Source organism: Cariama cristata, unplaced genomic scaffold, assembly GCF_000690535.1.
Source record: "Cariama cristata isolate BGI_N322 unplaced genomic scaffold, ASM69053v1 scaffold18768, whole genome shotgun sequence".
NCBI classification, from domain to species: Eukaryota; Metazoa; Chordata; class Aves; order Cariamiformes; family Cariamidae; genus Cariama; species Cariama cristata.
Window position 1 is genome coordinate 5,048 of NW_009633103.1, and position 64,107 is coordinate 69,154.

The 64,107-nt window shown below is 37.2% G+C and overlaps 1 protein-coding gene across 3 annotated transcripts; it reads left to right on the forward strand.

The window, feature by feature from the left end:
* The first annotated feature begins 20,993 nt into the window (after positions 1-20,993).
* PICALM (phosphatidylinositol binding clathrin assembly protein) lies at positions 20,994-60,659 on the forward strand. Of its 3 annotated transcripts, XM_009706630.1 has the most exons (21): positions 20,994-21,131; positions 23,306-23,381; positions 24,636-24,738; positions 26,925-27,018; positions 27,526-27,637; positions 28,959-29,065; positions 30,277-30,318; positions 31,023-31,108; positions 32,339-32,462; positions 32,814-32,950; positions 35,315-35,415; positions 40,030-40,179; positions 44,800-44,907; positions 45,836-45,967; positions 46,056-46,086; positions 46,905-47,004; positions 48,805-48,828; positions 50,860-50,919; positions 53,129-53,233; positions 58,579-58,681; positions 59,663-60,659. In XM_009706630.1, the coding sequence occupies exons 1-20, from the start codon at positions 21,012-21,014 to the stop codon at positions 58,669-58,671; spliced, it is 1,905 nt and encodes a 634-aa protein (XP_009704932.1). In that variant the 5' UTR covers positions 20,994-21,011; the 3' UTR covers positions 58,672-58,681; positions 59,663-60,659. The 3 variants fall into 3 exon arrangements, with proteins under 3 accessions (XP_009704932.1, XP_009704933.1, XP_009704934.1); XM_009706631.1 differs by lacking the exons at positions 48,805-48,828; positions 58,579-58,681; XM_009706632.1 differs by lacking the exons at positions 40,030-40,179; positions 48,805-48,828; positions 58,579-58,681.
* Positions 60,660-64,107: the final 3,448 nt, after the last annotated feature.

Consider the following 64,107-nt stretch of genomic DNA (forward strand, 5'->3'; position numbering starts at 1 on the left):
CAATAATCTCAAGTATATGTTCTTACTTCTGAGTATCTTAGCAAACTGGTGCTGCAGCAATGAAAACTTTGCTTTGTGATAAAGAACTTTTTTTTGTCTATCAGTATGTGAGTTTAACCATTTAGATTTTCTGCTGGTTGAAGTCTTAATGCTAGAAGTAGTTATAATTTGGAACTGATCGTTATCTTGCAAAGGCTTAGGTAGGAGAGGGATTTTATTACTGATTATATCTGCACTGGATTAGAAGTAAGCAAGAAATAACTGACCAAAAAAACTGCAACCAAGTGGAAAGGAAAGAAGCTGATGTTGATATAAAATTGTTGGGTTTGATATTTTTATTGCTCTTCTAGCAGTTTTCTCCATTGTGAAATGTGATCATGAGCAGGTAGAGTATGAATTTTTATTAACTATGTGTCATTCTAAACTCAAAGGAAGGGGAAATATGGTTGTACTTTGTATTTCACTCCTAGCTTTACATCAGAGCTTTATCAATTAGTGGGTAGTTTCTAAACCTCAAAATAATGTTAGTAAATTCAATGCTAACTTGTGCTACTCCCAAGCTTGCTAATGGCAAATCCAAGTTATGAGTAATATGTGACAAATCGGGTATTGAGATTTGAGAAATTAGGGAACTAAGCTGTATTTAACTGTGTGAAAATAACTTAATGAAGTTAAGCATTTCATAAAGACTTAAATATGCTGGATTTTCTAGTTGTGACTAAACATCTCCTGTGCTATTTTACTAAAGGAGCTTTATTAAAGTAATGCTTATCTGGATCATTTGTGATATTAAACATGAGTAAATTAGGCTTTTATAAGTTTTACCTCAAAACGGAGGGTGTAACATAACAAGATCTACACCAAAATTTAACTTGGGTGTGTCAATTCCTAGCACAAAGCATAAGAAAATGCTTCTGGAGTGGACCGTGGTGGCATAAAGGGAAATCCTGTGGGTATTTTTAAATTCATGTGATGACATATACAAGGTCTATAAAATAAAAAATAGAAAAGGTGATTTTTTTTATACTCATTCTGAGCTCTCCTATGTAATTTCGTTCATACCTATGTTAATTTACTGAGGAAGAGCTCTCCACATCAACTCCTCCTTTTTCCCTTTCTCCTGAAAAGACACTTTAGAAATCTTCACTTAATGTTCTGTATTGCTTCCTCCCAAGCAAGGAGTCCTTCAGTCACAACATCCGTATGCTCTAGCAGCAGAGCCATTCTAGCAGCAGTCATTCTTTTGGTTATGTAGGAAGTGATAAGTTTGCACGGGTTGAAACTGCTCTGGTATTTCACATATTTACTCTAAATATGGTACTTGCAGTAGCATGTAGCTCAGCTATTCCGGTTGCCAACTGTGTACTATGACATCAACAACGTATCTCTATTGTATGTAACCTTTTTCGATTTTTAATAGTTAATTTAATACAATTTAAAGCACAAATTCTGAATCCTTAATAACCCTGTCTCCTAGTCAAATGTTTAGTGTATAAAAAAAGTTTTTCCTTGTTAATAGCTTGTAAAAACTGATTTTTTTTTTATCCTGTTGAAAAAGGTGATAATGAAATTCATATGATTCCTCAATTAGTTTTGTCAAAAAAAAAAACAAAAACCAAAACCCAAAATCCAACAAAACCAACCCACCAGTATTCAGCTGTGTGGCATAAATTTCTAAAGTTACAATAGTAGACTGGATTTCAAGGCCCAGAATACATAGCATATGAAGTTTTAAACTAAACTCAGATTACAAACAGAAGTAAGCATGTTTCAAATATTTATTTTTAATTTTTTTTTTTTTTTAGATTTTTCTATGCCTTTAGTCTAACAGTAAATCCACTCAGAGCAGCTCTGTGGCTTGTTCCTCCATCTACCAAATCAGAAGGTTGAGTGACTTGGCTAGCAAAAGGTAGAAGTAGGTGTCTCCATGTTCTTTGGTGTTCTTACGGGCTGTTTGTAACTTGCTTTGCTGTTGGCAATGTTTGGATTCTTCTGGGGTGGCTAATGAGCTGTAACATGATATGGCAAGGTTTCTGTACCTGTCTTACTTTTTGAGATGTGTGCTTTTTGTTTTGGATTTAGTTTTGTTATGTAGTGTTGTGTCCCTCCTTTTCCCCCTCTTCTCCCCATATATTCAGAAATCACATCAGCATTTTGCCTACATTTGTTTGCAGTTGCACTTGGTTTATTTGGCTGATATCTCTGCTCTTGCTGACAAATGGGTCGATATTTAATTGGAAATAGGGTCACACTTGGAATTTGATTTATCCCCTTCCCCTCCCTGCCCTCCCCAGCATTGCCATCATAGTTGCAGCCGTCATTGCAACCTATTGCAAACTTTACTAATTTTTCTGTTCTGCAACTCTCTGTATTCCTGACCTGACCTCATTTTTGATGTGAAATGTTAAAGTTGTTAAAACTATTGTGATGGTTAGGCTGCCATACTGAGAATCGTGGTGTAATTTGATTGGATTTAATTGTCTGTCCTAGTTATATTTGCCAGAAACCATTGGTGTTCATATTTCACCAAATACACTGTTATGAAGAGGTTAAAAATAACTTTCATTTAAAAATCTGTTATGAATGTTTACTTCATTACGTATAGCAGCTACATACAACTGTAGTTCACAAAGCAATTCTTCATTTCTGTATTGATGTAAAGCTAGCTTCATGGAGTCTTACTTACTTGTGAAATGCCTTCATACTTTTCTTCTGTCTTACAAGGGGTACTTAAGTTTAATATTTACATAAGCGATTATGTCAGTTTAAGTTTTAGGGCTAAAATTCAGGTGTTTTAGTTGCTATTACTTTTTATTCATCATGAGCTACAACTAGGACTGTTCAAATCATAGTTGCAGATAAGCAGGAAAAAAATGCATTTCTGAACAATATCCTAGTGTTCTTTTTTCCTCTTGACAAACCAAGTTTGTTTACTGTTTAGAAATATACTGTAATCATTAGGTAGATTTTAATTTTGAATTAATTCTCAGGGTGGCAGTCCATGTCACTTTGCTTTCATTGATATAGACATGCTCTAATTAGCTGGTTTTTATTCAAATTACTGAATTTGGATTTATTATCCTTTTAATAATTTTTTCTATAATATATTAATAGCCTGTGTTAAATTCAGTAAGAGTCATTTCTCCATGAAGTGCTTGCATTTCAGTCACAAGTGTCACAGTACAGCATTGCAGAATAAAACTTAAGAGTATCAAAAATATATGTGAAGTGGATTTTAATCATAGGAGTGCAAGAAAAGTCAATGGAAACCAAGCATGAACACTTTAGCATTCCTGGGCTGTAGTTATTTATAATAAGGATATGAAGTACGTAGTAAGTTGCTGCATTTGATTAGCTGTCAAATAGAAAAGCTCAAGATGCACAACTCCTAGCTGTAAACTGAAATACAGGGACTAGCACAGTCTGTTGGGCTTTAGGGGAAAATGATGATCTGGATACAGACTCTTATTTTTAAGTTCTTCGTAATTAATAGGGAGCTAGCTCAAGCTTTCTTCCAGTTGGAATGCATTGCCACAACAGTAGCATCATTAAGCCTATCAAATGTAATTAAAGCTAAAATGTAACTTAAGCATAAATTTCCTAGCAGATTACTTTGCATTAAAAATATGAAATATGAGAAGTTTGTTTCAGTGCTGCATTTGGTGTGTAAGTGGATGGAAATCCAGTGAAGCTTTTGTGTTAGTTCTCAAATACGAGGGAACAGCACAGTTGGTTCAACCTCTGGTGTTTGGAATTGCATTGTTATGAATTTGAAGCTGTTACACTTCCAGGGGCTGATTTTCTGTTTTTTTTTTTTGTTTTGTTTTGTTTTTTTTTTCATTTTTCTATTTCTTTTTTTATTTTGAGGAGACTTTCTTCAGATTTAATTGTCTGTAAGTAAAGTACAGTGCATTGGAGGAGGTACTTTTGTCCTTATTTTAAACTACTAATGAGACGCCTTTGTAGACAGGAATGTGATCAGCCTCTTGGTATGTGGTAGGACTGACAGAAGATGTTATAACACCTAGTTTTACTGTAACTCCATATTCTTTTTAGCTCTCTGAGGTCTTAACTAGTGAACAAATCTTACTTTGAAGCAAATTAAGTAACTATATTTTGCATTGTTAGAGCTTTTCTTTATGAAACAATTTCATTTTAAAGATAGAATCTGGCTGAAGTCATCTTTCCTTTTCCCGAAGACCAAAAGGCAGATGTTATTTACTTCTGCTCTTGGCTTCAGTTTATCTTAGAGGCTGTTTGTGATAGGGACATGTCTTGATGCATGGTAAACAGAGAAATTCCCATCTGAAAGCTGTGGGATACGAAGGAGTTCTTTCTGTGTACAGCTTCCCTTACCGGTCCAGCTTCAAACCCTTAAGTTTGAAGCTCCATGTTTGCTCTGTAACTTTCTGAAACTTGATAACCGCATGGTCACTGATAAAGTGCTTGGGAATGATCTCTAAAAGTGGGGGATGAGGAGGCTTTATGAAACTCGGACACAACAGCATTGTTGTAAGGGGGTGGGTTCCCCTTTGTAAGGTCCTTTGCTTTATCTACTGAAAATCAGTAAAGCTTAATGTATGGTGTTGGAAAAAATACAACTTCCTTTTCACTCTTCGTGTTCAGTGAAGACCATTCGTGCTCCACCCTAACCTGTGTCACAGTATATAAAACAACTTCTCTGAGCAGCTTTGACATGGGCTGTAAAGGATGGTTTGGATGCTTTAGCTGTTGTGCCCTTGTAAAAGGGTGCTACTCAAATACACATTGAAGCTGTAGTTGGGATGAGCCAGGATGAGTTTTGTTTGCTCAGAGAGCTCCAAATATCTCATGGGAGATGTTAGTCTAAATTGAAGAAGGAAGTAAAAGCTAAATTAGGCAGGCATTTCCAACATTTCTATTAATAGCATGGAGGATTTTAGCTGTTCCTTTACTTGACTGCCTCCCTTCAAGGGAGGGCTGCACACTGACAGTGTATGAGTGTCAATTGAAACAATTTTTTGAAGATACGTGTGTTTCGATGGGGGAGAGAAATGATTTTTTATTTTTTTTTAACTTCCTTTGAGCTCCTGTGCTCTGTTTTATCCAGTTAGCTAGCAGTTCATGTCAAAATCTGATCCTGTATTGGCCAAAAAAAAGGTATGAAGTTAGCATGGAAGGAGAAGCTTCATGTTTTTTGTTATACTTCTTTTTCCTGTTCCTGCTGGGAAGAATGAAGATTAGTCCCATTTAGGAGTAGATAGAAGTCATATAGAGATGACTGGTATGTAGATGGCCTTTCACATAAAGAAATCACTTGTGAGATTTAGGGGAAAGAGCAAGGAACAGAAGGAAAGCAACACAATTTCATGTCTAGAATTCGTTTCAGACTTTATACTACCATCTTGGTCCCCATGCTTTGTTACAGAGCCAACTATTTTTCTTTCGGTTTTTCAGCATAAGGAAAGATAAATCTCAGATATGTTCTGCAAAACTGTATTCAAACTGCTTTGTATAACATCAGGGAGTACAAAATTTGGCCTGTTTGAGATACTAGCCCAAGTACTCGTGCTGTCTTGTGTGATTTTCTGCCAGTCACTTTGTAGGAGAAGGCTGGTGTTTGATTTTCGTTGCATGATAAATATTTGAAGTTTGAAGATTTGCTGCTTTGCACATTCAGATAATTTGTCAGGTGTTTTTTTTTTTATTTAAGAAAATGCATTGTACGATATAATAGGCAAATAACTTAAATTGCTTTCCGCCTTGGTCTATTGACTGAGATTTGTTAAGGAAAGCTTTGCAGCAAGCTTTGGGCAAGTGTTTTTATTGCTCCTGCGTTGTCAGTGGAGAGATAACTCTTATGGTAAAATCTTGAGGGTTACTAATTTGGGGTTGACCATCTTCTTTTGTACAAACTACAGAGAAAAAAGTATTCCTTAGCAAAACTCCCTCATGAAATCTTGTGTTTTGTTTTGTTGCTTATTAGCAGTGCAGTTTTCCTGGTTTTTGCCCTATTTTCCCCCCTTTTCCTCTTTTTCCACATTTGTTGGGCTACTTATTATGTCATGGGTTATAAGCTCTTGAATCAGAGCTACAGTTTTCATTAAGACCTGTTAAGCTCTGTTTAGTCAGCTAAAACAGTAAGCCATCATCTGAGAGGGCACTGCTATAGATATTTCCTGAGAGATCAACAGAAAAGTAAGATACACAGATTTTCCACACAAAATAGGAAATATTGCATAGCTGGATTGTAGCATGATGTGCGTAAAGTTTATTGATAATAAGAATCTGGGCTGAAGCCTACTATCTGAGAAGTTTTGTTCCGACAGGTGAGCACTGTGCTATTTATAAGGGAAAGAATATAGCATGGTCTTGTAAGAAATAATACTAATTAAAAAAAAAAATCATTTAGACTTCCTTCTTCTGTTTCTTATGTGCCAGAAAATGGAGCGCTTGCAGTAAGTTTATGTACTAAGCTTTTGATACTTCCTATATTAAAATGAACTGAAATTACTTAAAGTCATTTTTGCATCTTTATGATGTTGGAAGAGCCTTATTTAATAATCATACCATTTTAGGATATGGCTTAAACTCTCTGGTGTTAGTGGCAAAAGCTTCTCAGATTTTTCCTATTAACAGGTTAAACTCCCAATTTTGGTACTCTGTGTAAGTATATGAAAAACAGCAAATGTGGAGTGCTGGTTTTTAACCAATATACTGCAGAGGCAAAAGGACCTATAATGCTGTTGCACTGTTAGAATCTCTTGACAGTGCAGCTTATTTTGTACAACAAAGTAGCATGAACTCTTGAGAAAAGAAGGCATATTTCCACAAAATTATATGTCAGAGATTTTTTCCCCTCCAGTAATGAACTAGACAGCCCTTTACTGTAGGTGAAGCTGTAGAGGATGGTATCTGCCATGAAATATGTCGTACCATGCAGTTAAATATTTTTACAATTACATTGAATTTATTGTCCTATATAATTTCTGGTTTGCTGAGGACACCCGTACACTTAGTGTGCTGCAGGTGTTACGCAGTCTGGGAGGCTGCATAGCAGAAGATGTGTTTTGGCATGAGTGCTTTCCAGAAACTGGGAAACCTTTGATGTAGAGAAGGCCATAGCCTGACCAGAAAACTTTGCTGTATGGAGGTGGATATACACATCTTCATCTGCAGTTTCAGCACTGATGGAGGTAGGGAAATACAGAGGCATAACTCTTCTAACTCAAATACCTGTTTCCTGACAGCTCCCAAAGGCATTCAGGAGAAATGTGCTACTCTTGCTCTGAATTAGGTTCTATTTAGAAGGAAATCTAATTTCCAAAGTCTTATTTTAAAATGGGAGAGAATAACAGATATTTCAAACAACTTTGCTTGAGTGAGGAAGACTTTTGAGCCAGTGAAATGAGACAAGTGTTGAAGTAGGAAAACCTCAGATCAGGTGGCTTTGGTTATTTCTTATATTTGGTTTTGTCTATTAAACTGTCTAATTTAAAGATGCAGCGCTGCCGTTCGAAGGGCAAAAATGTGAATTACATGTGTGATTAGTTCTAAAATAACAAAGATCAGGAGAATTTTTTGGCTTGAAAATCTGTTCAGCGAGATGTGATGGCAGGAGGTCAGACTGGTGGTCGTGGTTTCAGTTTCACTACACTGTAGAGTGATGGTACACCACTACTACAAAATTACTTTCTGATGCATCTTTTGGAATAAAGTGATATGGAAGTTAAACATCTAAGAAACACCAAAATTACTCTTGTGTGAATACTTTGTATGTTTAGAAGATACATATATTTGTATTTAGATACATATATTTGTATTTAGATTTAAACACCTCGTGCTAGAGGTGTTTACTGACAAAATGTGCTGTGCATGAAGTCAGGCGTGTTTTCTCTGTTTTTCTGTAATACAGTATTAAGGAAGTCTCAGATGTTGGAAGGCAACACAGGTGTTTTGGCTGCCTTTGGGTATTTTTAACAGGTTTGATCTGGATCCCATATGGACAAGGTGAACTCTGGGACTGGAAGCTTTGAAGACAGACCATTTAGCTTTATCACAAATGGTAGCATCAACAGCTATGGGACTTAGAACCACAGGTTGAGATCAGGAGTTCTTCACAGGATTGAGATGGGTTAGATACTGAAGTGAACCCTAGTTACGGTAAAGACCCTTCTTGAAAAACATAAGTCATCTTGCTGCAAAACAACTGTAGAGTTCATAGAGTCATCGAATCATAGAATGATTTGGTTGGAAGGGACCCTAAAGACCGTCTAGTTCCAACCCCCCTGCCATGGGCAGGGACACCTTCCACCAGACCAGGTTGCCCAAAGCCCCGTCCAGCCTGACCTTGAACACCGCCAGGGATGGGGCATCCACAGCTTCTCTGGGCAACCTCTGCCACTGCCTCACCACCCTCATGGTGAAGAATGAGTTGTACTTGTTGAGGATTTTTTTGTTCTGCAGTGTCTGCTATTGACAGAATGGTTTCTCTGTTCCAGTAGGCTGGGCTACAATAATGTTACTGTACCACTGCTAGCAAGCTGCCAGGTAAGGGCATCTGTTAGTACTCTGCGTGAGTCTAGGAGATATTCCAGAGCAATCTGCAAGGATTGGTTGTATACTCTTGGCTGTACAACAGTGGCTTGTACATGTGTTTCACAAGTCTTGTTTTAATACTCGTCGTTAGCACAACCTCTTTTTATTGTATGGAAGTGTAATAGCTATGGAGTATTTACAGACTAAGTTCCTTTGGAGCAGAAGGAAAAGGCTATAAGTGCATACTATAACCAAAAATGTACAGTATGCGAAGGCAGATGGCTTGGGCACTATTCTTGTCAGAGAGAAAGATAAGAGAACAGCTTGATAACATATTGAATGTGTATGTGGTGATGAAGAGACCTGAGGGTTAATATCTTTGGCATCACATACTAATCTCTCGGCTATCTGTAAACCATGTTATGTGCCTTCTCTGTGTGCCTTAAGGTAAAATCATAGGTTAAACTCGCTTGTATGGAGACTGTTTACTTGAAATAGCTTCATGTTTGCAGTAGGAGATAAAAGTAGTGTTAAAGCTATACAATTTTCGAAGTAATAAGTCTTCACCAAAATAGAAATGTTCTACCTAATGCAATTCATTGCACTTCCATCCAGCCACTGTGTATAACTATTCACACTCTAAATATTATATTGGATACTTCAATATTTATTATATTTAATATAGTAATTTAATATTGTACTTGAATATATTCAAATTTAAATATTTATTTCAATATTGAATCAGATGACTGTCATTCAAAATCAAAGCCTGACTGGCCAGCTATCCTAATGTATGAGTAGCGCTGTTAGAGAATACAGAATGCTTAAGGTGTGTACCTGCTTTCTAGCTTGTCAGAACCTAAAGAAGTGGATACATCCTCAAGTGTTTGCAGTTATATGCTCTGAAAGTACTGACTTAATGTTGAACAAATAGCTATTCATAATTTTATTCATGAATGCATTTAAACTAGCATATGATCAATGAAAAAGAATATTTGTTTCTCCCTGGTTTAAATAGGCCAATGGATTAAATACTCAGATTGAATGTACTGCTTATGCAAGAATTGTCATGTTAATCGGCCGATACAGACATTTTTCATCTTGTAATCAAGAATCCCTTTTAGAATATGATTCGTAGTGTAAATAAAAGATAGGATCAAGGAGCTTGATAGCCTTTTCCTTAGATAAAAAGAGAGGGGAATAGTCATAAAACTGAACAGAACTAGTTGTCACTGATACTGGTTTCACAATTGGGTGTCTTTGAGAACTTGTTCCTCAGAGGGATCCAGGCTTCTGCAACCTATAAGTTTAGCAAAGACTGCAGTAGCTGAGTGGAGCTTAGCAAACCTAGTTGGTGTAAATGGACCCATTTCAGATGTGGTGTTAGAGTAGATGACCTCCAGAGTTTCTGCCCAACATGAACTATTTTGTAACTTGGTGATCCTAAGTAAGTATAACTTGTTTTATTTATTCTGCTGTGATGATCTGGCAATTCAGGTTATTTTCTTAAATTGAGCTTAACAGAATACCAGCAACTTCTCTTGTTTGAAAGTGTAATGTGATGATGCTTGCAGGAGGAACAAAACAGCTTAAAATTGTCATTTTTTTCCAAGGAGAAATGTATCTAATTAGATAAGCAGATTAGAGGAAAGATTGTGGTGTTGGTGTATTCAGTTTCTAAACTGCTTTGACTTGTTTATGTGCCATCATGGTACACTTGTGCTTGTGTAAATGTGCCTGTAACTGTTTCTGGATTAATGAGACAAATGTACTTGAAATTGGAGTATTGTATTTACAATATGTGACTGGAGTTGTTGAGACTAAATTTAGCAGTATTTTAATGTTAGCCTTTAAAGCGTGATGGGGTACTTGGCAAGTTTAAAGGTAAGAAATTATTTGGGAAGCGATGTTCTGCTATGTCTTGAGAAATTGATTGTGTAAAGGTAGCTTAGCCAGACTTGTCACTTCCGCAGTATTTGTAACTGTGGAGAAGTTTGAATAATCATTATGGATGTTGGATCAAAATGGTAATTTGGCACCTACTGGTATGTGGGAGCTAAAATGAAAAATTAAAAAAAAAAAAATCTTGTTTGTCAGTGTGACCCACCTGTTGATTTGAGTTGTGCTTCCCTTATTTTTAACTTCTTTTGTTGTTTCATTTGTTGACGCTTTGTTTGCTGATGAGTTTTGGTAGACGCTCCTAATGTTACTCGGAGAAGACTTCATTGAAGCAGTTGTCCAGCTGAACCCGTTTTTACTCTGTTTTTCACAGAAAGTATCTTAATCAGTTTTTACAGTTCTCAAACATACGAAGTAAAGGTTAGTCAAAGTGTTGCCGTAGGAGTAAATCTGGACAGAGATACCTGAGGCAGTAATGCTGAGTTCACAGGCTTACTGGTAGAGATTTAAAGTAGTTTCTAAGAATCGCAATTAGAAATTACAGTTTTAAATAGGAGAGAGAACATGATAGTCTTATTTGAATTGGAAGAAAAAGACAAGATGCAACTTGATGAAATGAAAATATAAATTGTTGGCTGTAGAACAAGTTATTCAACATTATATTAAACCTGTCTTCTGCATTTTTTTATCCTGCTTATCTAATATAAATAAGATTAAATTGCATTTCTTTTTAAACATGGAAAGCCCTGAACAGAGTGGGTCTTCTCAGATTTCTTTAACTCTTCCATAAATTGTTTCCTGAGTCAGTGCATCTAGCTCTTAAGATAACATTATATGCAGAGGAAGAATTGTCATCTGGAATTTTTGCTGTTATTTATGAGAAATATGTAGTCCAGATTTCCTTGTCCACCCTCTTGAGGGGACTTGGGTGAAGCCACTGGGAAGTTTGCTGTAGAAAACTTCTAGTAAAGTAGTTTGGTACAAATAGGTTTATTCAGAAGAGAAACAAAACTAAATTTAGAGCAAGAACTGTTCGTGGCATATTTTGTTTTATACTGCAAATTTCAGTATCTTTGAGCAGTTGTGAAAACATTTAAGTATTCACTCAGTTTTCAAATGCATGTTGGTTGTATAATATTCTTCTGAAAAATTAAATCTCACTTAGTGGCTCAGACTGAAATTTAACATCATTCTTTTTCTAGCTTGATTACTTAAGTATGCCATTTGGGGTTTCTTTGTTTTAGCACAGACTTCATTTGCAATTACCAAATGTATCTCTTTGAGGAAGAAATCAATTTACTGTTGTCAATTTTACCTGCTTGAATTTATGTTCAAAACTACTTTGAGTATTGTTTTTAGACAGATGGTTTGGTTCTCTAATGAAATTTACTTATTTATATCCAGAAACTTTCTAATCCTATTTCCCGTGTTTAAATAAGGACATCACCTATGGAAGAGGTGCAAAATTATCTAGAAAATTACCATCTGCTTGCATTAAGTTATCTGGTTTTAAAATGTCAGTTGGAATGTGTAGAATCAGATTTGAATGTGTCAGGATTCATAGCTATTAGAACAGTTAATCTGTAGAAGTAGATTTTAATAATAGATTTTGTAGACAACCTCTGTATTTTGTTCTTATTTTAGTATTTCTGATTTCTTGCACTTTTTAAAGTGTCCAAAATCTTTCATGGCACAGTTAAATCCTCTAGTGTTTTAAGAACAGTGTATATTAAATGTTATATAAATGTTGTCAAGCGGTTCTACTAGAGTTCATTCATTTTTCAAATAAAACTGATATTTATTTGTGAAGTCATTTCAGGTTTTGATTTGGCTTTTTTTTTTAATTTTTGTGACTGGATAAAATTAGAATAAACTCTTCATAATCAGCTTGTAAAGGTAAGTGGAAAAAATAAGCTCTGTAATCCAAAATAATTGTAATCATCAGCCAGTTGAAAAACTCTTCTCCTTGATACTTGTATCGGACATTTGAAAACAAAGGGCTATCTTGAGTTGCCGTCTGTTCAAGGAAGGAAGATGATCTGTTATAGGAAATTGAAGAAAACAATACAACTAGAAAAAAATACCTAATATACAGAGGTTAGGTAATTCTAATGTTTTATGTTACATTTTACACAAACCACTTGGGTTAAAAAGAAACTTTTAGTACAGTAAGTGACAAAATAAAAACTGACCACAGAAAACTTTGCTGCTGCTGCAATGTGTTTCTAAATTAAGTTTCTACTTCGTTTGGGATTTGCTGACAGATGTTACATTAATGTAACTGGAGTGTCTGTTTGGTTTTTCCTCAATAACACCTATTTTTTTCCCTATTGCATAACATTTTCCATGCCCTACTGGAAAGGAAAGATGTGGCAGGCATGTGTGCCTTGCTAGAACCTATGACAGTACTATTTAAAATCAACATGGGCATACAGATCTTTAGCTGTTTGGGGGTGGACAGGGGAACTGTTAATCCTAAACCCATAAAATTTGTTTAGAAATAGTAAAAGTAAATTAAACTTTACACCACCACTAGTGTTTGCTGTAACTGTATTCCTAACACAAAATCAAAGGCAGGCATTTTTTGTCTAGTGGCAGACTTCCTGATGGCATAAAACCCATCATTTCAGTTTATTAATCAATTTGGTGCAAACTTGCTGACTTCTGATATTTGAATTTTTTCATCAAATTCTTAAAGAAAGTTGACAGTGTTAACTGCTGCTACACTGTGTGTCATTATGTGGGAAATAGTCTCGTCTCTGCTCACGTTCTCATCTACCCCTTGGTAATGCCTTACCTGTGGAACTGCGTAACAGATGTTTATATTCGGCATTTACATTTCAGTTAAGATTGCTGACCAAATGAGGGAGCACTTCACATTTGTTGCTCTGTTCCAGTGATCAAATATTTGTGTAGAGCAAGAAGTATTAACATGAGAAAATGAGACCTTAACATAGCGGAAAGTGGTATAAATTGGAAGTTACGATGTGAATTGAAATCTAAACAGCTAGAGAAGGGAATTGAATTTGAGTCTTATCAGAGCAGACACCTATATCTTTTGGTTTTAATTATTATTTTTTGTTTCAGCTATGAGGTTAAGTGGAGACACCGAAATTTTCCCCACTGTACACTCAAAAGTATAATAAAATGAAAGTGTTTCAGCTTTGAATGTTATGTCTTGTGGAGAAACTGCTCCCCCAGAGGGAAAAAATAATTCTGTATCAATAGCTTTTTAAATCTTTCACTCAAGCACTTTACTAAAACTGTTTTGTATGGCCTTAGGTGAAAGGGGAATTGTTTATAAGCAAATGCACACTCTTGAGTAGAATTATCTTGAGTATAGACACTGTCCCATATTTCCACCATTAGTGATCAGCCAGAAGTGTTCCCTCGTGTAAGTGGAATGTCTGTCACTAGCATGTTATCTCTTCAGTTTGAAAGCTAATTCATATGCTGAATGGATTGTGTTCTATTGAACTCCTCTATGTGGACGTAATTTCGTAAGAATAATAATTCATTCAAGAAATGTTTTATATTTCCTTTTATGTTTAAAAAAGAAATGGCTTTCCTATGTGTTTTGGCTTCAGTTACAAATTTACCAATTAGGTAAATTTGATGCATACTTGGCTTGTACTTTGAATCCGCCGATATATATTTAAATTCTAATAATAGTTTTTGGCTTTCATGCTGTTCAGAAAAGATAAAGTATTAAGGCAAATGAGAGCTGCCTGACAACTTCATAGAGTTTGAGTAACTTCACTTCTCCTGGCATACTAAACTTCTGGTAGTTTGTGTTTTAAAGTATTTAGATTCTGACTATTCTGGAAGAGTAGAATATGAAGGATTTTTTATGAAAGTTTTAATTTGTGTGTGATTATATATGTATCCCTTTTATTATAGTATTTTCCTTGTCTGGGCGTTGAGTTTATCTGAAATAAAGCAGCATGCTATCTGAAAAGTGTGTAGTCTATTTGGAATGACCGTGAAGCTTTGACAATACTTTGTGGTAGGGCAGAGATATGTAACATGCACATCTGCCCAAAGGTAATGATACAAAGAAATTAGTTATTTGCTTAATTTAATAGGGTGGTGCTTTAATAATATTAAAAAAAACCAAAGAACTATTCATATATAGCACATGTGATTTGGCATAGCTGTGTAAATGTGTGTTTGTGGAAGATCACAGAATAAATTGGAGACTTCTGTTGGACCTAGAGCTAAGTGTGTGCATATTCTGAATATATAAACTCAGACTGTTAGCGTGTGGTTTACTTTATTAATACGTATAAAGGCAAATTTTTGCCCCTTTTGTTGTTCGGATGGCCATTTCCATATTGAATCTTGCACTAAGTTGCAATGCTGCATTTGTGACACCAATTTTTGTGACCGTGGGTGAATGTCAAACGCAGGCTTGACTCCTCTAATAAGCTATTTTGAGGGAGACTGAGTTTTTATAACAGTAGTACCTCTAGCAGGGATCAAAAGAAAACATACCATTCAAGCAGAGCTGCTCACATGTTAGGTAGCTGCAGTGTGAAAAATGGATCCTTTAAACAGGAACGGTAGTAAACTGATCTGCTTGTCTTGTGGAGCTCTTCTTTTTGAGCTCTGTTTTTTAATACCTTTTTAAAATACATAAATTGGGCTAATTCTTACAATGCAAACTTGAGTTTCTGGCGGGACCTATGACTTATTTTATTTTCTAGATGTAGTTAGTCTGAATACTGTATATGAGCTGCTTCCCAGCATTGCACTACTTGTTCCCTAGTTATTTTCCAGTCAGCTTCTTAAAACTGCAATATCCACATATGTGTGTGAATGAAGAGCAAAGTGCTCTTATTATGAAGATTTTTTTGGTCCCGTTTTAGACCAAATTTAGCCAATCTGGAAGAACTATATATTGCTGTATTTTAGCTTAATTTTTTACATCAACGCTAGGGTAATGAGCTCCTTCATTGCAACGGTTACTTGGAGATACTGTTCCATAGATCATTTACTCTGCTGTAGCTTCCCTACTTATGAAGGCATTATGTAATCTAGAGTAATTTCCATTCCCGAGTAATTTCCGCGTAAGCATTTAAAAAAACTTATTTTGCCGCAGTTTGTCCTGGGCAAGCTCAACTGCTGAATCTTGAACAGGAATAGTCTTGTGTTTTTAGTCATTTTAGCAAGCATGAATTCAGATTCAATGAGATGTAGAAAATGGGCAGGTGACTACTGGACAAAACAGTTCAGCATTTTCAAGCTTTTTGGTGTTTGGCCAAAACTTATTATATGAGGGGCTGAAAGAATTTCATATGTATCTGAGGGAATATATATAAAAAAGAATTAGCTAAGTGGGATGTCATTTACCTTACTCTTCCTTTATGTTTTTTTCTTTTTTTTCTATTTCTTTTTTTACTGAAGAACATAATGTGTTTAACTCCTGGCACTGTCTGTGCCTGCTAATGTTGGATAATCAATATTTCAGTTACCTGCTTACTGAATGGATACTCTCTCTTGCCTTATAAAAAACAAAACAGAAAACAACTGTCAGCATGTTGGAGAATGAAACCAATTATGTGCTCACTTTACATAGCATCCTTGGTATAATAGATAACAAAAGCAATAGTTACCAAGATGGGAATCTGTCACAGTCGCTTGACCTATTTTGGAGTAATTAGTGGTGTGGGGCACACTTTCTGGCCTGGAAGATCTGCTGCTTCTAAATATTTCCAGATTGATGCTTACGAATAGAAACATTGTTCAAAGTGAGAAGTACAGGTGAACCATTGGAAATAATCAGATACTGTATGTGCATGATGTATGTAATTCTGGCTTATGTTCAGTCTACTTGTCAAGTTACTGCAAAGCATACAGTCTAAGTTAGTGAAGGCTATTTTCAAGCCAAATTTTTATAATCTTATTGTGAATTAATATGGGTAAGATTCGGGGGGGGGGGGGGGGGTATAAAGGGGGGCGGGGGGGGGGGGGGGGGGGATTATAAAAACTTGTTCAAGTTACCCAATGCTTCTCTTTGTGGGGAGGTAAAACCAGTTTTTCATAGCTTTGTATTTGGATGCTGCTTAGGGCAGAATGAGGTTGTGCACAGGGAGTTAGGTCACAAGCACATGTTGAAAGCACACGCGTGTTCCCTAGGATAATTTGTGGCAGTTGCCTTCGATATGTTATTATCTAGCCTGACTGCCTCGTATTTGCCATGAGTTGAGACTCGTATGATCACTTACCATGGGTTGGCTAATCCACATCTACGTGCTTAGTGTGGAGTAGATGCTGTGCTTCAAACCAACATCATAGCCTCGTAGTAGGTGCTTTGTGTAGATGATCGCTGCTTGTTTCTTGGGTATGAATCTTCAGTCTTGCTGTACTTCTGCTGTACTTTTCACCTTTAGACTTCTCTCGCCTAATAACTATCAATTGTGTAAAGCGATGAATCATTTGGTTCTTGCTTGTTGTGAAGGTGGAACAGTTGTAAAGACTGTAGATATCTTAGTTGGGTGTGTAAATATATTCTTTTTCTTACCCAGAGTATTATACAGTATTTTACTGCATGTTTTGTGCTAGTTAACTTCAACAGGGTTAGGCAATACAATTGCTTTGGTACAGCTGCAGTTGCAAATCTTCAGTGTTACTGAAATGTCTGTAGACCAGACTTTTGTTATGATTCCTTGCAAAATCTTTGCTTTGTTGGAAAAAAGCTGTAAACCTAAACAGAACTGAATTATGTGAAAGTCATTTAGTGGTAAAAATTTTAACTATTAAAACAAAAATAGAAGAAACTAAACCATATTTAAAACCAAACTAGAACGGTTTTCTAGGAAAACCTAGTTTTGTCATCTCTGCTGAAATTTGGTGTATGATTTAGTGTAGGTAGAGAAATGGAGTTCTTCAAAATGTAAGTCTTATCAATCACTTAGAGGTCTAAAGTTTTGAAATCTTTAGAAATATACTCCTGTTGGACTACTCTTTTGGACTTCAGCTTACTTTGTAAGTCACTTCTCTGTTTTTGCCTGTATCCATTTTCTCATTTGCTTTCCATAGACTGGAAATTGTAGATTACTTTAGGTTGGAAGGGACCTGAGACCTCAGAAGGGCTTCTAATCACCCCCCTGCTTCAACCATCTCAAACTTTAAAAGATCTGGTTGCTTACGGGCTCCAGTGCCTGACCGCTTTCATTGTGAAGATTTTTGATTTCTTCATCTGATAAGAATTTCCCTTGTTGCAGCATGACTGCTGCTTCTTATCCTTTTGCTGTGAACCTCCAAGAAACACATAATTGTGAAGGTAGCATTTATATTCCTCTTCCCTGCCTTTAGCCTTCTGTTCTGCAGATGGAATAAACCCACCTCCTTCAGCCACTTCTTGTGCATTGTATGCTCGAAGCCCCGACCGTCCTGATGGCCTTTCTCTGGGCTGTCTCCGGCTACATCTGTGGCTGTGGCTGTGCAGTCATTGCTGCCTAAGCTTCCCTCATACAGCTCTGCCAGTCAGCTGCAAGCTTAACTTAAAATTGTTGTTGCTAACTGCTACTTTTCTTGAAATGATGATCAACATTTATTATTTAATATCTGTAGGCTGTAGAAGTTTTAGCAGCTTTTGGGTGGTTTGTACTTCCCAGGAGAGTTTCTTTTTTCAGCTGTGAGGTGTTGTGGGCATTAATGCAGAAGGTCAATAGAGTGAGTTTCCTTTCTGTAGTATTGATGGGGGTAAGTATTCAGTCTGTTGTTGTCCTCTCTCTGACAAGACCATCAAAGATGAAACAGTCATCACACTTTGACCAAGGGTTATCTTTTTTTGTTTCCTTGACTTTTTTGTTTGTTTATTTTCATTTTTGTTCTTTTCTAAGGCTAAAGCTATTCCTTTTAGTGCTGTGCCCTTTGGTCATACACCTGCCTGTGGTATTGCTCATACCATACCCGGTAACTAGCAGTCTTGAGATATGTTGCTTTGGGCACTTAGATTTCAAAACACATAGCTAGTATTTTCATAGGTGGGTGTGAGATGAGTTGTGTAAAGTGTAGGATGTGAAAATAATTATATATTTGTTCCTCTGCCTTAATGAAGGGTGTCTGTGGGGATAGGATAAATAAGGAAGAATACTTCCTGAACAGGCAGTGCAGCAGTGTGGGATGCAGGGTACTGTCTTCTCTTCTGCTGTGTCTGTACTATGCTGCTTATGCTATGGTTAGCACAAAAATTGCTGATCTAATTTGGGTTTAACTGTGCAAATATTACTTTACCTAATTAGCATTGCTCAAAGAAGCTTTTAGATAGATATAACTTTTCTAAAATGTATATGATGTAGGCACTTTGGGGTATCGGCACATACCAGATTATTAAGCCTCTGTGTTGTTCAGCCTGTGTTTTGTAGAGGAAGAAACTTCATGTTTTGCTAAACTTAGTTTGTAGTAACTGTGGTATTGCAGTGACTCTCTTTCTCTTGTTTGCATTTGCAAATTTACTTGCTTCCAATCAAGGCTGGACTTGCCTGTGTACTTCTGTTCTGGCCTATGTTCTCTCCCGGTTAGCTACTAGTTCTCCGTCCTAATGTGCCTGCCCTCTCTCCCCCTGCCCCCCAAGTTCATTCATATGCTTTTCACATAAGCACTCGTTAATTCTGTGAGGGATGATTTTCTGCTGGGTTACAGAGCCTGTTTTCACTTACATGCTGCAATAGATATCAAAACATGAATTGAAAGTCCAGTGGCATTTCAGAAAACACTTAATCCGGCATAAAATTTCATCTAGAATGGATATTATTTTTTCTAGTAATTTTAGATAGTGGATTTTCAAGTGCCACCCTTTTCTTTGTTACTGTTGACTGGTTGGCAAATGTTGCATTTAAGAATAGAAGTTCTCACTTTCTAATATGCACTTGCACCTCTCATGCCAAAATATGACTTGACATCCTGTGATGCATATACCTTTGTATTTAATGTGCATTCCTACCAGATAGCCTTGCACAAAACTGTTTTGTGTTATTACTTAGGTAGGAAGACTTGAAGATCAAGAAGCTGCAGGGCTTGGTTTTAATAATCCAGTTCAGAGCACGTCTCTTGCTGAGTAATATCCTAGCATTGTCTTAACAGCCTCAAATCATCATCCAATAATAGATAACCATGACTTAAAAATTAGGTCATGAATGCCTGTAGTCATCAGAGTTTTACTTGTAGATAAAGGAATGGCTAATCTCTCCATCTCATTACATTTTGAATGTGGAAATCATTTCCTGCTTGCTTCCTTTAATACTTAAACTTGTAAACAGCAGTTTTTTCAGTTCTGACCATACTAGTTCTGAGTTTGTGGTACCCATGCTTACCTGCTTCTCTGGCTGAAGGAGGGTCCTGTCTTTCAGGAGTTCCTTTGTGATGAATGATTGTTCATAGCAAGATGTAAAATCGTCTTCAAAGGTTAAACATTTGCCTTCAGATTAACCAGCTGTTTCCAATTAGTCTTAGTAGCCTGTAGATAGGCAGGCATAGGGCTTGCTCAAGTCTTGATCCTTATTGAGCTATGGCCTTTGGCAGTGCTGTCTGAGTGGAAATTAGTTTTATTTCCGGGGCGATAATAGTAGTAAAATGTCATCAGTACTATGTTGCACTAAGCTTCGTATGATATAACACAGCTTGCTAGCATTTAATGTTTTGATGTTAATATAGATGCTCCTATTGTATTTGTCACTGTAGTATCATGATCTTAAGTCATCGCTTCCTTCACTGGTGTTTGGAAATAAGTTACTGGATTATTATGTATTATTATATTGGTTGTATTGTGAGTATGGTTCCTTGTGGTTATACAGTTGTGACAGTAGTAAATCTCGAAGAGAAAGATAGAGTAGCTTTTTTAACAACTATTTGAAGAGTCACTAGATCTTGTCTACTGGAAGTCAGGTTGAACAAAAATTGGATAGGTTTATTTTAGCTAGCCAACCGGTTTTGCTGTGCTTCTAACCATCTTTTCAGTTAACAACCCACTTTGTTTTAACTAAATTCATGTCAGCTGCTGGCATTGTAGCTAGAGGCTCTTTTCACTTAATATTTCCTCTGCCCTTCTGAAGATGTTGGTTGCATTGTCTCAAGACTAAGCAGTATTTGAATCTTTTATTACTCACGTTGAACCAATGTCTTGAAGGATTTACTGATCCATTAAGAGGCCAGAAATCTGAGGTTACAGTTAATTCTAGTCATAATCTTCCAGTAAAACTTGATTAAATGGTAGCATGTAAGAATTATTTTGCTATTTAGTGCTTTAGATGTTTGAAAGCTGGGATTTGTTAGTCAGAGATAGTGTAAGTCACTATGGAACTTTTATTCCAGGACCTTCTAAGGCAACTGCAGAAGCAACTGAGGACCTGGAATCTTGGCAGTGAGCAGAGTGGGGTTTGTATCACAAGGTTCTGGTAGACCAGTGCCATGACGCTTTTCAAGAAATTATTTGTTTTACTGGAAAGCCACTCACTTTTCATAGAAAATATTACTATATAAAATGCATGTACTGATACTTTTTTTGTATGTTATCATTCTTCCTTCACAGAACCCATTGTAATAACAACAAAAATTTCTATATTGCAGATTTAATCCAGTGCACAAATGAGATGAATGTGAACATCCCACAACTGGCAGACAGTTTGTTTGAAAGAACTACCAACAGTAGCTGGGTAGTGGTCTTCAAATCTCTCATCACAACCCATCATCTAATGGTGTATGGAAATGAGGTAATACAAAAAATGCTATGTCTGAGAACAGTTACAGCACTTCATTCCTATAAATATCAGCTAAATGCTTCCACTAATTATGTTTCTAAGAAAATCTTTATTTTTACCTTGCTGTGTCTAACTCTGAACGCAAGTCTCATTATATGCTTGTCTACTTAATTTGTTTCTACTTTGAAGTTTGCAATTCTAGAATGAAAAGTAAGTGTCGTCAATGCTGGAGGTACCTTATTTTCTGTGGTGTTACTCTAATAATCAATCAAACAAACCCAACAGAAATTAACTTGAACGGGATTCTGAAAGCTGAAAATGGAAGCATTTTTAGGTTCATGCTCTAGCTAATCCAGATGGTCATTTCTCTGAGAACTTGATTCTGAACCGATTTCCACCATCACCCCCTGACATTTTGCAGTGAAGACAAATGTGTGGCTGTGAGCTGTCTTTGAGTGTGAACATCTGAATAACACCAAATACTGTAGAACAATTAAACAAAACCCCAGTTCACACTGAAAGGACTAAGCCTATTTTCTTGAATTCCTATGGGGCCTTATTTTTCGAAATACCAAGCCAAACATAGCAGCAGTGTGAATTTTCTGCATTTAAAAAACCAAAACTATACTTTTTAAGGCTTTCTTAGAAAGCGTTTGTAAACATTCTTTTTTACTGCAGTCAGTGTAAAGTAAGCTATATGAATTTGGGCATTAAGAGAGATAGCTTTAGAAAATTAGAAGTAGGATTTTGTGGAGAGAGCCAAAACTTTTCACTTCAGGTTGCATTGAGAGTTCTTGTAGGTCATGTAACTACTTCCTCTGGCTGAGTGGCTGGGTTGTGGAGGGTTTTAAGTTTCTCTTGCAGGATAGCTGCAGAGTATTTCTGATCTTGGTGAAAATCTATTCTTTGAAGCTAAGTAAGCCACAAGAGGGCAAACTTCTCATGTTGACTTTGAGCATTCTCACTGGGATAACTGACACTTTCTAAAACAGTCTATACGCTTTTGCTGTGCTTGCACTTTGACTCATGTACGTTATAAATGGATGCCTTTAATTACTATGGAGTGTATTGGTATTTCATAGGACCACTGTCTGAAATACTTTCCATCTTAAGAATAAAACTACCAAACAAATTTTGTTTGCTAAATGTGTTACAGAAGTGATGAGGGTAAGATTGCTGCTCAAAATGAAACTCTTCACAGCTAGAAATAGTACTTGAACAATGAACATGGAAATTGAGTGCTTGTGAAAATGTCTAGAAGTTTATAGAGATCTGTAAATACCTTTGTAAAAAAAAAATGGAAAGCATTTGATCCTCCAGCTTTTGCTTAATTCATTTATAGCTAAGTGCTGAGTGTCTTTACTCTTCTCCAGTCTTTTTTCTACATAGCCTATGTATTTGTGCTAATGAAAATAGTTCAGTAGTACACGTTATACTAGTCAGAACTATTTTTTCCTCTGTCAAAATGTTATTGCAAGTGAATGATTGGTTTATTTTTGTAGCAGCTCTCTATACAATGGTTCATAAGACAAAATCATTCGTACTACTAAATTAAGATGTGGTGCCAGTGATCTGAAATATATCTTTACAAGATGAAAATAGCATCATTCATTTTGTGAAACATAATTCAGAATTATGTGTAACTGAGGTAGACTAAGTGTGATATTGTGTTAATGCTCTATATTGATTCTTATGTTTATTTAACATTTGATTTATAAGCAAATGAACATTTGTCACCTTATTTTCATATTTAAGCTAAATACCATTACAACTGCATGCTGAGCAAAGATGCCTTGGCTAATTGGTAAAATGAAATCAACTGTTGTAAAATTGAAGTCGGTGAAACAATCATGAGCACATAAAATGAGAACGTATTTGGTGGATTTTTTCAGAAGTTTCCAGTTCCATATTCTGGCTTAAAATAAGCAAAAGTCTTTCAGTCAGAGACCTTCATGTGATATCTACATGACTTTGATTTGTTCACAGATTTTTACATTAAAAAAAAACAAACTAGCTGCATTTGAACATTCAGCTGAGTTTTTGTAATAGTTTCCAGATTTGAAATCAGTCTTGAAGCATAAAAGCTGAATTTCATAAGCTGGATAAAAAGAGTTTCTAGTACTTTTACCTCTGTTCCACCTCATTGGTAATATAGTAAAAGCATTCAAATTTTTCCTTTCATCTAGCGTTTTATCCAGTATCTGGCGTCCAGAAACACATTGTTTAATTTGAGCAATTTCCTAGACAAAAGTGGATTGCAAGGTAAGGCGTCTTTTTTAATAAAAGTTAGTAGTATGCTGGGGAACAGTAAATACAACTTGCTAACTCCAATGGACTGTGTCATTTAAGAAGTAATTTTTCTGTCTGTTTTATCCCAGACTACATTTCTTAATTAAAAATGTTGTTGTGGTGTGGCAGAAGCTGTCTGCTGGAGGAACTTGTTGCATCTTTTAGGAAAAGCTTACTTATAAATTCTTCTAACTTTCTTAGCTAAACAGATCTGATTTAGTATTCCTCCTATTTCGGAAGAGATTTCTCTGTTTGGAAAGGTATATTTTGATTAGTAAGTTAAATTTCAAAAAATGCATTGTATGTACATGAGATACAGCATGTCAGTGAGACAAAAACTATGTCTAAAGAAAAAAATTAATTTTTTGTGAAATTGTTTGAAGACCACTCCATCCATCTTTGAGACTAATTCTATGGTCAACTAAGTTTTTCTCTGGTTTCAGTGGAAATACCCTTCCAAACTCGTACGCTGAAGTTCAGTGCGGTTTTAATTATACATGTAGCTGTTTGGGTGTGTGGGTTTTTTTGTCTGCTGAGGTGGTTTTTTACTGTCTGCATTACTTTTTATATAGCTGCTTCTAATTTTTGCCACAGGTGTACTAGAACCGGTACACAGAGTGGTTGCCTGGGGACAGAAACCTTCTCAGTGGTAACCAAGTGTCTATGAAATTGCCTCACTTTGAGTCTTAACTTCCATGATCTCAATATAGATTATAAACAGATCTTCTTGATCTGTATCCTTAGACTGACAGTTATCAAAATACTTCTTATCTCCACTGTCTTAAGATAGAAAAATTTCTGTCATGTCTTAATATTTCCTTCAGTGCCTTTTTTTTTCCTATTCAAGTTGCAAATGAGAAAATGTGTTGTGGAGTTCATGCAAACATCTTCATGAATGCATCATGTAATTATTTTGGTAGTAATTTCTATCATAGTACGAAAGAACTTGCGTAAAAATACTTTGTTTTGATTTTGGAAGTGATTTCCTTAGGAAGTAAAGTGTAAACTTCTTAGTCCAGGTCTTCTAGATATTTGCAGTATTGTCTGTTTTATTTACATGGTGAATACAATGACGTACACAGTTCTTAATAACACATTATATTTTTGCCTGATTTTGTATCGTTAGTGAAGCTATCTTCGTTAATATCTTGCACTTTACTTAGAGTAAGGTTCTTGGTCTTTAAATTGACTAGGTAAGTAATAAGCTTCTGAAACTTGTTTTTTTAGGTTATGACATGTCAACGTTTATCAGACGGTATAGTAGGTATCTGAATGAAAAGGCAGTTTCCTATAGGCAAGTGGCTTTTGACTTCACAAAAGTAAAAAGAGGGTAAGGACTGCATTTTGTTTTGTTTATCTTGAGTTTTTGTCTTATGTCCTGTAATTCAAGTGGAAAATACCAATCTTGGCTCCAGCTTAGTACAGACAATAATGTCTGCTTTTCTCAGTCGAATACCTCCCGTGACACACAAAGGCTCAACTGCCAGTTGTGTGTATTACAAAAATATTTTACTTAAGTTGTTGTAATTTTGCTTCTTTAAACATTAACAGTTTAATATAAAGAAATGAGAAATGGTATGCATCAAAGTGTATCTCAAAAAAAAAGTAGAAGTTTGGACAAATCTTTCACTATACATTGCGAGGTTGCTTTATCTTCCATGTAGTATAGGGGACTATGCAATTTACTTGTGTTTCTAGCTCTGGAAGGTTTAAATGACAGGTGTTTTCTGAAACACCTTGTAGTCCTTCCTGGTGTTTCTCTGTTCTTGTCCCAAAGTGTCTGTATGAAGTTTACTACTTTTGTAAAGGTAGTGCAGTTCATGCTTTTAACAGAACATTGCAGTAGATGCTATTCTATCTACAGAAATTAGTCTTCCCTGCAAAGTGAGCTCCTTGAAGAGAAAACAGTTGTTTGAGACTACATGTAAAATAACAGTGCAGAGCACTAGTAGTTGGATAAATTGCATTTCATAGTGAATGATGGAATTAATCTGGAGATCTCCTTCATTGGGAAGGCTGGAGAGTTTGTACCAGTCACAGTTGAAAGTTTTTCCATCTTTGTTCGTTACCTTTGTATGCAGAGCTTTTCAAAATTTAAAAACATAATTTTAGTTTTAGATTTGGGCATCCTTTATCATTCCTACACAGGTTAATTTATATTGAAGCTAAAAACTTAATTCTTAACCCACAAAAATCTCAAAACTGTTAAATGAATTAACTGCAGTAGTGGGCTGTCTAGTGATACCTTACATTAGTGTTACAAAGGTATTTGGAATTGGCCTGAGAACACTGTCCAAACCCCTTGTGCCTCCTTGCTAATACTGTACAGTCTATGTGGCTTTGAAGCGTGATGGTAAACTGAAAGGGGAACACTTGGACTCTTTGCTCTTTCTGCCTTTAGGAATGGTTGGAGTCCCAACAACACGAAACAGTTAACCTTTTCCATATACAGGATGTGTGTGTGGTCAGGTGGCTGCAGATACACTGAAGAGATACACAATTGTTTTATGATCAAGTGTTTTAGGCCTGATGAGGTGAATTATTTAGCCTGCAGCACGTGCCTAGAGGTCCTTCTGTGAGCCAGCAAGAACAACTCTTCTGGTGGCAGCAATCTACCGTTTCCACACCTCAGTTTTTCTTAGGGGTTTCTAGCCGTGCCATCCCAACCTGAAATTTATTGCGGTTGCTGTTCACTGTTCAGAGGGAGTATACACCACAAGTAGAAAACTGGAAGCAGCATGCTCCCTGTTGCTTTCCAGGCTGGAGAACAACCACAGCCTTTTCTGTGCAGATGCACGGTGAGATTTGCACTTGCAGGAAACATTTGGTTTGCTGTGTGCATGCTGATGAACTGCAAGGCTGTCTGATTTGTTGTACAGAAAGCAGTTTTTCTTGTCACTGACGTGATTTAATCTCTTGCTCAGTTGATGCTTTTCTTGGGTATTTTTGGTTTTCATTTGATGAGTTTTTTCAAATGCACAGCCAGTCTGAACAATTAATAAACAACCAAATATTGGTAGTCAGCAGTTTAGAGAAAGTGTCATGTAGTCTCTCTAATGTTTCCAAAAAAGCTTGAAAAACATATTGCCACATTTGTTTATTGTTCCTTACTGCTTTTAGTTCAAAAGATTATCCAAACTGACACAAAATAATAATCAGGTGATTGGAAAAAGCGTAGCTCAAAACTTGATTCAGAAATAACCTTCAGAGCATTTTTTTGGTTACCTGATACATAGTAGCTCTGCTATATTTCTGAGAACTATCAGTTTCATTTCCTCTGAATAAAAATTCATCTTGGATTCATATTTTGGCCAAATAAAAGTTGTTACTTTTGTATGCTGCAGTTATTACAGCTGTATTGGCTAGACAGCATTCCTAAACACCAAAATGCCTGCTTTGAATGGCAATGATTTAAAAGTTTTGTCTGATGACCTATTTTATTTTCTACGTTATGTTTCTCACTAACAATTGCCTTCAAAATTCAGGTGAAGAATTTTCTTTTGTTTTGCACAACAGGGCTGATGGAGTGATGAGAACAATGAGCACAGAAAAACTCCTAAAAACTGTACCAATTATACAAAATCAAATGGATGCACTTCTTGACTTCAATGTAAGTTTAGCAGCTTGTACATGTCTAACATACTCTTGACTTTGTTGTACAAACCTGCACAAGCTTGTAAAATAGGTCAAGATTAAAGGTCTTGAACTTGGTTCTATGTTAGCTGTCCAGCTTAAAGAGCACAAATCTGCTTGTTCATTGGTATACCCTCAAGAAATCAGAAAAAAGAAATACGATGCTCACTGGAGAGAATGTGTCGTGCTAAATTAGTGTTGTTCATTGTATAAGAATGGTTTGTTCATTTAAAAGTTGATTATTTCTGCTCTCTGTCTTCTAGTTATGTTAACATTAACATTAGTTAACAAAAATGTCTGCCAAAATGATTTGATTTAATTCTGTGCTGAGAGATCCTGTATTGATTTGCTATGCTGCAACTTTCCACTAATAGCCAGTGAGATGATTGGAAAGCATGCCTTGGGATGGAGTACTGGAGTTCAACTAGGAGTTTTCCAGTAAGGGATCAATTAAGTTAAATTAACTTTTTTCTGATCTTCCTAGGTCAATAGCAATGAACTTACAAATGGTGTAATTAATGCTGCCTTCATGCTCCTCTTCAAAGATGCCATTAGACTGTTTGCGGCATATAACGAAGGGATTATTAACCTCTTGGGTAAATATAACTGCTTTCTGCAATTTTAAACTTTGGGGAGGGAGATCATTAAACAATTGCTTTTTTTTGAGAAGTTGAAGTAGTCTTACTGTAAGACTTCAAAATATTACTGTTACTTCCAATTCAGATCTATTTCCAAGGTTTTTCTGTCCAATTACATTTTCCATTGCATTGTTTAAAGGGATGGGTAAATTTCTGAAAGCAAAGCCCATTCAAGATTTTCTTCACTTAATTTTTTTTTCTTGCAATGCCTTGTTGTGTGTTTTTTGTTTGTTTGTTTTTCTGACAAACCTGAATCATGATACTGATTTCTCTTTAAGAAACAAGATCAGGTTTTGTTTGTTTTTAAGTGGAATAAGTTATGATCAGTTACAAATTTGTGGTCACAGCATCTGTGATTGGTTGGCTACTGCAATTTTAACATTGCTTGTTGTTTTAATCATTGGTTGGCTTATGTTTCTAGGGCATATCTTATTTTAAGGAGAATTGCAAATTCAGGGTTCAGGCCCTTTCCCTTGCACACACTGGAAATGCAAGGGAGCCAAAATTTGGAAAATAATTAAGTTAAAAGTAATCTGTTGATTTGCTTGGTTTGGTTATATTTTGTGATTGGATCAAGCTACCTGATTGCTGTTGTTTCCTGATGCTTGTAAAATGGGAAGCAAAATGCAGAATTAGTAAAGGACAGTCTGAAGTCAGTCAGACTTCTTGTCTGAAGCCCCTGTCTACTTCTTTTCCCTCAGTGAGAATTAGCATGCAGTTGCTTTCACTCATGTTTTGAGTGAAGCCTAATATAGAAACAGGCCTTGAAAGTGCTATTTCAAGAAGTGAGATGGGACCCTCTTGCTTTCAGCATGGATATTTTGTAATCAATTGCACCTCGTTGTAGACCACACCATAACAAGAGACATTGCTCTGGCGGAGAATATCAAAATCTTGCCTGATAATGTGGCCACTGGAATAGAGTATATGTTTCACTGTCAGGTTGTAAAATTGCCTTCCCCCTGTCCCTAAGAAGATGAATTTGCATTTCTTTGGGTGATATATTCTTAAACCTGATTATCCTCTTCAGGGTGGTTATGCTTTTGTGAGATCTAGTACCTGCAAGGTAACATGTAATTGCATGCATGTGATTGTTAGCTCAAGTTTGACGGAGCTTTTATCATTTGGTGCAAGTTAGGCATAGTGACTTCTGTGGTTGACATAATAAAACAGATCTGCAGGCATTTTCTGTTCATGTTGTTTTATATGCTTTTACTTTGCATACTGTTTGCAGAACGTTTGATTTCTTATTTAATGCAAGTATTCTTACTGTTCATAGAAAAATACTTTGATATGAAAAAGAACCAATGCAAAGAAGGCCTTGATATATATAAGAAGTTCCTCACTAGAATGACACGGATCTCGGAGTTCCTTAAAGTTGCAGAGGTAAACTTTAGTCAGCCAAACTTTGTCCTTTATTTGAAACAGCTAAAGTGCTTATTTTCTCATAAAGCAGGTATTTCTTCCTTCCAGCCTAATTGCAATGCCATCAAGGATCATCTTGTGTCTCTGCCCTAGTGATTAGTTCATTTGAAGGCTGTGTTGAAAAATCTGACTGCAAAATATTTACTGTTTTATCTTTTATTTAAGGAGGGTGTATAAATATACATTTTAAAATTTCCTTGGTTACATAGTAATTGTGATATTTCCTTGAAGAATAGGCTTGCTATAAACAACATGGTGATCTACTGCTTTCTATGATTCTAGCTGTATTCTAGTTTGAAACCCACAATTCTGCCATTAGTTTTAGATGAAATAACAGCTTCACAAATGAGAAATTGAAACAAATAGATGAACATGTGGTTATTTTTTTTTTAAAGGTGTCTTGGCTTATAGGTGTGTTTATAGAGGAAAAAGCAGTTACCTTGCAAAATGTTTTGTTTGTGGGTTTTGGGGGGGTTTTTGGTTTTGTTTTTTTAAATTTATTTAGTCTGTTGCATTCCTGTTTCTGAAACATTGCTGAGTTGATGTCCTAGTATTATGGAATTCCTCAGTTGAGGTGTGCTCCTGTGCTTGTTTTGCTTTCCTTCATTACTCGTATCTCTCTCAACAAAAAATTAAGCCGTAAAGCTTGGCTCACTGTCTGTCCTGACAGAATATCTTTATCAGAGGTACTACCTTCAGCTATCTTCAGTTGATAAGTATTAACCTTTCTATTGTAACAATATATATTCTACTGCAAAACGTCTTAAGTTTGATCTGCATTATAGAAAAGAGGTTCTTTACAAAACTTTGAAGGTGCTTTGGTTTAGCAAATATGTGCTCTACATAAGTAGGTCTGAGCATTTACCCCATAAATTGTGGGATACACAAAATTTTCTAGCCTTAAAATTCTGAATCACTTGATTCTTACTCTATTTTATTTCTAAGGTTGTAGCTGTTAAAATATCTCTGATATGCCTGCTTCAAATGTGTGTACATTTAACAGAAGAATTTATTGTAACCAACTGTTATAAATTTCAGATTGTGGAGACTTAAAATGTATATGGACAGATTTGTGCTTTTTATGTCACTTCATCTTAATGTTGTTTGCTTTTTGAGCATCTCTGCCTTTGACAAAAGCAAACAGGTTCTAAAGCTCATTTGTTTTATTACAGCAAGTTGGAATTGACAGAGGAGACATACCAGATCTCTCACAGGTAGATAAACCTATTATGTGTTTGCCAGTACATGTCTGTGGTGGGGTTGTGTAATCAGAAAAACTTGGCATTATGGCATTCTCTCATGCTTTCTTGTGTACATTGTCACCAAGTTATTTCCAAGTTTGTGGTTAAACCCAACCTCTGTCAGAGCCTGGCTTTTATATGCAGTGATCCTATTGTAAAATATTATAGATCATTTCTGTCACACGCTAATTAAGTTTTAAGACAACCTTATTTCTATCATGCTTGGAGATGCAATTTATATCTGTAATTTCACATAATGGAACTTTTACATGATATTATGAAGCTGTGGTTTTTAGCAAGCTTACTTTTGGCTATGTGCCCATTTAAATCATTGTGAAGACTTGCAGAGTGTGCACATAGAAATGACTTTAGGTACAATTTCCTTCTTAGAGTCTCTTGAAATACTGACTGCTTCCGTTTGTCTGCTTGCTGTTTCCTAGCTGTTAATTTTAACATCTCTTGACATATTTCAGTACTTAGTGGTGAGTCATTATGACAGAGTAATGTAGTGAGGAGAGTACATCACCTGGTATTTTAAGTAATTAAATATGTACAGGATGCCAAAATGCCGTATAAGTATTCTGAGCTGTTATACCAGTTGCCCTCTGAAAATCTTAGCTACTGATTTGCTTTGCCTCACATTCTTCAAATCTGTTCCTGAATGTCTCTTTTTGCAGGCACCGAGTAGCCTTCTTGATGCTTTGGAACAACATTTAGCTTCTCTAGAAGGGAAGAAAATCAAAGATTCCACAGCTGCAAGCAGGTGCTTATGCCCTTGTTTTTTTAAACAATTGTTGAATTGAATGTTAAATCCATTATTTTCGATTTCATTATAAACTAAGATGTGTGTAGGCTATGTTGAAGACATAGTATTAGCAATGATAGAATAGCAAGTTATCATATCTTTTGCTGAGTACTTAAGACAGCTTCTTCCAGGTCAACAGAACTAGAATCGAAGGAGCTGCAAGCAATTCCTGTAGAATCCATCATGTAGTAGTTATACTTTTAACATCTAGTCTTGAACTTCTGCAGAGAAACTAAGGTTTTTTCATTTACTGCCTGCAAATGTTCATTTTATGTTAATAATTAGAATTCTGTAAGATATGCAACATTAATAAATAAATGTCCTTAGACTCTTATATCTCAACTTTAATCCCTTTTTTGTCAAAAGCAAGGAAACTCTTCCAGAAGTCCTTACATTAAGAATGGATTGTTAAAGTAATTGAGGATTAAAGCTATAATGAATATGGTAAAAGGCATTCACTGATTTAAGTGCTTGCTAAAACACAAAGTGCAATCTAGAGAAGTCCTCTAGGCAACTGATTTTGTTGTTTAAATTTTAAAAAGCTTAATATTAGGGTGAAGACTTGTAAAAGTAAATAGCATTTTTTATTGCATGTTCAAAAAGTGGTAGTGACAATATTAGGGCTTAGCACCATTCTGTTAGCTACCTTTCAGAATTTTGCTTTCTTTTGTAAGATTACTTTAGTTTGTTTTGGAAGTTAAGTATTTGTTTTAAATCTTTTTGCACACTTTTAAACATGATGATAAATTGCTAATTTTTCCTCTGGGATATACTAGTTGCATTGGTAGCTTCTGGACTAAACGTGTTAAATTAGCAACAGTTTGAATTGAAGCCCAGTTTATCGGATATTCACATGTATCTACGAATAATGTCATCGTAGGCAAACAGGAAAAGAGCAAAGGCTTCAAACATGAATTCTATGATGCAGTTTGGAGGGGAAACGTTAAAGGGTGAAAATCCAAAATCCAATGTATAAGAGTAGATAGCATGATTTCTAGGCATTTTCATTTTGCAGTTCGTATGGTGTATCTTATTTAAACTTACCACTTTGTATTGTACAGTGTAAGATATAACCAATGTTATAAAGAGTTCAGAAGGAGACTGGGTGGATACAAGCAGTGTTCTTTAGATGTTCCTATCATGTGTCACCTATTAACAGCCAGCTTTTCTCCTGTCCAATTACTTTAGGGCTACCACCCTTTCCAATGCAGTCTCTTCCCTTGCAAGCACTGGCCTGTCCCTCACAAAAGTTGATGAAAGGGAAAAACAAGCTGCTTTAGAGGAAGAACAGGCTCGCTTAAAAGCTTTAAAGGTAGGCATATGGAATTCTTAATTGAAAATACTTTTCCTATGTTCTTGTTGATAGCTTATTAGGATTCTTAAAGGAGCAAAGGGGAAAAACAGAGTTATTAATACTGAACATGTACTGTTGGCAAAGTGCTGGAAATAGAATCTTATGTGCATGTACCGTACAAGTTGTGGAGGGTTTGTTAAAATAGTTTCTGAAGGATTTGTGGCACCACTGACTCTTGTAACTATAGGCAGCTGATACTAGTGTGTGGAATAAATAAAACGAATTCTTTAGTTCTGCTTTACTTACCTGCTAAGTCATATACACAAATGTTGTTTCTGGATTTCTTATGCCATCTCACTTTCCCAACAGGAACAACGTCTAAAAGAACTTGCAAAGAAACCTCATACCTCTTTAACAACTGCAGCTTCTCCTGTGTCGACTGCAGCAGGAAGCATAATGACTACACCAGCCATTGATATTTTTTCTACCCCTAGCTCTTCAAACAGGTATGCTTAATGGTGTTACTTCACTGTGAGATACACTGCAGCTAGAGTTTCTTCTAAATTTCTGCTGCGGAGTATACATTGCAGAAGGTTGGTTGGGTGTAGAGTACATTAGTGATGTGATAAGAAATGATGTTTTGGGTGAAGTTGATGAGAAAATAACCTATGGCCATAAATAACATAAAAAGTGTGTTTTCGTTGTCCATTTGCAGAATAGTTTCTGATACAAACCAACTGCTAACAACCCTTGTAGCTGTTCTTAGTTCATTAGCCAGATGGTTGGAACTGTAAAACACACATGCTTTGTCCCCAAAGAACCTTACAAGTTAATTTGGGAAAAATCAGATAAAAATTCAGTTTGAGAGGTCATAATACTGAATGTAATGTTGCATTTCTAGATCTCTAAAAGTAGACTGGTAGCGAATGGTCTGCGTAGATTTTCAGAAAAAGGGAAGCCTGAAACAGGGTTTGAAAGAAGAGAGGCAGGTTTTGCAGTCTAGAGTTATATCTGGAACATCTCTGTCTGCAAGGACTTGCAAAGATAGTGCAAGAGTACTCACTGCATGCTAATCATAATCTTTGACTAGCAGGAACTGTTGGTATGAGTAAGTGTGTGATCTTCATTCTCTAAAATACCTGTCAAATCAAGCAGTAGCAGAAGGTACAGTGCTTTTATCAATATAGAAGGAAATAGCCCTCTGAAGGCATATTTTTGCTTTGAGTGTGATCCTACACCTAAAGGATTGCGTAGTTGTTCTGTTAGAGCTCACATAAGAATCTACTGTTCTTTTAAAGTAATCAGCACTTTGACAGCCTTCTTTCCTCATTAGAAAGCTATTGTAGGAAATTACTTGACACCAAATATAGGAAAATAGTTGAATCACATATAAGGAGCTGGAGAATCTGTCAGTGTTAGTAACTGAAAGATTTTCTTGAAAAAATATTTTCTAAATTGTTTTTTTGAGAGGCCAAAATATTTGAAATGGGCATATGCTTTGAACTAGTAACTTGAATATGTGATCTTGATTCTTAAGAGGGCTGAAACATAGAAACATCTGATAAATCTTCTTCAAACAGCCGGAAATGCTACATAGTGAAGACAAGACCATTTTATTCTAAAAAAACAAAGGGTAGTTTGTCTTCATGTTTAAATTCAGTTGCTGGCAGTACGACTGCTATGAGCAAGGAACAGATTTTACAGCAGGAGCTGCCATGAAGGGGATATGTTGGGTCACAAGTTCAGTTGCTTGCTGGTAGATACAATGTGTCCGATTAATCCCTATCATTAACTTGAACAAGCTTTACCTTGAAAAATTACCTTGATTCTGCTGCTCACATTACAGGGCTGTGCCAGACGATGCCGCTTTTTAGTAGCAGCAGTAGTCACAAAATGTGATTTCAGTCATTGTTGAAATGAAGTAGTAAAAACTGAATGAAACAGGTGATTGGGTCAGCAAGAGAATACACAGAGATCTAGGATGTCACTACTAGCCTTTAAACTCTTATGCTCTTCTCATTTTGAAAGATGCTTGGATGTCACAGTGACTTAGCTTCTGTCCGTAGTAGCAGCCATATGTGCAAATTTTGGTTCATTTTTGTGTTCTAAAAAGTTTTAGGTGAACACCGATACTCAGGTTTTTTCAAGACTATTTTAAACTATGGAATTAACTCTCTGCAAGAATATGAATTTTACTGTTCCTGTTTCACTTTTGAAATTATTGCAACAGTTGTATATAAGACTTCACTCTTCATTTCCATGTGATGTTTTTAGGTCTCAATATGGGTTTTAATAGTTTAAAATGTGCATTTAAATGAGTTTTCATTCACTCAACTGAGGTGTGACCAAGTGTTTCAAGACTTCTTGTATTTTGCTTTCCCCAAAGTTCTTTAATAGCTCATAGACATAAGCCAGTTTCTCAGCAGTGATTGACAGTGGAAAGGTATGGGTTGTTGAATTTAGATAAAACATTTTGGTGTTACAACCCATTAGATTTCATTCTGTCAGTCTGCTTTTGTCATAGTGTAGAGCTTTCGTGAGGTTATTTTAAAAGTTGCTGAAGGTTGCTGAATGTAACATGCTCTAGCCCTGGTGTTGGACTGTGAGGAAGATGAGAAGACTGTTTGTCTTTCTGTCTTAGCTTTGACAAAAGTCACTTGACATAACATAGAACTTAGCTTGCTAAATTAACACTTTTCTACAGAACTGAAAATGTGAAGTCCACCAGATTCTGATTTTGGCTCAGTTCTATCCATTTTGTAACAACCTTTTTGTAACAAATCTTCCCTTGCTGTTGACAGTCGCTAGCATTTGCCTTGTGTTGATAACTGTGGTGTAGTTCAAACAGTTGTATTAATTTATCTTTGTAGCACTTCAAAGCTGCCAAATGATCTGCTCGATTTGCAGCCAACTTTTCATTCATCTGTACATCCTATATCTGCTGCTCCACAAGTAGGAAGTACCTGGGGAGGTAAGAATTCTGAATTGGATTAAGGTTTTGATTTTTGATTGCTATGACCATGTTCCTCTAACTGTTTCCCTTAGTCTGTGGGCAGCTGCTTCCTTAAAGACAGAGATCTTGCAAAGACAAGCTACAAGTGGATGAAGGGAGCAGGAAAAAGTCAAATCTGGATATGAATTAAAACAATGTGGCAGTATGTGGTGATTACAAAGAATTTTGATATGAGAATTCTTAGTAGCAAAGTTACTTTAATTGTTGACCGGCTCTGTCAGCCTCATAACTGCTGTCTTCAAGAGTCACATAGCAAGCTACAGAAACTTAGCTGTGAGAAGTCAGTTCTGTGAAGATGTCTGCCAGACAGACCATGTTGCATACATGGGAACTTGAATACAGTGGTTTTCTAATACACATTTTAAATTTTGTCAAATATTAAATCAAATTTGCAGGTGATAATAGAGCAGAACTTGAATGAGGCTTGAAAGCAGGCAGTTGCAACAACTACGCATAGAAGGAAAGAAAAGCCATAGTTAGTTATTGAAAACAAAATAAGGCACCTCTTTACAAATTCTCTGCTGTATTTCATTTAACTACAAAGATGAATTAGCAAATAGCTGTGGTTGCGTCTCTTCAAGTGAAGAGACAAAATTTATAAGGAACTTTTCCCTCTGAAACTTACTTTTGAACACACAAATTATCATTCTGTCCAGCTGCTAGGATGGCCTGAATGAGATGTTAGGTTATCTTATTGATACAGGCAAGTCCTTAAACCAAGGAGGCAAACAAAGAGCGTTCTAGAAAGTCATGAATGTTACTTCAAGATTAGTTTGAGTGTTAGAGCGTTTAGTCATTTACTCAAAGCCTGTTCTGAAATTTTACTTCACTGTTTCTTTTTGAGCTATATCTTTTCCTAAACATCTTTCTAGTTATATATCTTCATAATATGCAGTGTATGTATTCTAATTTCCTATTTACTTCTTGCTGTGTACTTTGCATTTTGTGTACCTTCTCACATTTGTTTGTAGGGAAAACACACAATCTTGAGTGATGAAGGCAATAGTAGTATATGTGGTAGCTTCAAAAATAAATAAAAGTAGTTTACTTGTCCTTTAGTTTTGCTGAGCACAGCATCTTTTGAGAAAGATGCAGTGAGGAGCCTATTGAGTTATGCATGCAAATTTCAATGTTTAATAGGCTTTGAGTTTAGAAATGGAGAAAAATGTGTTGGCTCATCGTGTTTGCTTTGTGGAAAATATCTTCTGTTTCAGCTTGTCCTATTTGTTTCATGGGTGAGAGATAAAAGGGGAAATTATCTTCCTCTCGAAGGTCACATCAGTCTAGCATTTCTTTATTAACCTGAAAATTGAACCTGAAAATCTGTGTGTGTTCAGTGTTGTGTTACTCCTGGTAAGAGTCTTCAGTAATAGTCATTCATATACCTGCTTACTATTGAAACACTTTCAAGATTTAATTAACAATGAAGATTTTTGTATTGTCTGCTAAAATTTTAGGCTAAAATTCTGGGATTGCCATTTTTTGGTGTTGCCTTTCATCCAAAAAAAAAAAAAAAATCTCTTCAGCTTTACCAACATGAACACTCACCTCACATAGGTGACGTAGATAAGAAGTGCTTTCCACATTTTACAGACGGGGAAGTCTGAGCAATTAACTGACTTGTCTGAAGTCATACAGCAAGTCAGTGGCAGAGCCAAGAATGGAACCTGAACTGTTTCCAGTCCTGTGCTCTAACCACTGCACGGCATCCCTCCCTTAGGTAATTTTATGACATGATGATGTTTGTATTTGGTATGTATGGTGACTTTGAGAAGCGTATCAAACCAGGTACAAGTTGCAATGGACTAAAATCAGTTACTGTTGAAAATTTTGTGCAGCAGCTCTTAGGTGTGTAATGAAAGGATAAACTGTGACAAAAGCACTAGATTTGGGTTGCTGCCTTTTGTCTTGTGCTTCCAAAAATTTTAGACCTAACAAGGTTCAAAAAATCCCAGACAATAGGTTCTGTAACTGTATGTTTTCAGTTTACTTTTTTCAAACTCTAAGAGATGCCACTGAAAAACCTTTGTCATTGTTCTTTGAGGTAAAATACTTCTAGTTGAGTAACTTAAAGATAGAATTTAGCAAAATTCAAATTACTCTTTTAAATACACCTGAATCGTTAATGCCTAATGATATCCTGGAGGTGCAGAGTGCTTCCACTGATGCTAACAGATGCCTTGTATGTTCAAGGATGAAACTGGACTTTAGAAACATTGAGGTGTTGCTGTCAGGAAAGACAGCAATTTTAAAAATCTGATTATGCAAACCCAATTAATTTTCAGTTACCTTTCAAAACTTGCCAGTGCTAATGACAGACTCGGACAAGATTGAACACACTGGCTAGAATTAGAATGGAGCAGACAAGTGAACATTCTGAGAACAGATTACACTTCTGAGAAAATTTTGACAATCTAAAGCTGTATTGCGTTGTCTTACTAGTCAAAACACGTGAAAATCCATATACAACCTTGGGATTTGGGAAGAGAAAGTAGTATTTAGTAATTTTCCTATTGAGTGCATGTGTAAAATATTTCCAGTGGACAGTAGTTTCAAACAAATATGTGTTTTACCTTCTTTCATATTGTTTTATCTGAGCTGTTCATTGGGATTGTTTGGAGACCATTCCAGCTGTGGCTGGTATATTTGCCAGCTATCAATTTGTACCTAAACTTTAGAAGCAAAACAGATGTATCAGTGTGGAAATAATAAGTATGACCTATCTGTTTGGATTTTTTCCAATTACAAGGAGAACCAATAGAATCAGAAGAATGTGAAGCAGCAACAGAAAAAGCACGCATGAGCTGATTAAAGGATAACCTGACCTGTTTTATTGTCAGATCTGTTTGTTCTACAGCTTCTAGAATAGCATTCAAAGCAGACAACAACTTAAGCAGTACCTGAAAGCAAGGACTGAGTTTCAGGTGACTGGCTGATTGGCATGCCCACAAGTGCATTAGGTGGTAATATTACTGTCTAAAACATACATAAGACAATAAAAAGTTTTGTATTGCTCTTATATGTTACAAACACTGTATTAGCTTATTCTGCTTATCCTTTATTCAGTGTTGGAAACTCATTTTGCTTACTGAATGATTTAGAAAAAGACCTTTTAAGGTACTTCAGTCATTCTTGCAATGTAGCCAGGCGATTTGGGAGAGAAGTCACATCTTACTCAGTAAGACATTTTGAGCTTGCAGAAAATCAAAACATGTATTAAGCCTGCGAAGAATAATGCAGTTAGGGTTTTAAAATTCCATTTTCTTTAGGACTTGCATGTGACTGAAACCTACATGTGATCAAACTGTGGGGGATTTATAGCTAAGAATCAGGAGGTCAGATTCACGGAGAGAAAAAAAACGTAGATTTTGAAGCTGCTGCATACTTCATGGTAGTATGTACAAGAGTTGGGGATAAATTGGTAATCTAACCACGTTTTAAAAAAAAAAAATAGGCCAGAAACTGAAGTACTTAAGAAATCTCTCTTATAATTATTATTCAGACATTTCTCTGTAGTGGTTTTGTCTAGAAGAGTAAGTTGCAGTTCTAGGCACTGTGATAAAACAAATAGGGCTAGATGCAACTCTTGCTGATCTCACTAGTGAGTTCTTGAGTTTTCCATCAAGGATGCCTGTGCTTTGAAGCCAGACAGCTAAACCACAGCTCCTTCTGTCAACAAGTATTGTAGCTGGCTTTTCTGTCCTGTTTATCTGTTGGATCCTGGAGTACAGGAGTATTTTAAATTGGAAGATGTATCTATTCTCAGGAAGCCTTGAAACTCTCCTATGTGCCTTGGGAAGTGACTTGCACAGATACAGGTTTCCTTCATTCCCCAGTATGGTCCAACGGGTTTTTAATAAGGAAGATTTTCCTTGTCACTGCTCACTGGCTGTTGTCCCTCAAAGCAGAGCACGTTTTTGCTTGCTTGCAGCTAATGGCATATCCACCACAAGCCTGCTGCTCCTGATGCCCTCAGTAGTAAGGAAAGTGCTTTTGTCCTGTATGCTGCCTTGGTGTATTCATAGCTCTTGAAAATTTCATGATGCTCAGTAACAAAAAAAAAAATAATCCATAAACACAGTTTGAAGAAGGGAAAGTACAGCTCTGTTGTTTTTATTCGAGTTTTTAAAGCTATCCTCAGGATGGTATTGCATCGAATCCTTGCTTGGCACCTGGGATTCTGTTGTGCTAAGAGGTAGTCTCTACTCCAGGGAATTTGTTGCAAGTGTCAAGACGTGACTGAGTGAAGCAAAACGAGTTTAAAGAGGAATACCATACTAATTTTAAGTACAAAGCACACTCAGGAGGAAGCACAATTCATAAGACCAAGGTAGTATTAATTTAAAAAAAAAAAGTGTAGCTAATATCTGTATTATTTTTCTTGAGCAGAGAACAGGTAATTCTGGACAACTTGAAAATTAAACAATTAGCTAGGTCATCCCGAGTTTAGAGATGTCAGGTGAAAACTATACTTCCTGGACTCTTAACTCGTACTCTTCTATACCTAGGAAGCAGCATGTGACTAAATGCATCTCCCTTTTCTTCTTTCTCTTGCTCTCTGGAATTGAACAGATCCTTTTTCTGCTACTGTTGATAGTGTTGATGATGCCATTCCAAACCTAAATCCTTTCCTTACAAAAACTAACGATGCTGCTCATCTGTCTGTGTCTTCTGATGTATCTGCTTTCACCAGTAGGACACCCACACATGAAATGTTTGTTGGTAAAGTACCATTTTAAACTAATTTCCTATCTCCTAAAAATTTTAACATTATGTCAGTTTCTAAAGTATATTTGCGGGGCCTTTCGCAGACTAAAAGCTGGTCATTTGGGGCTGACTTTGTGCTATGATAGAACTTGATTTAGTAATTGTGCCACGAAAATGGTGTTAAAATCCTTGCTTGGCTACCTAGATGGGATTCTACCTGATGCGAAGGAACTTAGTTAAAGCAGTTGTTTGAGTGAGGTTTTATACAAGGTCTCTTATGCTTAGGAATGTTAAAGTAAAATACTACATATGCCTGAGAACGAGAAGAAAACACTGCTGCTTTGTTCCTCAGGTTGAAATGTTCTTTTTAAACATAGGAGCTTAATCTAATTTTTTTGGTAGCGGATGTTTTTCCCCCAATCATGCTGGCATTAGCAAAACTGATAAAGCCATGCACATTCGGGTGCATGGTCTACTCAAACTGTTTACGTATTAGGCAATAAACTAATACCTAGCCGTTTTAAAACTGTTGAAATCTTACTTTGGGGGTGATTCAGCATGGCAGTTGTATTAGAAATCCTTCTAACAATTCTGTTGGTGCAGCTGCGTAGTAATTTGATTACTTTTCAATATGAAGAATTAAGTTAGCTTTCATAGACTAAAAAATCCATTAATTACGTGTTGGTTCTGTTCTTAAGCAAATCTAGGTTTAAAGACAGTTGTGCTGCACCACGGGCTTTCTTTTTGTAGGCTGAACCCCACTAGAATTGATCACAGAAGAATCCAGACTCTTAGAACAAAAGAGATCTTTGATGTCTCTGATACTTGTTAACAGAGATAAAACAAAAGGGTCTTTAGAAGTATTCATACCACCTACATTTTGTCACCCAAGCTAACTAGTTTGTCTTTGGTTAATGGAAAGAGAAGGCAACCAAGATCAAGCACAAGAACTCTTGCTGCAAACTTCTCTCCACAATTCCCAGGGAGGATTAGTTGGCTGAGGCAGTAGTATACAAATACTTTAAGCTGGTACTACTGTGTAATAATCTGACCTGTGCTTCTAATCGGCCTTTCCCATGCTTCCAATAAAATGTGCATGGTTCATGTGAATGTAGAATGATTATTTGAAATACAGCTTTTTTTAGTAGGGGGGTTATTCAATCAGGTTGGTTTCCTCTGTATAATGTGTTCTGCAGGCATACAGAAAGCTGCAGCAGTGCAGGGCTGTGAACAAGGAGCCTGTTGGGTTTTTGTGGCACTTGCTGGTTTGTGTACTATTCGTCACACAACAGCCCTGAAGTCAGTGGAGATGGATGGCGTTGATACATTGCATTCCCTTCCAGCATCTCATTCTCTGTAGATATATCTAAAACCAAAGTGTGGCCTCCTGACAAATTGATATGTGAAATGTAAATGCAGTTTTAGCTATAGCACAAAGTGCTATGATAATGTGAACGTGGATTTAAAATAACTCTTTCTGGTTCTTTAGATCATTACAATCCATTTACTGAACTAAATCCCTTTGTGGCAACCAAATATGAATCCACTATTGGGCTGTATCCTTATACTTCAGGTATAAGAAAAATGCCTTGAAGCTTTTACACTCATTTCTTCTAAGGGTGTAAAACATGGCATTTGCTTGGGGAAAAAATAAAAAAGAAAAGTATTTATCCTAATGTAGCTGTAACTTTGAAACTGTGCTTTCCCCTTTTGTGTTAGATAATGTTAAACTTGTTTCTTACTGTATGTCTGGTGTGTACTGATTTCATTCCATTGGTTCTATGTTATTAGAGTATATGTGGATTTATAGACTGACCTGAAATTAAGTTTTTGAATAGCAGATAAACAGTATATCTTGGTTCTCTTTCTGTAACTCTCCCTCTTCTCCTTTCCTGGCTTCCTCTTTTGTGTGATACGCCTTATCAGATTCTTTTTGTGGTCCTCAAGCTTACCCTAATGCTTCTCATTTCCGCAATGAGCCTTCTTCTGTAGCTGGTCTATTTGGAGGTAGGTAATGGGATACAGCCTTACCACAAACACAGAAATTTGAATGTGTTGTGTGCCTAGAACTAGTAGGTATGTTATTGGCTACAGAAGTGCCTTATTAGAGCGGCTCCGGCTTTTATTCCTGTGCTTGTGCTAGGTGTGTTGTCACAAATGGTATATATTTTTTCAGTTTGTGCTAAACCAAGGCTTATTTAGTCTAAACATAAAATGAGTATCTCCCCATTTCAGGATCTCTTGTAGTTTACATGTTGCTACAATGCCATGCGAAGGACTTGCATGTTGTCAGTATCTTCTCATCTGACTCTACCTCATTGTTTGTAAAATAAAGGGATTGGGATGTTCTTGCTGCTTATGGCATTTTTGTTGATACATTACTCTTAAACAGTGCACTAAACTAGTACAAAGCTTTGCAACAGAACATGAGAAAGAGGTATTTGCTGCATTAAATTGCTGGCTAATCATTTGTGCAGCTGTGTAATGTCTGTATAGTAACCCAGTGCTGATGCCTGTTCTGGAATACCATCCTGACAGTCGCTAGACAGGCTGTGGACTGTGATGGATGATAATCTGTCTAACCCAGATTGAACAGGGAGTCTTAAACCTTGCATAGCAACAATGTTAGGAATACCTTCCATAAATGGTTTCTGGAAGAGTTAGTTCTTAAAAGCACCATAAAGTCACGTTTTGGTTTAGTGTCTTTGAACAGAAATTAGCTAGAGTCGTTTAACGAAAGGTTAAATACTACATATGATTCTGTTCCCTTTGTTCCATATCCAAAAAGCAGGATGATTAGTTTCTGTCAAGTCTTGGTTTATTGTCTCGAAGGAACTCCATTAAAAATACTGACCTTTGCACCTTTCAAAACATCCAAGTTAGACAAAATGCCCTGGGCTGGTGGTTGATACTGGGAGTAGGTTTTTTGATCATTTTCAGAGGCTGATTCAAAGGAGTCCTATGTATTGTTTTGTCTTCTGGCTTGTCTCACCTCGTTAGCTTCATAAAGCTAGAAACTTCCTAAAATGTGAGAGCAGGAAACTCAGCTTGTTTCAGTTAAGGCTATTTTCTAAAGAAAAATATGAGCTATTGTAAGTCAAGTTTTCTATTGGTACAGGCACGGTTTTAAGAGTTGCAGGACATCCCATCAAAGGAATTCCTATCCGCAGTTCAGAGTCTCTGAAATGGCTTGTTACAACTTGACGGTATATTTGTCATAAAGATACTCATTTTGTTTTGTTGATTATTTACTCCCTATCTTTTCCCACATTACTGCTTCCCATGTTTTGCTGTATGCTGTTTTCCTTGATTGTTTTTTAATGAAAAGTACATTGTTTAAATTCTTAGTGATGGATGCTTTTGAGTTATGAGTTGTATGTTCCTTTAAGACAAATAGGAAGGAACAGATAATCCAAATTTGTTTTTTCTGTGAAGTTTATGTTCGAGGATAGCATCCTATAGCTATTAATTTTTCAGGTGAAATGTGACTTCTTTCAGGAAAACAGTAAGATTGAAATGAGGTGCTGTCACAGAAAGCTAAAAGAAATCCAAGAAGTATTCCTTGTTAGTTATTTCTGCTCAGTGCAATGTTTGACTGCTGAAGTATTTGTGATCCTTTTCTTTTGTTTCTCTGTATCATCAAATTTTCTGTTAGAAACCAGAAGAGCTAGCTTTCAAGATGGTATTGTATTTTTTTGTGCTTTTCATATAAAGTAATAATTACTTCAGTAATTGCCTGAATATCAAGATGATATGCATGCACGCTTGTGTGCATGATCATATATAACACTAAAAAATACGGTTTTAGAAACAAATCAGTATTCGCTTCCGTATTATTGAACTATCAACTTAATACTGCTGAACATCATAGACAATGCTTTGTACTGCAATAAATTTTCACAGTATTGAAAAAAATTGTGTATTGGAGAACACTGCTTTACAGATAGATAGGAGAAGGCAAATGGAGTAAGTTCAGACAGGAACAGGAGTTGATTTGGCTTTAACTCCCCAGATCATGCCATAATTACTAGAAACTTACCTGCAAAACATGGTTGCCTGCAAAATATGTGTCCAAAAATAACTAAATGAGCACTATAAAAATTACTAGTATTAAGACTATCAAATCAAAGGCATTACTAGTCAGGCACCTTGGGATGATTTGTATCTTACTCCAGTTGTATCTAAGAGTACTGCTCAACTAATATAAAACATGGAGGGAATAATCTTCAGGCAGGTAATCTTGAAACAGATTCTATACCCAGCCAGCTTCTCTTCCTGGAAAAGCATGGTGATTATTTCCTCAACAATTTTAAGTTTTTGGTAAAAGAGTAAGGAAGATGTGAATAGTTAGTCCAGAGATTTAGCAGCTGGGGGGAGGAGTGTCTTTTATGGCCCACCTGTCCAGTTTTTGAGACAAAACCTTTCTTTGGAGGAGTGACTCCAAATCAAGTACTTCCAGCTCTTTCTCTTACATGCTTCTCAGTGTCAGGGTATAATCTGGACCTTTGAGGTATTACTAGTCTTTCTGCGGTACTTAAATAATCTACATATTTATTTGGCTTGTCTTGCATAAAGAAGGTGGATTCATGGGAAATGCTGTATAAAAACGTTCAACTTCTTTCTTTTTCCTCACAGGGTTCACTCCATCTCCTGTTGCTCAACCACAGCCATCAACTGGCCTTAATGTTGACTTTGAGTCTGTGTTTGGAAACAAATCTTCTAATGTTGTCCTAGATTCTGGTGGTAAGACACTAAAATAAAGGACGTATGTCCTTTAACTTTTTTTATTCTTGAGGTATAAATGTCTTAATCTGTGTTTACTCATACTGCTGTCACAGTGTTCCAGTTGAAGAAAAGAAAGCTGACTTTAAAATGTCAATAGCAGTATTCTTCATCCAGTTTTTCTTAATCATATAATTTTTCTCTGGACACTATTTCTATGTGCACCCTGCTGAAATATTTACATTGACTTCCTTCACTTAAATATTTTCTGCATTAAAACTTCACACAGTGGACAGCCTTCAGTTTTATGTGCTGTTATCTGAAATTAAGCCTGTATTTGTAGAGTATGGTTGGAAGAGGTAAAATTACATTTTAATTATATATATCTGTGCAACACATTTTTGGCACTTCTTTGACTACATGTTATTCTTTCGATGTTAAGATTATGTCAGAGTGATAAATTATCAAAATGTATGCAGTTAATTTGGATTGTAGTCATAGTTAGTACCCTTTCTGTTCTTTTGAGTATCTGGAAAGTAAATACTTTCTGGTCTTTTGAGATTGGACTCTTGACATCAGATTCTTTGTGGGCAAACCAGTGATCCACTAAAAGCAAATACAAATGCGTTTTTATAAGATTGAAATGCTTTAGGTATTATTCTTTATTTTGTTTTACATTTTGATTGCTTTGCAGTCATTGTGAATCCATTCCGTGTAAAATTGATCTCACGTAGGTTAAACTAGTAAAGTTGAAATCTCCTTTCTGTAGTAAATATCTCCTTTATCAAGAGACATAATAAGTTTTGTCCTTCTTGTATAGCGTAGCACTGCTAGGTTAAATTTTGTATTTTAGCCATTGTGTTGAACTTGCTGTCTAGTTAATTGACTGTCGCAACATTCATGGGAGACCTGTGATTCAAATCACTTACTTCATGTTTATCATTCCAAGGATTTGATGAACTAGGTGGTCTCCTAAAACCAACAGTGGCCTCTCAAAACCAGAGTCTTCCAGTTGCCAAAGTACCACCTAACAAATTAGTGTCAGATGATCTGGATTCATCTTTAGCCAATCTTGTAGGCAGTAAGTATTGAATCACTAACATATAAATACTTAATTAATTCTTTTAAATGAATAGAATTTCAATAGTATTTTTTCTACTTTGTAACAGATTTGGGCATTGGAAATGGAACTACTAAAAAGTGAGTATGCTTAATCAAAAGTTGAGCATTTTGATTTTCTTGATAGTAAATTTTTATGAAAGTACAGGTTCAAACCTGTGCATAACAACGTAACGTTAACCTTCAGAGCACATTTGGGGTTGTACTTTGTTTCTCATACAAGGTATAATGAATTGTTGAGAGCTGTTGGAAGATGAGAGTTGACTGAGTGGTAGTGACAGTGATAACAGGAGGCGTGGTGTCCTCCTGTCTCCGATTCCTTTCAGGCTTTGTATATATTTAGGAAATGAGTTCATCAAAATGTTTCTTTAATTGTAGGTAATCTTAGCACACCTTAAATACTTTGTCTGATCTGAGTGTGTGCAGAGCTGTGTTAAAGACTGAAACTACAGCCTCTGACTTGTTGACCTTTAGACAAGTGAATGTTGAAGCAGGGCATGTTCTAAAATAGTGAACATCTGCTCTAGTAGCATAGTTGAGAATGTGATTAGCAAATTTCAGGCTTATCAGAACCATCTGTGCCAACTCTGAAATCATTCAGAAATCTAGTATGCAGTTGTTTCTAACTAAACTATCTTGACCTAAGGGAAGTCAACTAGACTAACTTACCTATACTGAGGAACTTGACTGAGAATAGATAAAGCTGAGGTGGCTGTTGTTGGACATCTGACCTTACTTTTTCTAGCCAACACAAGCTGTCATGAGACCTTTTAGGACATAAGTGAGCTTCTTCACTAACAAAAGAAGCCATATTTCCAAGAGGAAACGGTGTTTACCTGAGGGAGTTTTGTAAGAAAATCCAATGTTTTCTAACAATTCTTAAAAAAATCTATTTGAAGTGATGTAAACTGGACTCAGCCAGGTGAAAAGAAACTAACAGGTGGTTCCAACTGGCAACCCAAGATTGCGCCTACAACTGCGTGGAATGCTCCAACGTTGGTAAGCAAATGCTCATTTTAAAATAGTGAGTTCCCTGCAACTTAGATATGCAGGCTGATGTGTCACGAAGAAATCTGAAAGTGGTCTATAGTTGCAGTAAAAGGGTAGTAGAAAATTGAAGAAGTGGTTAGTTTGAGATGTGTTCTGCTTGGATTTGGTTTTCTTAACTGTGTTCTAGTAAATAGTTTGATGTGAGATGTGCGGGTTTGGCATAAACTTCAGTAGCGTTTGACCAGCCTCTCTCATGGCAAGACAGCAGCCTTGGTGTTTCACTCAACTGACTTTTTATAAGGGCATGTAGTGATAGGAGAAGGGGCATTGGCTTTAAACTGAAAGAGGGAAGATTTAGAGTAGATACAAGGAAGAAATTCTTCACGGTGAGGGTGGTGAGGCAGTGGCAGAGGTTGCCCAGAGAAGCTGTGGATGCCCCATCCCTGGAAGTGTTCGAGGCCAGATTGGATGGGGCTGTGAGCAACCTGGTCTGGTGGAAGGTGTCCCTGCCCATGGCAGGGGGGTTGGAACTGGATGGGCTTTAAGGTCCCTTCCAACCCAAACCATTCTATGGTTCTATGATATAAAACTGTGAATTGGAGCGGGGGCACTTTGCAGTCTAGAAAAATAGAAGTGTGAAAAGTGTGTTCTTTAGGTGTGCCAATACATCAAGTATGTATACAATACAGTTCAGCCTGCTCTAGGGATGAGAACAGGCCGAGAGATTAATCCTCTTGATACTTGTAGAGGTGTCTGTGCAGTGATGTGGGTATAGTTTTCTTAATGTACCTAACTACTGCTTTCCTGCCCCGATGTGTGGAATTGTTTTTAATGCATGTCAATTTTGGTGATCAACTTCATAGTGCCTATCCTAGCAGGTGGTATTGGCAAGGATTTTGGGGGCAGCATGTGGAGCGAGGGCTCTTAATTACATGTTCAGGGTTTACATGAGTAGTTTTCACAATGCTAACAGAACATTTTTGCATGTGAACACTACTCACCCTTTCCCCCATGGCCTGGAGAACTGTACATGGGCAGAACAGGTAACAAACTGCCCCTGAGGATTTATTGCATCTGACTCTAACTGACTGGGAGAGGCTGTATCTGCAGTGTAGTAATACAGTGTTGTGGATCTGGAAAGAGAGACCTTGTCTCCCTGGATCCACCACGTCCTCCCTGCTGAGTGCCCCTTATCAACTCCCTACATTTATGTAGGGAGAAATGTTTGTGGAACTTACTGGAGGGTGTGCAGATATTGAAGAAACTCACCTGCTCTAATGACTGATAGTTTGAGTTTACCTGTGTGCTTGGGTCTGTTTAATAACTCATGTCTTGTATATACATCTTCTTGTGATAAGTCATTACATTATATTACAACAGCTTTTGTTATTTAGAGATACTGTTGAGACACTTTTCTTCCTGTGAAACTGTTCTATTAACATACAAATCTTGAAACAGAAATAACCTAGGGGGAAAGAAAAAGGTTGTTTTCCTCTGCTGGTCTATTTATTGTGGAATTGCTGCTGCTTGCTAAATAAATATGCTTTTGAAAATAAGGCTTTCTTGTCTTTGGAAAAAAGGCATATACCAAATAAATGGACTATGCAAAACAATTACAAACCTACTAATGATGACAGTATCACAGGTATGTGTTGTCTCAGTAAATGACTTGAATTGCAAGAATGTGTTGGGGTAAACATGTAATGTATTTGTGAACTAAAATGCTATCTGTGTATATTCCGTTGTGTAAGTATTTGCTTCTAATCCAGTGTTATTGCATTATGTAATTGTTCTCCCTGGGAAATACAGAATGGCATGCATTTTCCACAATACGTAAGTGAAACAACCCACAGCCTTTTTGCAATCAACTGGCATGCTGATATTAACCACTGCTGTTGCAGAATCTCATAACCTCCTTGCTGTTTACACATTTCTCATTTTAAAATCTTTGGTGTGCCAAAAATTGAGCTTTTCTTAGCATACACGAACTTCATAGGTGGTCTGCAGGCTCTTGACTCGAATGATGGCATGGGAAATACCAAGATTATTTTTCCTTGCTTTAAACTGTACCATTTGCTGCCAGAGAGCTGGGGTGTATGTCTGTGCTGCCTTTAATGCACTTGGTGAATTTTGAATGAAGATAAAAACGTTTGTGTTTGAATAACTGCATGAAACCTCACGGGCTTCTGTTATACTTGGCACTTTATCCACGTTTATGGTAGATTTTGATTTCTTTTTTTTTAAGTGGGGAGAGACCAATATGTCATCAATGCTCATATGAAAAAATAAAATCCATGCCGACAGTTTACAAAGGGCAAGCAATAACCTGTGCTTGCTGTCTGAGGAATGCAGTCTTTTATTTCAAAGGAATTTTTTTTCTTTATGTCAACAGTGATATTGGTCTTTCCCTGTATTCTGTTTTTATTGCAGGGTAACTCTGTAACTAAAGGATGGTAGGTCTATACTTGAGCACTCAAAAATTAATTTAGTCAGCATGTTTGTGTGTGTGTAAGTGTGTGTACACAGGCAAAACAAAACCAAAAAAGTAATTTTCAGGATAGCTTTGCTAGCTGTGTGAAATATATGGATAGTACACGGTCTTGATAATTCTTGATCGGGGAAATCTGTTCTGATGGCAATTGAAATGCCAGTGACACTGGCTATGAAAAGGCAGCTGATACCTCAGAACTGAATTCGGAAGCGGCTTTGCTTCCTATTCTTGATGTTAAAATTTATCTGCTTTAATCCAGTATTACTACTATTTTGTCACTTCCCTCTTTTCTGTATCAATAATCTCTGTGTACCAAGAAATACATACGGCCTTTGTCTTGTCATGAATAGTAATCCCCACAGCAGTAGCGTGAAAATTAGACTGTTTTTTCTTAAAGGAGAGTCTAACAGGAGGTAGAGTGGATAGACAGCAAGTTATCTGAATATTCATAAGCACCAATTTATAGTCTGGAAAAAAAGGGGGGGGTTTTGTCCTTGTAAGAGTTAATGCTAACTTAGAAAGTGGATAATGAAACTGTAGAATGAAGAATATGGTTAGTATAGGAAGAACTGTCTTTATATATTTTTCTTTCTAAGAGTTATCAGCTGGTTTTCTATGTATATATTGCCGAGCTGTTTACAAAACATAGCTTCACCCCAGGTTTTGTCTGTTGACAGCAATCTTGCTGTAACTTCGCAGAAGTTAACTTAGATTAAGGGTACTATAAACATATCTGCAAAGTACTAAGAGGACTTTTAACCTGTTCAAATTCACTATGCTAAGTGGGTGAGTGAGAGGGAATGCAAGTTGGATATTCATGTGAGAGCTGAATTTATATTGAAGCATGGTAGGAGAAATCCCCGTAGCGTGTACATCCTGGCTAAGAGAAGAGAGTTTCTGTAATGTTGGCAGAAGCAATGGTAATTTGGTCTTTCAGTCTTTAAAATTCTGTTTTGAGACTCCTTGTGTACCATTACTTCTGATATTGAAATAGAATATATACTTCATGGGATTAAAAAAAGGCTTCTGCTTCCTGCGTATTTTCTCTCAAACTTCTCTGTCTCGTACTGTGTTCTTTAAACAGGATGCTGAGAGAATGGTAGCTGTCAACTTAGTTTAGTCAGCCAGAATCCTAACAGGTTAAAAGCAAATACATAATTATAGATTTGCCAAGATCACCTAGAAACTGTAGCTTAGGTACTGTATGCTATCTGAAATAATTTGGATACACTCTTGACACAAGACTGCAAATCCTATTTATTCTTTGCCATATTCCTAATAAACTAAGTGCTGCAGTTGACTCTTAGAAAGCAATGTCTTACCAGCAGGCAGCTGATCTTCTCCTCTCAGTTCACCCCTGTTTTTCATACCAGGCACCACCGGTAATGGCATATCCTGCCACAACGCCGACAGGAATGATGGGCTATGGGATGGTGAGTGGAACTCCTGCAACTCAAGTCAGAGGCTCTGTATCATTTGATTGCTTATAGTTCAGTAGCAGTTGTTTTTCTGAACTGTTTTACCGAAGACTGAATTTCAGCTCCTGTTGGCTTATTCGTCACCAAATCCTTAAGTCCTGGTTTTCTGAACTGTTTCTGTGGTTTCTGTCTAAAATAGTCTGCCCTTTCTTACCTCACTTAACTTTTAAAAGTTTATGAAAAACTAAGACAGTATCTATTCTTGGTGGGCTTTATTGGTGTAGAAATGAGTGTATCATGGAAATAAGTGTTTCATGTGAGCCTGGGTAGCTACATTCACAACAGGAATGTTTTATCGGTGAGGTGGAGCCTTCCTTAAATACCTGCTGCCAACCTCAGCAAAAGGTATCTGTAATGACCCATGCTACAAAACTGCAAGTTTGTGACACTGCCATGTGGTGTTGGTTGAGAATTGAATCTCTTGGTGACACACCAGTACTGGAAGGATTTTGACATAAACCTGAACTTGCTGCTCTGAAAAGTTGTTCAAATTTTTGTTCTTACCTCAAATTTTAAAATACTTCTGAAATGATGTGCCTTAACTCTTCTTCAGTAGTATGGTTTGGATGTAGCACAGCTTTGCTGGGTGAGTAAAAGAGGGGAGAACTTCCTTAGAACAGTTAGTCTGTTAAATGGCTCACAGATGTGTACAATAAAAATAAGCTAAATGTTTCATCTTGTAATCAAATTAGATTAATGATTTATAACTTGTATCTGCTCAGTAAGTGAACTGCAAAAGTGACCGATTGTGTTCTTGAGGGTCTTTTGGGAGAGTGTAATGTTCCCTGTTACCCATCCATGAACTTCTGTAGTATGTGCTTGTGCAACATAGTCGTGATTAAACTACTACTGTTGGTTCAAACTGGAGCTACACAACTTTGATGGTCCTGGAGGCATTTTCTTAATTATTTTGATTCAGCAGCTGGGGAAGGTAACACATGTGGTATACAGAAAGTAGTCTTGCATGCTTTGTAAAGCAGCTTTCATCGTGGGGTTTAAATGCGAATGTGAAATGGAAACTGGAAGTAATAGGAACCGTAGCTCTGTTATCCTGAGTTGCGGTTACTTGTTCAAAAGCGTGCGATGTCTGAGCAGATGGGTGAGAGGGGCCGTTCCAGAAACGAGCAGTAGGTGTTGTAACACACTCTGAAAACTGCCCTGGCTCACTCAGACTGTACTCAGGACATTTACTGCTAGGAATCTCTGAAATGTTGACCCTTTGTACAACCCTTGTGTTTAATTTTTCCTAAAAGCAGTGGTAGGTACCATCATAGTTCTGAGCACGACCATTTATAAGTGGCAGTCCAGTAGCAGGCTTTTCCCTTGGTGAGGTCGTACGGGGACAGGCGATTTCATTCGTACCTTAGCATTCCCTGGCTGCTGGTTCCTCTGTCTTCATTGCGCCAGCAGTTATTTGTAACTTACTTTTTTTGTAGGCTGTTGTCATCAGGGTCACTTTCTTGAGTGGATTTACCATGTGAATGCCCAACCAGCTGGATGGTGGGATAGGAGGAGGACTGGGATTAGTCGAGGAAAAACTGCTTGGCATGGGGATTGCTTCAGTAGGGCTGCTGCTGGGCGTCAGCCCAAGCCTGAGGGGAGTGCCAAAAGCAGCGCCAGAGATGGGCATCTATGTTCAGTAAAACCTGACTTCTAAGACCATTAATACATGTTAAACTCTTAATTCGGCTCAGCTGGAGTGTCAGTAACACTTTAGACTTTGATTGCATAATGACTTAACGTTAATTGTACGTAGAGTTCTCAGGTTTTGGTTTTTCTTGAACTCTGTCACCTCTGCATTGATAACTGTAAAACTGTTCTTGTGCTTTCAAAGGCAGACAGAGAAATGCTGTCAGAGCGCAGTTTTGGGAACAAGAGGATCAGCACAAATGCTAGTGCTTAAACAAGTATTTTAGCATTTCACATCTTTGCAGCAAGAGATTAAATGGGCTCAGTCGTTTTTGAGAGTGTTCCTTGAAAAGGCTCTGATGTTCCTTTCTAGTAACCTTTATTTGCAGAATATTGTAGAAGGATCCTAGACAATTGCATATGTCAAATATAACCAAGAATTTTCACCCATTTACCATTTTCCTTTCGCTCCTTAAATACTTGCAATGTATTAATGCTATGTGTGATTTGATGTTTTCCGGATTTTTTTTTTTAGCCATCACAGATGGGAGGCATACCAGTAATGACACAGCCAACTTTAATATACAGTCAGCCAGTCATGAGACCACCAAACCCTTTTGGCCCTGTACCGGGAGCACAGGTGTGTATGTTCAAAACCATTGGTGCTAGGAACAGCTTACAGCTGGGTCAGCTTCCTTAATATTTTCTTGTGTTGGACAAATGCATTGCAGCAGTTCACATAAGGATTGCTTCCTAGCTTCTCGCATCCAGGTTGGCAGCATCAAGTTTGTTTTACAGGAGCACAGAGTTTGAAGCAGTCGTTTTTCTGGCTATGTGATGGAGGTTTACCTCAACGCTTTAGTTTAGTTTAGAGTAGTTGATGTCTGTGTGTTGGCTGAAGATGGGCTGCTTCCCCAAAGTTTGCCTTCCATGCTGCTTTACCTCTAAGTACAGCTTTGTGAGATTGTGCTATTACAGCTGTTTCCTAAGCATGTGTGGCACTGTTCTTTGACCTGTTACACGTTAAAGTATTGGATTATTAAGTAAGCAAGTCTGGCAGTAGCTGTAAACTTTTTTTAAAGTGTAAGCTGCATGCATATATTACAGCATTTTTCAGGGGACAGGCAGGGCCTATGTAGCCTTGCAAGTCTATGAATGTTGTAGATGGGTTTGGAAAGAACGTGGTATCCAACGTGGTGAAACTTCAACCCAGCACCTGGTTGTTAGTACTGCCTGCTCTCACTGGGAGACACATGGCCCATTCATCTGGTTTTAACTGTCATATTCCCCAAAGGTCGTCGTATTCCTCCATGTTTTTGCAAAAGACGGTATTTACGGCATGGTGAAGACATTCAATAGCTACACCAATCTGTCAGACCTTTCCCCATTAAAGTGTTTTGTTAAATGGAGTGTTCCTTAAATTGCCTGCTTTTCTGCTTCTCATGATATGTGGTGGGTAGATTCATTAGCTAACGTACTGGACTAACAGGATGCTGAAGGGTTACTTTGAACATTGAGAAGAACTGACTTTATCAATACTGGAATTAAATACCTACCTTTTACTGTTTGTTTTGCAAACTTCTGTCATCAGTCAGTTTCTATCTGAACTTACTTTTTTAACCCAATAGTCATCTGAAGATAGTTTTTTGCAGTAGGAAAAACACTTTTAAAAAAAAAAAAATAGGGGGAAGAGGGGATGGACAACCTTGAACACCATACTATTTTCAGAAAATACTGAGATCATTAAGACTTTGTTCTGTTTGTGAACTGTAGTTAGAGGCAGAGCCAAGTTTAGGCAGCAGATTGCAACTCCAGTATCAACGGTGTGGTTTTACTTACCACTCAAATGTTTCTTTGTCAAAGCTCACACTGTAAACTGTGAGTCGATTAGAAAATGTAATATATTGGGACTGTATTTTGATCTTACTGTAAAGAGCTCTGTCTTTATAGGTGACTGTTTAAAAACATGCGTGTATAACTTCACTTAGGTATGCGTTGGTGTATGTGTGGGCTTCGGGACTAGAGTGTGGAGGGAGGAGAATTCAGCAGTAGGGGGAAAAGAGCCTCAAACCTTCTCCAGTGCCTGAATTGGATCCTTTAACAGGAGAGGCAATGCTGTGCGCTGCCAGTGGGCAGCACATCCATTGTCTTCCATACAGAGAGAGAAATGCAGTTCAGAATTGACTTTCTCTTGGACTTCTGAGAGCTGCTTTGCACATTCACTGTCACTTACGCGATTTGGTATCTTTCGCATGGGTTTTTATGTTATTTAAAGGGGCGGAAGGGGGTAAGTGTTTGTGACAATTCCTAAATAGAGAACAAGTTAAAGGATCCTCAAGGATAAGAGTTCTTTTTTCTACGTTTCAAAAAAAAAAAAAAATCTGCCTAATTCAGTTACAAACAGGTAGGTATGTCTGAGCAGCTAGGTGAGCCTTCCTGCTCCATTTGACATTGCAAGGCTTGGTCTAGGTTGAATCCCAGCTGGCTGTTGGAGGAATTAGTCACAAGTGAGGTGTGTAGAGCTGTGTTTATTGTGCTTATCTGACAACATGTTTGACTCTTGTAAGAATTAATTTGATAGAAAACACACCCTTTGAATCAACGTTTGCTGTGTGACCGGGAAGGGTTTTCCCTGAGACACGCAGTCGGTGTTCCTTGCAGGTGTTGAGCTTTCAGACATCTGACATCAATAAATGAAACAAAGGCTGCATGTGAGAACTTCTTCCCTGTATATGGCAGAGGTAGCATTTACTAACGTATAGCTACAGAGGGGAATTACAATATTGTTACGCTAAATTTACTGTATGTTTAGTTTTGAGGTTGTTCTGAGAGCATATTTTGCTGTTCAGGTTTAGTTCATGCTCCTATTGTGCTACAAATAGAAGCAGCAAAATAAAGAAATAAAAATGTGTGTTCTTGGGGTAAGTAAACAAATCTTAAAGAATGAATAATGGCTCTCTGAAAGGCAGGCAGTTCAAGCTCCCTACATCCCATGTGGATCACCCTAAACACCATTATTCTAGTGCAAGTTTTGTCTATGGCACCATCACTGCCAAAAACTAAGTTGTTTTTCATATTTACATTTAAAGCAGCAGATCATATCGCTTACCTCTAGTCTGCTGATAGATCTGGTTTGCTGTCTACAGTAAAGAAACTTGAAGGTACTTAAAAGCATAATGACAGATATGAAGCTGTTGCTGAAAAATTGTATTGCCAAGTCATAGTGTGTTGGGAACTCCTCCTGCTTTGTATACAGACTGGTAAAACAGGCATCCCAACGTTGTCCAGTTTCTTTGTAATTTAAACTGGTGTTCCTAACTTGATACTCTTAAGGATTTGTCCTAATAAATATACTTCTCATACCTCTACACATACCTATTTTGCTTCTCTTTCAAGTGTTCTGTTTACATGCATGCAACTTTATTTCTAATTGTTGCTATCAAAAGCACGGCTAGTTTGTTTTCTTTCAGGGCAAAAGAATTTGAAACAATTGAGACTAGAACAGTTGCTTCTTTGAAAATCTAGGTGCAGAAGATATTTGTGGTTTTAAAAGAAACTGGTGTGTGCCTCTTTTCTTTTAAATCACTTATTTTGCATTAGGGTCAGTATTTCCCGCTTGAGAAAGAAAATAATAGTTTTATCATGATAAAACAGCAAGCTTTCCTCACTGCAAAGTATTAGATCATGCTACCCAGAGCAGTGAGAATGGTTGGAGTTGTTTGATTAAATTCTAGCTGGCGGGGGGGAGAGTGTCTGTGTGTGTGTGAGGAAGGGACAGGCTGAATCAAAGGTCCAAACAAGGTTAAAGAGTAGCCAGAGTGATGGCAGAGATGATACGGTACAGCAAGTGCAGAATATTTCAGACAAGCCAGATGTGAATGATGTACAGGCAACTGGGGTATAGCGCCCTGTTGTAAGACCTGAGTGTCGTCATGTACAACAGCAGTGCTTGAACATTCACCACCACCGAAAACATTATCATGTTGGCTAATATAAAATGGTACAATCCTGACACGTCAGTGGTGTGCTGTTGTTTTAAATGCTGCTTAGAAACTGCTAAGGTAGGTTCTGGTTTTCAGATGTATTTATAAGCAGTATTCTGGATAGATGCAGTGTAGGAAACTGTCTAACTATGCTTTCCACTTTTTTTAGGCTCCTTTTTAATAATTAGAGGAATTTTGTTAGAATGTGTATTTACTGTAAGATACTGTGTCTTGTCTGAATTTGGCTGTAGCATCTAGGAAGTAGCCTTGTCAAGTTCTCTCCCAGTATTTAACCTGAACAGGCTTCCTGAAAGTTCACCTCTGTTTCTGGTTACATGCTGATGTTGCACAAATGACAGAGCTCTAAACCTACCAGTCTTCCACACTGCTTTCAAACCGGGACATTACTTTGGACTTGATATCAATTGAAGATTTGCCAACTCAATTTAACAGGACTTTTTAATATGTGAGTACAAGTCGTTTGACCATGAAGAGGAAGAATGTCTCATAAAATCAAGTTGCAGCAGGCGTGCCTTGCTGAAATTAGGACTCTGCTGGACTTTATCATTAGTCTGGCTCAAATCCTGGAGAGTGGTGGGGTACGTTGAGCTACAGCTTTCCAAAGGGAAGAACCAAGTTTAAAAGGGGAACTTCTGACATCCTGAAATGGCTGCTCAAGCGCTTCCCATTCTGTCTCATGAGTCTCCGATAATCTGTTTATGGGGACTGGATCTGAGTGCCCCGCTGGGAGTGAGGTTTCAGGAGGGAGATAAAGATTCCAACCCAGATAGAGATGACTGATCCTGAAAGAACTCCTTCTCCTCATGTGGTTTCCAAGACAGATGTTAATATTAAAAAATTTAAATTTTCAATGGCAATATTTACACTCTGGGCACTTCTGCAAGCAGTTCCCATAAGCAGGTTCCCTGTCTTGTGTAGATTGGCAGGCATTCAGTATTTCCAAAGGAAATACGTCTTCATACCCACTGCAAAAAAACATCGTATGAAGTGCAAGTACACACTGGCAATTAGTGACTCCATTATGAGTAAACTGTTACAATGATGGAACCTGAAATGGAGAAACCTGACTTTTACTTGTAACTACAAGGGCAAATAGAATTTATTAAAGCACCATTTATAATTGGGAAAGCACTAACAAAGAAGGAAAACAGCTTAAAAAAAAAAAATAATTCAATGAATAGCAGATACTCCTGCAATTACAGCCTGCAGATTATTGGTCCCTTCCAGCAGCAACAGCTGGAACGCCAGTATTCCCTACTTGTAAATTATGTGCTTTATATGGCTGCATTTGTAGTGTGGTGCTTGAAGTACATGGTTATAGGGTGTGATTTTTGTTAGTGTATAAACAGTCGGTCTCAGTCTTCAGTTCTCACCTGAAACAGCAGCAGCTGACAGACTCTCATCTTCCACGCACCCTCCCGACCCCCCGCCCCCCCCGAATATATCCTGTGTTCTTCTAGGCCTCAAATTGAGAATTATCTGTTATCTGCTCTCCAGCGTCTTTATGCACATCCTATTTTGAGGGGAAAATATGCTGAGAGCTGTGTTTCTTCCAGGGAAGGCATCTGGCAAGCTGCCGTGCTCTGGCCAGACCCCCAGCCTCATCTCTCCCTCCCAGTACATAGTTTTGCCAGTAAAGCGGGGAGAGTGCTACCCGTTTCACAGGAGTCAGCCTTAATCTTTTATATCTTATTTTGAAGAAAGCTGCTGTGAAAGTGCGAGGTTATCTGCTTATTTGGCAAATGCCAATTGAAGTTTCCTTTCCAGAGGGTCACGTCCAACTTGTTTCTGCATTACACCAACCATTGAAGAGGCTTTCTGTTTTCCATATGACCAAACACCTTGTTTTAATAGTTGATTTCTGCCAAGTTCGCCTCTTAATCTCCCCTTGTCCTTTCATTACACGTTCAGCTTTCATATTCTGTCATTCTGAGACCTTTTTTTCTTTTTCTTTCCTTTTCTCTGTCGTCTTTCCTACTAGCTGTCTGCAGCATCCAGCCCTTCCAGTCAGAGTCCTCACAGAGCCTCAGGAAAGGATCCCTTTGCAGAGCTCTCTCTCCAGGATTTCTTGTAGAACAACTTAGGTATTGTCCATTATTCTGGGGAGATGCTGGTTTTTGTGATATAAGACAAAATTAAAGTTCTAATTCACATTTCATTAACATGACTAGAACTGTTTCTGAAGAAAATAAAAACAAGTCATGTTGAGTTGGAAGCATTGTGGAAGTGACTTGGAAACTCGATACAGTTAATAACTGCAGCGGTTTAAAGGCCTGATAAGTCATTTTGCTTTAGTCCATCGGAAATAGTTTGGTAGTTCCCTTCTGAACTGCAAAAGCCAGCACATGTGGTACTTGCTGCAGTTAGGGAGAAGGAACTGGTAGGACCGGGTATTTACCATTCCATTGGGAAAATGTTTAGGGTTCATGGTTATCAGCAAACACCTGACTGCTGCGGGCAGTCTGCTTGTGCACTCCATCAGGTTGCTTGTCCAAAGAGTTCACTTCATGCAGGAGGAGGCACTTGTTTCATGGGTATGAGGGTTAAATTTTGGTACAGGTGTGCACTGGAGTTCTGCTTTTTATCAGTCGGGGGCAGGTGGGAATTAAAGACTAAAATGAGTGAAAATGTGAAAAAAATCAAGAATACATAGTGTAAAGAAAGAGTATGTTTTATAGCACACAGTGTCTGCTTTTCTTTGTGCACTTCCTCTGGTTCAGCATGAAAAATAACTTTGAGTTCTCCTCACGATGATGTTGATCTATGTTACACTGCCACTGGTGACAATATTGTGTGGAAACGTAGTTTTGGGTTTTTTTTTATCATTGAACAAGCCAGCTTAATGTAAAGAGATGTTCTGAAGGCTGGTGTAGTTGGAAAACCATCTTGATGGCGTTTGGTTGTTTTCTGGCTCTGATTTTGTAAAATTTTTTTATTTCTGTTCAAAACTTCAGATCTTGGGGTAGCTTGGGTATTTGAAGAATAGAAGTTTTTGAAGAAAACACAGGTTTATAGTGAAGTCCTACTTCTTTGGATGTTAACGCAAGGGTGTTTAATCTTTCCAGATTCAGTTTATGTAACTGTGTTAGATGGAAGAGAAAGGAACGTTTCCAAAAAGATGTGCTCACCAGTAAATCCCCACTTCCAGGAAAAAACCATGAACTTCAGTGTCTCAAACTCTCCTCTTCCATGAAATGATCACTTCTCCAGTGAAACGATGAAGACCAATGAAGGAACCTGGGGCAACTCCGTAAGAAAACATCAATATACAACACAAAACCAAGAATTGCCATGAATTAAGACTAAGATCTATTTTTTTTGTCCTGGTGACTAACGCATCGATACTTTCAGCTTCTAATAATGTCCATAATCGGTAACGTACGAAGAGAAGCCTTTATTCTGGAAATTGAGATTGACATTTCGAAATGCCGTCTGGAATGGAGATGTGTCCTTTACCGTAACTCAAAATGAGACTTTGGGCAGGGGAGGGTCAAATCCTAACTCTTAATTCTGCAGTTACCTTTTCTTCAGTCCTCACAAGTGTAGGCACAGCAGTAATGGAAATTAACTTTTTAAAAAAATTATATATTCAGTTTGCAGTAGACATTCCTTATGTATTATTGTTTGTATTTATTTATGATTATCAATTTAACATTAATATTGTATCAAAAAAAACTCCTTATGAAAATGAGTATGGATGTATACAGTATGTCTGATTTCTATCCACAAAGAATGAATCTGATTCAGAATGCTTTTCAGCTGACATACAGAGCACTAAATATTTTAAAGGTCTGAATCTAATGAATTCTCAGTATATATGGGAATTAAGGAAGAGCTGTAAAATGCATTAATCCTTATAGTCAATTCTGTGCCTAGGATTTTGCAAGGGAACAGTTAACTGACTAGAAGAAGCACTACATTTTTAATTCAGCATTAGTGCATTGGGAAGGAACTTTACTGCTTTGTGCTTGGCATGTCATTATTTTTACATTTGACATTATAAGGCCTTTCCAAAATGAATGTGAGGAATTGCTTTCACTTTAAGACTTTCCTTCCTTTCTGTAAAAAAAAAAAATAAAAAAAAAAATAAAAAAAAGAAAAAAAAATAAATTGAGGTGGTGTGTGTTGGGGGGAAAGCCTTTTCATTTGGCTAGTGCCATGTTTCTGATCATGTACCTTTTAAAAGTAAAAAGAAAAAAAGGGAAGTAGCTTCCTTACCTGTGTCTAGTGGGTATTTAGTTAACGCAGAATTAAAGTAGCACTGTTGATCGGTGCTCTGTGTAAATACATCATAACTTTTGGGTGGAGTGGGGCCTTCAGAAGGATAGTCAGTGATATGAAAGCAATTCTGTACATGAATTAAGCATACTTGCTGCATTGTCTCTGCAGATTCTATTTTTGTTTAAAATATTAAAATGTATGTTAGCAAAAATGGGTGGATTTTCAAATAAAATGCAGCTTCCACAGAACTTTTGTTACGGTATGAAGGTCTGAGGTGCTTCTTTTCTTTTTGCTGCTTAAAATGTGCACTGATAATTGCTTTGTTTACTTAATAAAATACCAAATGTATTTCAGATGTGCATATTGTATTACAGGAAGTGCAGGACTATGAACCCGTAAATGACGTGATCCGTACAACATCTTCCTGGTGGTGCTGTGGTAGATGGCCTTAGTTCCACTCTAGTGAGTTGTCTCATTAAGAGCTGGTATTCCTTCCTTAATATGCTGTTTCAAGATCTTCTAGTTTTTCAAAATATTTGTGGCAATAAATTTGTGCTGTTTATAACTGAGCAAGAAGCATAAATATACCCCCAAAAATTATTTAGGTTTCTTCCCTAATCTTTGAACCAAAGGTAATGCTGGAGAAGCTTTGAACAGTTTGCTGAGACCGTCATCTGCAATGAGGCAGTAGTTTTCATCACAGGGAGATTTGGTAGAAGTGGAACTTTTCTCTTCTCAGCTACCTGAGGCTTGTCCTGAAGGATGTGCATCATCAAATGATCAGTATGGATCAGTAGATTTAAAATGTCTTTCTAAAAGCATGGGTAAAAAAAACCCTGAACCTGTAACTTGTAGAGTATATAATGCACGTGCCCAGATCTGGGAGTTTCATACACAGTTTACTTAAATCTTTACTTTCCTACAAATCAGGCTTTCAGCGTGGAACTGTACCACCAGAGAGCAACTTCTTTTTAGTTTTTGCTTGCACTCAGAGTATCAAAAATGTGCATTGTCTGAAATTCTGAAGCTGGAAAAAAAAGGTGCACATTTGTGTCCTGTTAGCTAAACTGGGAACTACCAGGGTAGAGATTTCTCTGAAATGCAGTCCATAGCTTGTGTGAAAGATTAAGGTAGACTTTCCTCCTCCTCCTCCATAGCCCAGTGTGCTTGGTTGTGATAAAACCAGACTGCAACCTTGTTGTCTTTTTTAGGTCTCTGGTGATCTCTGCACAGGGGTTTTGATCTCTGTTTTGAGGCTGTTGAGTGAGGACAGTTCTGCTTGCTCAGTTCTTAGATCTTTTTGATCCCTTGGACCCCACTTGTGGGGCCGTGGACTTGAGGTTGCAAATCATGCAGATGCCAAAAATCCCCAACAAACCAACCCACCTCTTCTGCAGGGATGAGGAATTCATCTGTTACCCTTTACTGTGTTAACACAGCTGCTGTGCAGGTTAAGCTTTCTTGTTGGAGGCCTTGCTAATAAACTTTGCTTTTGGTTTACTCTTCAGAGAAACTGGCTTTAGAATTTTCCTGAGGATTATTTTTCCATTTACTTTGTTCCTAATAAGTATGTGTGCTTTCAGTATCTCTGCAATAACACTCCGTTGTAGCTCAATTTAAAAAGCATAGCTCGTGGACATGTTTCTTTTGAATCACTGGCCATTTTCAATAGTGGGGGATTGTCAAAATGTGGTTCTCCTCAAAGCTGAGTTCAAAGGGTATTTAAGCTAGAAGGGCAAATGCTGTGCAGGAAAGCTGCCTGCTGTTAGCAAGCAGTGGAGGATGTAGTGCTTTGTTAGAGGGCTGTGGTTCCTTTCAGAGCTTTGTGAAGGAAACGAGTGTGTCAGAATCCTCATGATAGTTTTTAACTGTTTTTTAATCAGAGAATTATATAACAACTGGATTTACCTCTTGAGACAATTACTCTTTCCAGAGCAAGAACCTGAACAGCTAGTAACTTCATGTGTTTTCTAAAACCCCAAATGTAGAACCTTCAGATGAAGACAAATGTAAATTCTGTTGCCGCTTCTGTTCTTTTGTTTCAAAGTCACAAACTAAACTGAACTGTTACATGCAGTCAACTGACGCTGACAGTACCTCAGGAAATGTTTAAAAACTGACTTTACGTGACATCAGAGGGTCCATTCAGCCGGCTCCTGGAATAAGTCACGGACTCTGCCAGCTGCCAAACAGCCCTTCAGCAAGAAGAAGGGACAGGGTGAAACCTGCATCTTTTATTAGACAAAAAGTGCCTGTTTCCAGAGCCTGACATAAATTTTGTAGCAACATAAATGAATTTCAGCTTGAAGGCCATGACATAATTGAGATAAAGATTGTGGCAGAAATATGAGAATTAGGTGCCAAAAACACTGGGAAAGATGGTAAATGCTGATAGGAGCAGAGGATTGACAAGATAATGCGAGGGGTAGCGAAGAAATGTGCTGAATACAGAAGAAAAGGCAATGTTAATGGCAGCATATGTAAACTAAATAAGAGCTTTCTCCTTGGCCTGTTGGCAATCTTTTGACTTGACCTTTGGAGCTCGCTCACATTGCAGGGAAGAGAGCAGAAACGGTCTTGACAGCTTTTGCTGAATTTGCCCAACAAGAAAAATCTGTGAGTTTCTGATATTTTCCATGGTCAAACTGGAGGAGGAAGGGACTCAGCTGATCAGTACGCTGCGTCCCAACTAGCTACGGAGAATGAGTGAGGAGAGAGCGCTGAGCAGGTTCCCCTGAGGGTGTAACATTGCTGCCACCCACTTGGCACCCTTTTGTATCTGGAGGCTGAGCAAACACTGTGTCCATTTCACTTGTGGGAGGTGGCTTGCCCAAGATAACAAATCCATCCAAGTTGAGTAAAACATGTTTATTTCTTACTTCACTGCTGATGAAATGTCTTGAGGCAAAGATCAAAAAGCCTTGGAACAAAGAGCCAGCTTCCTGCAAAGTTCTGTTGTGTGAGCTGGTAATGGTACTGAAAATGTGTTGGATGTAAGTGTACTGCTCGATCGCTGGCAGCTGCGATATACAAGGAGAGCTGAGGTCTCGAGTTTACTTTTAATAGCAAGGATCTCTGCTTTGTTCATGGTGGTAACTGCTGAACTTCCCGTGCCAGCTATAGCAATTGCCCGAGTACTGTTTTTCTAGAAAAGCATTATTTGATACAATTTTAGTCTCTTGTTTCACTTTAATCACTAAAAGTGAGGAAAAGATCCAGCACTATGTCCTATCCCAGTTTTCCACAGTTCAGTGAAAAAAAATCACAGAATCGGCTTGGTTGGAAGAGA

Bases quoted from the DNA above. Each gene is read 5' to 3' on its own strand.
- PICALM (XM_009706630.1), top strand. From the start codon at position 21,012: ATGAATGTGAACATCCCACAACTGGCAGACAGTTTGTTTGAAAGAACT. The intron at 23,382-24,635 runs GTAAGGCGTCTT...TTGTTTTTTTAG, and splicing joins AGACAAAAGTGGATTGCAAG to GTTATGACATGTCAACGTTT. The intron at 47,005-48,804 runs GTAAGCAAATGC...TGGGAAATACAG, and splicing joins CGTGGAATGCTCCAACGTTG to AATGGCATGCATTTTCCACA.